The 72,089-nt window shown below is 41.0% G+C and overlaps 1 protein-coding gene and 1 pseudogene across 2 annotated transcripts; both read left to right on the top strand.

Annotated features, from left to right (window-relative positions):
* Positions 1–29,231: 29,231 nt before the first annotated feature.
* Positions 29,232–66,768, top strand: LOC122140727 (NACHT, LRR and PYD domains-containing protein 3-like). Of its 2 annotated transcripts, XM_042745459.1 has the most exons (7): positions 29,232–29,341; positions 29,518–29,631; positions 29,736–31,520; positions 61,894–62,067; positions 62,171–62,344; positions 66,311–66,484; positions 66,590–66,768. In XM_042745459.1, exons 1-7 carry the CDS (start codon positions 29,292–29,294, stop codon positions 66,765–66,767), a joined length of 2,649 nt encoding a protein of 882 aa, XP_042601393.1. In that variant the 5' UTR covers positions 29,232–29,291; the 3' UTR covers position 66,768. The 2 variants fall into 2 exon arrangements, with proteins under 2 accessions (XP_042601393.1, XP_042601399.1); XM_042745465.1 differs by lacking the exon at positions 29,518–29,631 and having other exon boundaries at positions 29,277–29,341.
* Positions 46,407–46,559, top strand: LOC122141750 (annotated as a pseudogene).
* Positions 66,769–72,089: the final 5,321 nt, after the last annotated feature.

Genomic DNA, 72,089 nt, shown 5'->3' with positions numbered 1-72,089 from the left:
AGTATACAGGAGTTTCCTAGTACGGATACACCTCTTTTCATGCAGTGAGTTGTGTGAGGAGAACAGGGCAGGTGTCTTGGTGAGAGACCAGTGTTAGCTTACAAATATACATACGTTAGCTAACAATATGTAATCAGGCAATAGTAAAGCTAGTATTGGTCGTCTACGAGTATTGATACTTACAGTTACAGAAACAAATAAGCGTTGATCAGGTGTGTCACACTCGTTAATATCCGACTCTAATGTTACGTGATATCGCGATTTCACTATATAGGGATTAGTGAATGAGTGAGCGATTTCGGACACAGCTACTGACTCACGCCCGCTCAAAGCAGAGTGCAGCACAAGACTCCCTCTCGTGATGTAATATGACGTGATGTTAGAAAAAAAGGGGTTTTGAAAACTGTCAAGGAAACCGTCACTTTTTCTTCTATATTTGTGCCGTCACGTCTTGTAAAAACATTTTCAAATCCTGCATCAACGGTTCATCTGGTATTTTCATACAAGGTTATATATTAATTTGAATTTTTTTTTTTACCTCCAGTATGCTCTTTAAAGTAGCCCAATTCCGCAGACTTGGCAACACTGTAAGAGGCGTAACATTTCCGTCACATGCTTGAGGAATTCGGCCAATCACAACACACTGGATAGCTGGCCAATCAGAGCACACCTTGCTTTTCAGAACAATATGCTTTGTAAAAATCGACATGTTTCAAAAAAGGCAGGGCATAGAGGAGAAACAATAATGTACAGTACATGGAAAATAATGTTTTTTGAAACTTAAACCACATAAACACATTGCATTAGACCAAATACTAATACACAACATAATGTTCTTTTTAGTAACATCATATGAAAAGTGACTGAAATGTATTTAACGTTACCAGTGGAGGGTTTGCAGAATTTGTTCAGCCTCCCGGTAGCTGCTTCAAGTTCAGCATTGGCAGCTCTGAGTTCAAGTTCCCTCCAGTTTTGACAAGATGCCATATTGAAGAAGAGAAAGAAAGAGTGCAAAGAGAAATAGTTAAAGAAATGTCAAAAGACAGAGAGAGAGAGCTGACTCTTAAAATAGCCATTTGATGAATTGTTGAAGAGCGTGTAGATGGTGGAGGAGAATGTGATCTGAAGTCACTGCAAGACAGAAAAAAAAAACTGAATTACAATTTTTGCATTTTATATAAAATGGGTTAAAAGCATGGTGATTGTGACAGACTAGATGTGACAGTGAAATATGAAAGTAATAATGGGCACGGAAATATTTTTCCCTGTTTCTTCAGTTTTATTCTTTAAGAGACTATAAAAATGTGTTCTAATGTTACATGAATTTAAGTGTTCCATTATGCATTACACTAGAGTCATGAGACAAAGCCATTAAAGAAAGCGTAAAAGTGATTGTCGAGCTTTAAAAAGGTTAGTTTATTTGTGGATTCAGTCAAGAAGTAATTGCACTTCAGCAAATGAATTAGATTTCTGTTGCAAGAGCTGAACTCAAACAAATTTGAGTTTAAAAACACCATAACTCCAACAATTAAAAGTTAAAATTAGAAAAATAAAAACATTATTTTCATTAGAAAAATAAAAAAATCATACCTCCATCAATTAAGAAGAATTTACACTTGTAAGGGTTAAAAACATCATACCTGAATCAATTAAGACTGTTGATTTTCATTAATTATTTCATCAATTATATAATGCTGTTGGATTGTAGTGATTATGATTTATCTTTGTATAGAACTTCACTATATCTAAATAGAAAGTGAAACATTAAAGACAAATTGAAGTGTTGAGTTTACACATATGGTGATGGTAAGACACACAACAAGTGTTTAGTTGTATCCAGATGTTTATTGTTGCTTAAAAATGTACAACAAAAGATACATGTACAAATATACTACTTTTGCAGACTAAATGGGCATAAATGAAAATTCTGGGGGGCTATTAAAGAAAGTGCCAGAATGCTGCAGATTCGAATCTGTGTGTTTCTCATCATTTCCTACAGTTTCTAGTTCTCATCCTTCCCTGTTTGAGACCGGTAACATAATTGTTGTGGTAACTGAATTTTACTGTATATAACACGGTTGAACTACAGTTACTGTGGTAAAAGCATAAGGGGTGCAGTTTCTGTGCTATAACTGCAAGATATCACAGTAGAACTAAAGTTACTGTGGAGAAGCGTGGCAAAGGGTTGTGAATATTTGTCAACCAAATCAGTCTCTTGTCTCTCAAGACCAAACTTAAACTACGGTCATGATGAGGTGTTTTTTTTTTTCTTTCCAAACAGGTTTGGCAACCTTTCTGACAAAATGAAAGTGAATGCAGATTGTTTTACAGGCAACGTTTACACTGCTTGTAAGATTTATTTATTTTCATTATGAAAAACTGTCTTTTTTTATTTGCTCATGTGGGAATTGACTTATTCCCACATGTACATAATGAGAGATATTCTGAAAACTTGTCTAGTAGCTGAACATTTTCATCAAATCAGGTCTTCAGTTGTGGAGCACAAAGTGACTTCCTTATTAATGTAAGTAAGTATTAAATACTAACTTAATCATGAAGCACTCAATAAGTATGATTAAATATGGACAAATAAAGATTACAAGATTGTAAAGGTCTTCAAAATTAATATAATTATTAGTCAAGTCAAGTCATCTTTATTTATATAGCGCTTTAAACAAAAAAGATTGCGTCAAAGCAACTGAACAGCATTAATTAGGAAAACAGTGTCAATAATGCAAAATGACAGTTAAAGGCAGGTTCATCATTGAATTCAGTGATGTCATCATGCAGCTCAGTTCAGTTTAAATAGTATCTGTGCAATAATTTGCAATCAAGTCAACGATATCGCTGTAAATGAAGTGTCCCCAACTAAGCAAAGCCAGAGGAGACGAGCGGCAAGGAACCAAACTCCATCAGTGACAGATTGGAGAAAAAAAACCTTGGGAGAAACCAGGCTCAGTCGGGGGGACCAGTTCTCCTCTGGCCAGACGAAACCAGCAGTTCAAATTCCAGGCTGCAGCAAAGTCAGATTGTGCAGAAGAATCATCTGTTTTCATGTGGTCTTGTCCCGGTGGTCGTATGAGACAAGGTCATTACAGGGGATCTGTCTCTGGGGCTCTAGTCCTGGTCTCCGCTGTCTTTCAGGGCTGTAGAGGTCCTTTCTAGGTGCTGATCCACCATCTGGGCTGGATACATACTGAATCCGGGTGACCCAGTTTACCTAATTAATGCAGCCTACGAATCCTAACGGATCGTAGATGCCATTCTTCTAACGATGTAGAAAGTACATCGGGTGTCAGCGGAAGTGTTCCCGGATCCAGTTTACCTAATTAATGCAGCCTACGAATCCTAACGGATGTGGATATAGAAGTGTATTAGTATGTTATGTGTAAACCAGTTGTTAAAGAGATGGGTCTTTAATCTAGATTTAAACTGCAAGAGTGTGTCTGCTTCCCGAACAATGTTAGGTAGGTTATTCCAGAGTTTGGGCGCGCTAAATGGAGAAGGATCTGCCGCCCACAGTGGACTTTGATATTCTAGGTATTATCAAATTGCCAGAGTTTTGAGAACGGAGCGGACGTGGAGGACTATAATGTAACAAGAGCTCGTTCAAATACTGAGGTGCTAAACCATTCAGGGCTTTATAAAGTAATAAGCAAGATTTTAAAATCTATACGATGTTTGATAGGGAGCCAGTGCAGTGTTGACAGGACCGGGCTAATAGATGATCATACTTCCTGGTTCTAGTAAGAACTCAAGCTGCAGCATTTTGGACTAACTGGAGTTGTTTACTAAGCGTGCAGAACAACCACCCAATAGAGCATTACAATAATCTAACCTTGATGTCATAAACGCATGGATTAACATTTCTGCATTTGACATTGAGAGCATAGGCCGTAATTTAGATATATTTTTGAGATGGAAAAATGCAGTTTTACAAATGCAAGAAACGTGTGCCTTCTAAGGAAAGGTTGCTATCAAATAGCACACCTAGGTTCCTAACTGATGACGAAGAATTGAAAGAGCAGCCATCAAGGCTTAGACAGCTTTTAGGCCCTATAATTAACACCTCTATTTTTTCAGAATTTAGCAGTAAGAAATTACTTGTCATCCAGTTTTTTATATCAACTATGCATTCCGTTAGTTTTTCAAATTGGTATGTTTCGTCGGGCCACGAAGAAATATAGAGCTGAGATATCTCCTAAGGGTAACATGTAAAGCGTGAAGAGTAACGGCCCTAGTATTGAGCCTTGCGGTACTCCATACTGCACTTGTGATCGATATGAAACAAATTCATCCACTCCAACCAAAAGAATACTGTCATAAAAATACAATTTAAACCATGCTAATGCACTTCCATTAATGCCAACAAAGTGTTCTAGTCTATGCAAAATAATAGTGTGGTCAGTAGTGTCAAACACAGCACTAAGATCCAGTAGCACTAATAGAGAAATACAACCACGATCAGATGATAAGAGCAGGTCATTTGTAACTTTAAGGAGAGCAGTCTCAGTACTGTGATACGGTCTAAATCCTGACTGGAAATCCTCACAGATACCATTTTTCTCTAAGAAGGAATATAATTGTGCGGATACTACCTTTTCTAGTATCTTGGAAAGAAAAGGGAGATTCGAGATCGGTCTATAATTAACTAGTTCTTTGGGGTCAAGTTGTGGTTTTTTGATGAGAGGCTTAATAACAGCCAGTTTGAAGGTTTTGGGGACAGTGTAATTAGGGATTAGTGTAAATGAAAGTAGCCTACTGTTGTTACGACCTTCCCTACAGTTTTGTAAAGGTTGAAATAAGGTTGTTTTACGTAATATGAAATGTAATAAATGTATTTTACTCATAGACATTACTCATGCATTGTCTGTCTTAATTAATATAAGGAGAATATCTCACCTTTACGTTCTTTGTGTAATCTTTTACATTTGTTTTCCTCTTGAAACTACTCAAAATTAACATCTGCCTCCAGAAGACTTTAATAACATTGTATATTTCAATAAATACAACAGATATGATATTTATAAACTGCTCTTTAGACTCTGATGTTGTCCTGAGCTCTTTTAAACATACTTTTCGGCCTCTGCTCAAGAAACAGGGATTGTATAAGGGCAGTTTAAATGATTATCATCTTATTTCCAACCTACCACTATTGTCTATTATAGCAAAGTAGCTCAGCAGGGAAATCTATATAAATAGAGCTGTCACAATATTAGATTTTTCATAGCACGGTTATTTTGGCCATAAGAATTCACAATATCGATATAACGTGATATCTATAGAAACCTTGGGGGCGATTTTTACTTTGAGTTTTTTTTTTTTCACCCAACGAACAAAAGGATACTGATAAACGTAGGGCACAAAACGTCTTCTATGAAGCTCCTATGAAATAACGAGAGAACATACTGTCAAGTTCAACAGTCTGATGAATAAATATTAATGGTAACACTTTACAATAAGATGTCATTTGTTAACATTAATGTATTAACTAACATCAATGAACAATACATTTATTACACAATTTATTAATCTGTTAATGTCAATAAAAATAGAGTCGTTCACTGTTCATGTTAGTTCACAGTGCATTAATGTTTACAAAAACAACTTGTGATTTTAATAATGCATAAGTAAATGCTGAAATTAACATGAACAATGTTTCCACAGCATTTATTAATCTTAGTTCATTATTATTTATTTTATTTATATATGTTGACTAATGTAATTAACATTATATTAACCTGTTAACATCGGGTATCCGGGAGACAAGTCAGACTGCTTTTGTGCTCCAGGGTGTGACTATGTGTGCTATGACTAGTAAAATAATTGCAGCTAAAGCCCTATAAGCATGGGATTTGTATTATCTGGGGACCTTTTATGATAGTGAAATCTTTTATGATAGTCAAAATTCCCCCACAAATGACCTACCATATTTTGCCGAACACAGAGATCCAGTGATAATATTAGTCCCATGCGAATCGTCATCTCTGTGATTTGGCCAGCATTTGGCAGGTCATATTTCAGTTTTTGAGGTTTCTGTTTCCTGTGCACCTTTTTATCCATTTCTGCGAAGAATGGAGCTTTGTTGGAGGGTTTAATAGTATTTTGGGTGCGGTCATATCGCTATACTACACCATACAATCATACAATTTGCAGAAAGAGAAAGCTGAAAAGATTTTGAGATTAATGTGTTTCAAATAAATCAAGCATAAAGCTTGAGATATTATTTTAACCTGGTGAAAGGTAAATGACACAGGGCACGAAAGGTAAATGACACAGGGCATTAGTTTTGTTTTTTAAAATCCATCTAACTGGGCCATAGAACGGGACTCGCAAACCCTTGACATCCGGGTATCCGGGAGATAAGTCAGTAAATTCGAGGAAAATCACAGGCTTCTCTTATCCCGTGCGAATGCACCACACAATATTCAGACGTGGGCGGTGGAGGGGGGGGCTAATTTCAAAATCATACAAGGTCCCTGATATTACTAATCCTATGCGAATAGGGCTTTACTCTGACAAACACGGCTCTCCTCGGAGTAGCTGCGAGTGTGGTGTCGTCTTTTTTTGTGACAGGTGTCAGCGTTAAGGCACTATACTGCCACCTGGGAGCTCAACCAGGTACTGGCACTGGAGTATTTACAAGTGGTGTTATCATAAGAGAACTGTTCATTTTAAATATTGCGGTTATTGCGAATACCGGTATATTGTTACACACTAAATTAACATGATATCAATAATTGTTGCTTTGAATATAACAGTTATCGTCACGGTATACCGCGACACCCCTAATAAATCATTACAATTAATTATGATTAATTACAATTACTTATATCAGCTGCCAGTAGTAACTGTAGCAGAATTAATATTACCATCAGGTAATCTATTCGTCCAGCAAACATTCAGTGTCATTTCACATCAACTCTAAGAAATGTTATTTTTGAGGCCACAGAAAATAACTTCCTCACAGTACTACTGCATTAGAGCATGAAGCAAGATCAGGAATTGATCAGTGACAGAATCTGAAACTCATGTAATTTGTGCACAAAAGTTTTCTTAACTGAACACTAACACGTAATTAGTCTAACAAACATACACAGACACACACTCATGCACAGTGGTCGAATTGTAAAAAAAAAAAGTTAATGATGGATGGTGTGGTCAATTTCTTTTTTTTTTTAGTGGGGGGGGTTGGGTTTGGGGTTTGTCAAATCCCTGTTTTAATAAATTTATTGAATCATTCAAATCAAACGATTCGTTCAAAATGGCTGATTCAATTAGAAACAAAGCAAGTGAATGGACTATTGAATCACTGGCTCACTTGATTCGTTCAAAAACAGATTCATTCAGGGAATGAAACACCACATTGCTCTGCACTGTTGTATAAAATTATTAGTATATTTATGTGCTAATATTCAGAAAAGTACATTGCTTGTGCAATGAATATAAAAAAAAACTTCTTAAGTGGGTATTTTTTCTTTCATTGCTTGAATTAGAAGGGCATTCTAACTGCATTCTAATGGACTTCATCATGCAGTGAATGCTTCTGGACTCTCAAGATGTGTTTTTGTTTGTCTTTTGCAAAGTTGGTAACACTCATCAGCTCTCCTATCATCTCTCAGTCCATCACAGTCACACATACAGCACGATGACATTATGTCAGGGGAATGTCTTTTAATTCTAATCAGGGAAAAATGCTGCGTTTGGTCTCGTACTCTACCGCATACGTTATCAGTGTCGTGCGCTTGCTTAGACCTTTGTTGTGATAAACAGTAAAGTGTGTTCAAGCGCTAGCAAAAGAGTGTAAAGAAATACCCTTTGAGAGAAGCAGTTAAATCAGCAGAAGTTAAAAGCAGATTGTAATTTCTTGTCTCATTAGGGTTTAGCGCAGTTGTCATTGCTAGGAAATGCTTGTTTGTTTACTGTGTTGAGACGTGCTGCGTTTGGTCTCGTACTCTATCGCATACATTGTCAGTGTCGTACGCTTGCTTAGACCTTTGTTGTGATAAACAGTAAAGTGTTTTCAGCTGAATTAAATTTCCATTTTGTTTGACGAGTATAAAAAAAAGGTTTGTATACCGCAGCAGCCCTCCTCGTGTGAAGACCGAAGAGTGTAAAGACCATCGACTCTACCGTGCGACTCCACCGGGCAGGGACACCGGCAAGGGATATAAGTATTGTTTTGATTAATCCTTTTTTCCTTCTACTTGTTTCACTTTTGTTTCTGTTTTTATAACCAATTCTTACTATGTGTTTCCAGATCCCTACTATCAGCGCAATCTTAACAACCTGCACACTTTGCCTATGTTTGCTAAAACACTACTTTCTTTTTCTATTGGTCTCTGGAATTGCCAGTCTGCTGTAAACAAAGGCGATTTCATTACTTCTATTATTAGTCATTCAAAGCTTAATCTCATGGCCCTGACAGAGACCTGGATCAAACCAGAGGACACTGCTACACCTGCAGCACTCTCCAATTATTTCCCCCATTTGACTGGAAGAGGTGGAGGTACTGGTCTACTCATCTCTAATTATTGGAAATTTAATCCTTTACCATCTTTGGGTATCAACAGCTACTTTGAATCTCATTCAGTTACTGTTACCTACCCTCTTAAAATACATTTTGTAGTTGTCTATCGACCCCCAGGACCACTAGGTAACTTTTTGGATTAATTAGATGTGCTGCTCTCAACCTTTCCTGAGGATGGTACTCCCCTAGTTATGCTTGGAGATTTCAACATCCACCTAGATAAACCTCTATCTGCAGACTTCCACACTCTGCTGGCCTCTTTTAATCAACCAAGTGTCAACTACTGCTACTCAAATCAGGCAACCAACTGGACCTTATTTACACACAACACTGCTCTCGTGTAGGTTACTCCGTTGCTCCACTGCACACCTCAGATCACTTCCTCCTCATTACTCTTAACCTCAACATGGTTCCTTGCACATCACTTACTCCTCCACATGTCATATTTCGATGTAATATCTGGTTATCTGATGTTCTATGCGAACATCGTTCTAAGCTTAGAGCTGCTGAAAGGGAGTGGTGCAAATCCAAAAATACTACTGACCTTAATGTGTCTCTCTTGCTTCTCTGCTAATGTCTCCACTGCTCAAAGGATATACTGCCATAACAAAATTAACAATTCGTCTAACTCTCTCGCATGCTTTTTAAAACATTTTCCTCACTCCTTTGTCCTCCTCCTCCCCCTCCTGTTTCATCTCTAATAGCTGACGACTTTGCAACGTTTCATTAATAAAATTAAAAAACATCAGTGCACAATTTTCCACACCACAATCCATCAAGCACATCTCACCAGCAAACATACACTTATTCACATCCTTCTCTTCACTCTGAGGCAGAAGTCTCCAAACTCATCCTTTCTAATTATCCTACTACTTGTCCACTTGATCCTATTCCATCTAATCTCCTTCAAGCCATTTCTCCTGCAGTTGTACCTGCACTCACATCATTAAATTATCCCTCCACACTGGTGTTTTCCTCTCATCATTTAGACAGGCTTGTATAACTCAACTTCTTAAGAAACCCACCCTCAACCCTTCTCTTTTAGAGAACTAGAGACCAGTTTCCCTTCTTCCTTTCATTGCAAAAACACTTGAACGAGCGGTGTTCAACCAAGTCTCTGCCTTTCTCACACAGAACAACCTCCTTGACAGCAACCAATTTGGAATCAGAAGTGAACATTCAACTGAGACTGCCTTGCTCTCAGTTGTTGAGGCCCTAAGACTGGCAAGAGCAGAATCCAAATCTTCAATACTTATCTTGCTTGATCTGTCCGCTGCTTTTGACACGGTAAACCACCAGATCCTCATGTCAACCCTATTGGCAAAAGGCATTTCAGGAACTGCATTCCAGTGGTTTGAGTCTTACCTATCAGATACGTCCTTCAAAGTATCTTGGAGAGGTGGGGTGTCCAAGTCACAATATCTAACTACTGGGGTGCCTCAGGGCTCAGTTCTTGGACCACTTCTCTTCTGTCTACATGGCATCATTAGGTTCTGTCATTCAGAAACATGTCTTGTCATACCACTGCTATGACACTCAACTCTACCTCTCATTCCATTCTGATGATCCGACGCAATCTCAACTCAACCTTACCAAGACAGAACTGCTTGTGGTTCTAGCAAACCCACATCACCTTCAACTCAACCTTGCCAAGACAGAACTGCTTGTGGTTCTAGCAAACCCATCGTTTCATCACAATTTCACTGTTACGACTCTTCTTTGGCTCTTAACAATCTAGGGAAACATTAAACCAGTTCGGGCACCTGTCAACAATATCACTGAATGGAATGAGAAAATTTTTACACAAAATTGAATAAAATGTAAAACAACTATTACATAGAAAAGAAACAATATTTACACAAAGACTTTTTTAGGAAATGAGGTGGACAAAAGGGAAACCTGGATTGTGCCAAACAAAATAAAACAATCAAAAAGGAAACTAACTAAACCATTTCCATCTACTCCTTAACTAAAAAGAAAAGATCAAAGAAAAAGTCTTCAACGTCTGCGACGTCGTAACTAAACTGGTCTAACTAATCAAACAAAAATACAGAGAGTGGCACAAATCCCTAAACTAGTGCATAGACAAAATTCCATCTAAATGTGTAAATGTCACGTGACATGCTTACCTAAACCCCTCTCCTCCTTCCAGCTTAACCCAGCTTTGAATAGCTGTTTAAAACTTTCAAAGCTCACACATAAGGAGTTCTTAGGGCAGTCACAACAGGCAGTATTCACATGACAAACTAGCTTAACAAAACTAAGTCAAACAAAGCAAAACAAGACACATCACAAGGCGAAATCAAAGCAAAAAGTCTCTCTCCCACACTGGCAGTAGCATCTCCCTTAAGTAGCGCTTCCCCAGGTGTCAAGCATAGGGATGATGAGGATCACACCCTCACAGGGCACAGCCAATCAACTCGTCACAGATGATTGACAGGCAAAACAGCAAATCAGCAACGGCCTGTTAGAGTCACAGTAAGAGAAGCAAAAAGACACCGAAAAGAGAAACACACAAAACACACACAGAAACACTAAACGTCCCTAAGGATGTAACACCCCCACATTTAAGATCAAACCAATTGTTTGGTTAAAAAAAAAAAAATAAATAAACATAAGTGAAGCACTATCGTACCCACATACCTAAAGTCAACCTCTAGAAAGAGCATCAGCATGGATGTTCTCAGAACCTTTCTTGTGATGAATTTCCAAGTGATAATTCTGCACAAACAGAGCCCAATGCATCAATCGTTGGTTTGCATTATACATGCAAGACAGAATCACAAGGGGATGGTGATCAGTAAACACAATTGTAGGCAAACTAGAAGAACCCAAATAGACTTCAAAGAACTGTAAGGCTAATAGCAAAGCTAGGGTTTCCTTTTCGATGGTAGAATAATTTGCTTGATGTTTATTGAATTTACGAGAAAAAAAAAACAAAAAAAAACTGGATGGTCCACACCATCCTTACTCTCCTGAATCAGGACTGCTCCAGCCCCTACTGCACTCGCGTCGACCTCCAGCTTGAACGCACGATCAAATTGAGGAACCGCCAGAACTGGACTGGTACACAAAGCCTTAGCATTTTCAAATGCCACCTGATACTCTTCAGACCACGCAAAAGTCTGCTTAGGACTGAGGAGGATAGTAAGAGGAGTTACTACCATAGCAAAATTCTTACAAAAACCTTGGTAGTAACCAATCATACCCAAAAATCCCGCCGTGTAACAGGTACAGGAAACGTAGTAAATCGCCACCACTTTTTCCTTCTACCGGCTTTACTTGCCCATTTCCTACCTGCTTTCCTAAATAGGTCACAGTGGCTTGACCGAATACACACTTAGCGAGGTTAAGTGTTAAAGACGCATGTTCTAAACGTTCAAACACAGTACGCAACAACGACAAATGCTCTTCCCAGTCATTAGAAAAGATCATCCAAGAGGTCATCCAAATATGCCTTACAGTTTGGTACCCCAGCGAGTACGATTTGAATCAAACCGCTGGAATGTAGCAGGTGCATTTCGTAACCCAAACACCATAACCTGATATTGTAAAAAGCAATCCGGAGTTACGAATGCAGATATGTCGGATACACGCAGGGTTAATGGTACCTGCCAATAGCCTTTAAGTCAGTCAAGTTTGCTAACAAACCTAGTGGAACCAATACTGTCGACACAATCCTCCATTCTAGGGAGCGGATAACAATCAGGCACGGTGACCGCATTGTCTTTTCAGTAATCCGTACGAAAATGAAAAGAACCATCAGGTTTCTTAACGAGAAGACATGGGGAGCTCCACGGACTATAACTATAGCGAGCTAAATCATTTTCTAACAAATAGTCAGTTTCTGTCTTCATAGCAGATCTCTTAATTTCGTTAACTCGATAAGGATGTTGTTTTATCGGTTTCGCACCTCTAACATCAATATCATGCTGTAACACCCTAGTCTGGGAGGGGACATCAGAAAATAGAACAGGAAATGTGATGAGAGCTACCACCCACATCATGTCTTTGCTCATCAGGTAGAGAAGATAACTGAGAAGTCAGATTGGACAGAATAACGGAGTTATCCAATTTACTACACTGTTGAGGAGTATTTCTCACCACCAGTCCATCCTCATCAGCATTCGTGTCACCTTCTACAACAGACAAAACTTTTGACGTTATCAAAACCGCTGCATTGTCAGTGACCTGCTTAACAGGTTCACATTCATCATGATCATGGTATGCTTTAAGCATATTAATGTGGCAAACACGCGTCTTGCGCCGCCTTTCGGGAGTGCATATAACAATCCATATCACTAAGTTTCCTAACTATGCTATACGGACCAGTAAATCTAGCAAACAATGCACACCCTGGTATCTGTAATACCACCACCTTGTCATCAGGCTGAAAAGACCGTGCAACAGCGTGTCTGTCAAATCGATCCTTCATCTCCAACTGTGCATTTTTCAGGAAGTTACGTGCAAGATCACATGTACTATGCAGTTTCTCTCGAAATCGACTAACGTAATTGAGGACGTTCGTTCCTCTGTTTTACTCCGTCATCTGATCTTTCAAAACCTTTAACGGTCCCCGAAGAGTATGTCCAAAAACCATCTCGGCCGGACTAAAACCGAGCGCTTCCTGCACACTCTCCCATACAGCAAATAATAAAGGAATTCCTTCATCCCAATCACTACTTGTGTCCATACAGAATTTTCGAAGCCTTTCGATTGCACCCTGGCTCTCTGGGTGATACGCACTAGAAACTCGATGTTCAATAGACAAAAACTTTAGTGTTTGGGTAAAAACTTGTGACAAATTTTGTACCTTGGTCTGTTTGGAGAACTTTGGGAAGTCCAAAAAGGTAGAAAAGAACTTGGTCGAAACTTTCAGAATAACAGGAGCCGTAATCTTCCGCAATGGAATAGCTTGAGGAAATCTGGTCACTCTACACATTATCGTACATAGATATTGATTACCTGCTTTTGTTTTCGGTAATGGTCCGACACAGTCAACCAGTACCTCTTCAAATACTTCTCCTATAACCGGGATAGTAGACAGTGGAGCGGGTAAGATAACCTGATTCGGCTTTCCTGCAATTTGACAAGTATGACACGTACGACAAAATTTTGCAATGTCTCGCTTCAACCCAGGCCAAAAAAAATACTGAAGAATACACTGGTAAGTTTTCGTTACCCCCAAATGTCCAGAGAGCAAATGTTCATGCGCCAAACACAATAGATGAGAATGATATTTGTTTGGAACTACCACTTAATATACCAACGTTCCAGTCTAAATCCTCCTCAACCTTAGAGCACCACTTCCGTATAAGTAAACCATTTGAGATGAAGTATGCAATATTTCTTTTCTTAGCAGCCTCAGAGCTAATCACAGCTGATAAACATTTACTCAAAGAGGAATCATCGTTCTGTGCAATAACGATCTGAGAACGAGCAACAGGCAGATCTAACAAATTAAAACTTTCAAGCAAATTCTCAGAATTTTTCACCTTAGAACATTTAACACTTATCTTAGTTCCAGAGGGTTTCCCATCATCTGCTAACGCAGATCCCATCGGTGAGTCAGCCAAATCAACTTCATCCACTGTTTTACTTGACTGAGCACGAGTAACTGCACAAGCAGAAAACATTTCAGGATGCAAATTAACAACATCAACAATTGGACAAACCTGCGGAACATCAGTCACCTCTGGAGCTGGCAAAACTTTGCCTCCAGCCAAATCGTTTCCTAAGATGAGTGTAATTCCTTTTACAGGGAGTGAAGTATGAATTCCAACTCACACAACACCCAAAATTAGTGTACATTGTAAATGCACACTACGCAAAAGGTAGAAATGCCTTCTCTCAGGAAAATTCAACAAATGTTTAAGAATTCTAAACCCTCTAAACTTCTGCCGATATGCTTCTGGAACTAACTCGTAGGCACGTAGAATTGCTAATTTTACAGCGTCATAGTTCAAACTGTCCTCTAAGGAAAGAGTAGAGAAAACCTCCAATGCTTTACCATAAACAACGTCGCAATAACAAAGCCCAACATTCTTTTGGACAACGAAAAGACATAGCAATGCGCTCAAAGGCAATAAAGTATGAATCTACCTCAGTCTCACGAAAATGTGGCACAAATTCATCTCCACCTGCCGAGCCTGCACCTTCTCCTTCGAGTCAAGTTGCAAACGGGCCAAACGGACCTTAAGTCTCGTTTCCCCTTTTGAGCAAACAGACATAGGGGAGAATGGTTCAAATGGAGGCAACCCCTCCCTAGCCTCAGCCTCAACCTCCGCCATAGGCGTTAGCTCCTCCTCACTCACATTCTCACTCCTACCAAAAGTATCCACCTCCACAACTGTAGCATTCTCCGGCAACACAAGCACATTCAACTCCACTAATCGATTATATACCACAGACTTAATCTTTTTTTAAGAGCATTTTTATTTACTGAAATCTTAAAATTAAATTAAAAATTAAATTAAATTTATGCATTTAGCAGACGCTTTTATCCAAAGCGACTTACAGTGCATTCAGGCTATCAATTTTTACCTATCATGTGTTCCCGGGGAATCGAACCCCCAACCTTGCGCTTCGTAACGCAATGCTCTACCACTTGAGCTACAGGAGCACTAAATGATGTAAAATGTAAAATGACTTGCTATCATCACCAAATCATCCTTCCTACAACTATCTAATTCTTCTAACGAGGGACTTTCAAGAAACCTTGCCAAACTTAACAACCATTCTTGTGACGCTGTACAACCGCACGTACAAATTCTCAACACACCCAGTGATACAAGAGACGGTGTCATGAACTGGTTCCTTATTAATTCAGTTGGAACCCGGACGAGCCCCCATTATGTTACAACCCTTCTTTGGTTCTTAATCTAGGGATTGAGAAGGGGAACATTAAACCAGTTCAGGCACCTGTCAACAATATCACTGAATGAAATGAGAAAAACAAGAAACACTAGATCAAGTCACAAAGTTAATTTAATAAATGTAAAATAACTATTTTACATAGAAAAAGAAAAACAATAATTTACACAAAGATAATTTTTAGGAACTGAGGAGGACAAAGGGGAAACCTGGACTGTGCAAAACAAAATAACAATTAAAAAAGGAAACTAACTGAACCATTTCCATCTACTAAACTAAAAAGAAAATATCAAAGAAAAAGTCTTCAACATCCGCAACGTCGTAACTAAACTGCTCTAACTAATCAAACAAAAATACAGAGAGTGGCACAAATCCCTAAGCTAGTGTGCATAGACAAAATTCCATCTAAATGTGTAAATGTATGTCAGGTGACATGCTTACCTAAACTTTGAAGCTTTGAAGAGCTGTTTAAAACTTTCAAAGCTCACACATAAGGAGTTCTTAGGGCAGTCACAACAGGCAATATTCACATGACAAACTCGCTTAACAAAACTAAGTCAAACAAAGCAAAACAAGACACATCACAAGGTGAAATCAAAGCAAAAAGTCTCTCTCCCACACTGGCAGTAGCATCTCCCTTAAGTAGCGCTTCCCCAGGTGTCAAGCCTTGGGATGATGAGGATCATGCCCTCACAGGGCACAGCCAAGCAACTCGTCACAGATGATTGACAGGCAAAACAGCAAATCAGCAACGGCCTGTTAGAGTGACAGTTAGAGAGAGGCAAAAAGCAAATCAGCAACGGCGTGTTAGAGTGACAGTAAGAGAGAGGCAAAAAGACACCGAAAAGAGAAACACACAAAACACACACAGAAACACTAAACGTCCCTAAGGACATAACATTTACCATCAAGTTAGGCACATCAACCATAACTTCAAAAACAGCCAGAAACCTTGGAGTTTTGATTGATGATCAGCTAACTTTTTTTCAGACTACATTGATAAAACTGTCCGGTCCTGCAGATTTGCTTTATTCAACATTAAGAAGATCAGGCCCTTTCTTTCTGAACATGCTGCACAACTCCTTGTTCAAACTCTTGTTCTGTCCAGGCCGGACTATTGCAGTGCTCTCTTGGCAGATTTTCCAGCCAGTTCTATCAAACCTTTACAATTAATCCAGAACACGGCAGCAAGATTAATTTTTAATGAGTCTAAAAGAATACACGTCACACCTCTGTTTATCAATTTGCACTGGATACCAATAGCTGCTCGCATAAAATTCAAGGCATTGATGTTTGCATACAAAACCACCACTGGCTCTGCACCTCTTTACCAAAATTTATTACTTCAGACTTATGTGCCCTCTAGAAGCTTGCGTTCTGCATGTGAATGTCGCTTGAATGTGCCATCCCAAAGAAGCACAAAGTCACTTTTACAGACTTTTAAATTAAATGTTCCCTCCTGGTGGAATGACCTGCCCAACTCAATCCGAGCAGCTGAGTCCCATCTTCAAGAATCAGCTTAAAACACATCTCTTCCATCTTTATTTGACCCTCTAACCTTAGCACTCACTATTCTAATTCTATTCTTTAAAAAAATTAACTAGCTTTCTAATCTTTTTGTATTCTATCTATTTCCTTTTCATTTATTATACAATTATAAAAAAATCTATCACTAGCTTGCTCTATTCTTTTTCTATTCTATCGGTTTTCTTTTTATTTATTATATTATTTAAAAGCCCTTGCTACGTGTACTGTTTAAACTAACTGAGACTTGTTATAGCACTTATATATCATTGCTCTTTTGTTGTTTTTGATTGCTTCCATTGTCCTCATTTGTAAGTCGCTTTGGATAAAAGCGTCTGCTAAATGACTAAATGTAATGTAAATGGAAAAATCATACCCCCTGTTGTCTGTTTTTTAAAGAACTTCAAAACTTGCTTCAGCTTATGGCTGCTTGTTACAGTACCGAGTTCTGATTGGCCAATTGCTGTTATTTAGTTTGTGAATAATCATAAATAGAGAATTTTAACATTTAATTTGCACTATACATTTTACATAATACACAACATTATTCATCTAAAGGGGATGGTTAGGGAGGGATGCTTTTTTTTTTGACAAAAAGCATCCTAAATTTGAGCCCTGCTACATACACAGGCAGAAACTAGAAAGTGAAACCAAGAGTGAATGAATGAAACCAAAATGAAACAGAGGGATGCTTCTATGAAAGAGATTCAGTTAATCAACCTGAACAGAGAACCATCAGTGTCTTTGTAATAACGGGGTCTATTCTAATTCACATTTGGTCATGAAGTTGATCTGGTTACTCTGATTACTGTTCTGTTCTTTTGGGTTATTTGAATTCGTGGGAGGGTCTCATATACCCTCATGGTTTGATTGTTTGGTATAGACTGATTGTGGATTATGTCTATTGTCTGATTTGTCTATATGTTACAGTATATTATTAGAGAAAGTCATGCTTTCCATACTGCTCTCATATTTAAATTCAGCAAAGCTCTTTTCACTCTGGGTGTACAGCTTACTATAGAGTCAGCTTTGCTAAAAGTGAACACTGTTTTATTAGTGGTTGACGCGGGGATAAGCACTGTATTATTGCTAATCAAATTGTTGCAAGCAAAGACTCCAGTGCATAAGATGCTGATTCGAATTGCACATTGTAACAGTAAGGACCAAGTGTATTCTGGCCAATTTAATAATGTAGGCAACCCGTTCAAAATGACAAATATTTTTCAATATCCTTTTCATAAAAAGGAGGAACCATTATAACTCAGCTATATTTGCCTTTGACAGCTGGTTACTCCATCCAGTTATTGCTGGACTGCCTTTGAAGGCAAAAAAAGTGGTTGTCAATGAACTTACTCCAGCTCAATGACGACAAAACTGAAATAATTATTTTTGGTCCCACAAAATCTAGATGTTGCCTGGTAAATAAGCTTGGTTATAGTTTTCCTACAATTTCACCCCAGGAAAGAAATCTGTGTCATCCTGACTCTGAGCTTTATTCAGCCAAACTAATTAAGAAGTAAAGGAAAGTTTTTATCCATTACAAATAATTTCTAAATGAACATTTTTATCTTTTCAGGATCTGAGAAAGTTGCCCACATTTTTATTACCTCCCAAAGATGTATTATTGTTTATATATTATGGCAATTCTCTCTATCTTGGTCTTCCTCAGTCTTCGATCTTATAATCTAAGATCATATCACTTCACTGGCTTCCAGTTAATTCTAAAATCTTGATCCAGTTTAAAACTTTTGTTTGTTTTTAAAGCCATCAGTGATCCGGCCCCATCATATATTAAAGATCTTACCCTTCCTCACTTATCTAGCAGATCTGATAAAGTTCTTCTGCATATGGCCCATGATCTTGTCTCAAATTAAAGGCTGATAGAGGTTTTATAGTCACTGGTCCTCCTCACCTTGAATCAGCTCTCTTAACATCCGTCTTGTAATTTCTCTCATGCTTATAAATCTAGGCTTAAACATCTCTCTCTGGTGTTTTACACTGTTTCTTTTAGATTGTTTTATATTATGTATACTTGTGTTTTTTGTCATAATTTACCTTGTTCAGTACTTACCTTTATTTCTGCTGTGTATAAATATGCTACAAATACACTTTACTTACTAAAATAAAATGATTTAGCAGTAAGAATATCATTCTCACTAAACAAACTGAGCCATTTTTAAATGACATAATGATTTAGAATAAGTCACAACCTCCTAAACAATGGCAAAAATATTCTTTATAAATACCTGGATGAATCCTAACTGTTACATATTAAAGTTTTTAAAATTCATATTGTGTGTGTGTGTGTGTGTGTGTATATATATATATATATATTTATATATATATATGTATATATATATACACACATACACACACACACCCACACACACACGTTTGTTTTTGTGAATTGGTGGGACATTCCATAGGCATAATGGTTTTTAAACTTTACAAACTGTATGTGCTATTGCCCTACACCAACCCTACACCTAACCCAACCCCTTACAGGAAACTTTGTGCATTTTTACTTTCTCAAAAAAACTCATTCTGTATGGCTTATGTCCTCATAAATCACCCTCTCCTTGTAGTACCTGCGTCATACCCATGTCATTATACAAAGCTGTGTCCTGATATGTCACAAAAACACACACGCACAGACACACACACACACACACACACACAGCTTTTAATGTGGAAACCCATCACTGTCCAATTGAAAATGACACAGCACTGTAGATATCTTGGACTGACACTTGGCACACTTTCACCATTCAAAGCATGTTCAAACTTATAGGAACTTCTGAGTTCAGCAATGTTTCCTGAGAATCAATCTTTCATCTGAACTGACTAAATAACAGCAGATGAGAGTTTAGATGACTGACTGTCATTCTTCTCATTCTCATGTCTCTTCCTGGTAGAAGTGAAAGAAATTTCAGAGCTGCTGTTCAACACAAAACTTCAGAGGAAGACAAAGACGTACAAACACTGAGGTGAGTGTTTCGTCTTTCTCTAGTTGTTTTCATATATGAATGTCGTCTTACGATGTGTCATTGGTCACTTTTGTGCTTCTTTATTGCTGTGCGGAAGTTGTTTTGATGGTTTTATTTAAAGTTCTTCATGTTGTGATCAAACAGATGATCGAGTGTGTCTTTGTCAGTGAATCACAGAAAGCTGCAGATTCTGATACTGTTGTCACATGCTGTGAAATCACTGTTTCTCATTTAACCATTAGTGTGTATGTGATTCTTAAACAGTATTTGTCATACGCTCTTAACTCTTTGAGAGAGAAACTATCACTATCACAGACAGCTTTGATGAAATATTATGGTAAACTCTATAACAGACTCATTCAATGAAATCAGCAGCATTTCTACTTCATTAACTCTTTTACTTTAGTTCACTGTACAGTAAGTGTTAAACAGAGTTACAGTAATACAAGTAACTCCCAAATAAAGAAAACTCCCACCATGAAAGGTGTTCATAAATGCATATAGTTTGTTCACTTTTGAATTTAGATCTTGGAAAAGTAGGGCTGAATAGCTTTATACCATAATAATGATTTATAATGAATTCACACATAACCTGTGCTTTCATGCTTGTGCTGAAATCATCTGAAGTTTAGAGATGTTTAACTGAAGGAAAGTAACCCTGAAACATGATGAACCATGATTCAGAGACATAAAGCTGCTTTCTGGAAACCCCTACAGCTGTAAACAGTTTCAGCACAGAGTCAAACCGGTTTCATTTGTTTTCCTGAAATGGTTGTGGTTTAACTGGTTCTGAAGATAAACATCTTTCTGCAGTGGTTTCAAAGTCACCTGTTATTGACTATTACTGCAAATAATTTTTCTTCCCCCACTCATTCTTTCCATGTTTCACTATGTTGAGCTGCTGTACTTCACAATGAAAACCAGTTAAATGCTCTTAAACTGCAGCAGAGCTACATGTGAGTGAAGTACACTAGTGTTCAGTTGCAGGTCATAATTATCTCACACAAGAAAGAAAATGTCTTCTTTCAGATCAGACTCCAGCTCTACAAACTGAACAGACTCCTAGAAACAATCTCAAACACAGAAACACACATCTTGACACTGGATAGTTCATGACACTATAAAAGTGTACATTTTCTAAAGGAAATTTTTAATTGCCAAACTACTGCTAACAACCATCAAACCCCATTTAAGATTTTCTATATATATATATAAATAATGTTTGTGTGCGTATATGTGGTATATATATGTGTGTGTGTGTATGTGTGTATATATAGTATACTATATATATATATATAATAGATATATATATAAAAAATATGTTTGTGTGCGTATATGTGTATATATATGTGTGTGTGTGTATGTGTATATATATATTTTTGTTATAGTTTTGGTTTCGTGAACAACAAAGGCCCCGGAGGGTGGATTTTTGTTATAAATAAAGTGCAGGGTGGCAAGCTGGTGTGGGTAGGCTGGTGCTCATCGGTGCTCTTCAGTGCTCAATCCGAGGGAAAGTGGGTGTCCAAACGTGCTCCAAACGTGGTGGGCTGTCGGTCACTCGCTGCTTTCTGGAGAGGGAAATAAGAGAGAGCGTTAGTCCAGCGTTTCATCGGCTCGAGACCAGTGTCTGTCTTGTCTGCTCAACCGGTGCTGTTTAAGAGCAGTGTTCTAACGAGATGCAGCGGTGACTCTCCGATCAGCCGGCGGTGAGGATGTGCAGGTGTGCTCGTTGAGTGCCAGGGCGACGCTGATTCACTCCTAGGACGCTCGTCACATCCCCCCCCCCTAAGCGTCGTTCCTGGTCCTCCGGGTGATGAGATAAACGGGAAATTAGGGGTGACGTTAGTTCGATGTGTTGTGTGGGTTGTTAAGAAAGTCCGGGGGTGAAGTTAGGGAGAGGGCTTGGAAATGACACCCGACAGACCTGAATAAGCTGTCCAGATCGTTGAGAGGCCATCCGCATTCGGCGTTGGCGAGGCCCCGGCTCGATGGAGCAAACCTCAAAGTGGAAGGCCCCCTGGGGTAGCGCCTAAGAACCAGCGATGTCCACCTCGGCATGGTGTCCTTGGACGGGCCATCCATTGTAGGGGCGCATGGTCCGGGTACCAGGGTGACTTGCGTCCCAGGAGCGAACGGTAGAGTACCGCAGCTCCAGGATGCCCACTGATGGCCAGGGCCTCCTCATCTCACGACGGCGTAGTTCCTCGTCGGGGTGACAGGGGACAGCTTCCTGCTGGATGTAGATGACCGGATGATCTTCGCCTTCCTGGACTTGGGAGGCGGGACTGCTCCCAGTCCGGCGTCGGAGGCATCCGTCTGCAACAGGAAGGGGCAAGCTGAAGGTCCGGAGAGCGAAGGACAGGTGCGGAGGAGCGCTGTGACCTGGAGCGCCTCTTCTGTACGATGGGGTCGCCACTGAGCCGAGATTTCACTTATCTGACTCCCCTCACACGAGGCGACGACCTCCAGCCAGCACTAACCTTTCTCACCTAGACTGCGACGCCTTCCCTGGTCAGGTCTGTCAGGGGGGGGCTAAAAAGAGGAGAAGTTGGGGATAAAACATCGGTTAATAACCCGCCAACCCCAAGGAAGGCGTCGTACCTGCTCCCAAGGGTCTTTGTCCGGGGCCTCGGGGTGGATAGGATGGCCTCCACCTTCTTTCCTGTGGCCAGATGAGACCTCGGCGACTTGGAAGCCCAGGTACTTGGACCTCAGAGAGGCGCTAGGGTGGCATTTTCAGGGTGGCCGGCGGGTACGTGACCGCCCACGGACAGCACGCCGGACGCTCCGAGAGCACCCTCCGCAGACGATCTAAGAGTTCCCTCCCATGCCTCGGAGTGGATCACGACATCATCACAGGTAGGCGGCCGCATACGCCCTGGTGGGGCCGCAGGACGATGTCCATCAGTCCGCTGGATACGGCTTGCGCGGTGGCCCCGTGTAGGCCGAGGGGAGGGTTCCGGTATGCCAAGGCCCCTGGGGGTGGAGGGAAGGCAGTCTAGGCTTTGGCGGGCCTCGCGAGAGCGGTAATGCCAATAGCCCTTGGTGAGGTCCAGGGTATGATGATGTACCGGAAGGGACCTTCCCAGGCGGTCCAGCAGCATCGTCGAAGACCGAGGACACATCGGGGTTACCCGTCGAATATTCGGAGACTTCGTTCAGGCGGTGTCGGAAGTCGTTGCAAAAAGCGCGAGGGTGCCATCCGGCTTTGGGACCATTACAATGGGGCTGGACGCCACGGACTCCGGGATGGTTCTAGTTACCCCCAACTTCCAGCATCATGTTGGAACCTCTTCCTCAATAGCATGCCGACGAGCTTCGGGACACGGTTTTAGGGGCCGTGCCTGACGACGACTCTGGGGGTGTCCGAATGTCGTGCTGTAGCGTGTGTTGGTCTGCCCGGGTTGGGAGGAGAAACGATATCTGAACTGAGCTGACAAGATGCTGCAGCTCTGGTCTTCTGGGCCGCCATGAGATGGGGGGTCGACATCCACAAACCACGGGTATCGTTGAGAGGCTCAGGGCAGCTACTTAGGAGTTCCAGGTCCCCACCTAATTATTTGCAGGAGGTTGATGTGATAGAGTTGCTCCGCCCTCGGCCGCCGTACCGGCTGCTTCAGCCGGTATGTAGACCGGTCCACTCTTTCCCCACCGAGTAGGGCACTTTCCAGAGGAGGCAGGACTTGCAGGCGGAGCTGAGGGACCAGGGACCATGACTACACGGTTCGTCCGGGTTGGAACTTCCCATGGTTGGGCTGCCGGTTTGTAGTGACGTTGCTGCAAGCTTGTTGGCACCTGGTGAGGTGTTCCCAGATCTAACGGCAGCACCCCGGGTCGATCCGTTACCTCAATGTGTCGAGACGTCGTTCGACGATGGTGCGATGAGGGGAGGCTGCTGCTCCCACGTCTTCCCGGGTGGCCACGTCCAGAGGCCCCCCGTGGTGACCCCGCTTGGCCGAACAGGAGCTCGAAGGGGGTGAAGCACAGTTGAGGCCTGAGGAACCTCGCGGATCCAACGGCAAGGCACGTAGGGGATCATGATGGTCCTAAATCAGTCAGCTTTGTCCTGTGCTATCCGCTGCCACGCGTCTAAGCACATTTGCTTGAGGCTTTGGTTAAATCTCTCCACGAGCCCATCCGTCTGAGGAGTGCTAACGGTGGTCCTCAACTGCTTCACCCGCAAGCAGCCATGCAGAGGGTCCGCCATTAGCGGGACATGGAATGGGGTTCCCCTGGTCAGTCAGGATCTCCGAGGGGAGGCAGACTCGGCTGGCCAGCAGAAACAGCTACTGGGCGAGATGGAGCCCTGCGCACACAGTGGCCTTCCGCAGGGGGACTGTTCTGGGTGCCGGGTGGCGTAGTCGACGACGATGACCAGGATGTGCTCATGCCCACGGGCAGACTTCCGGACAACGGCCCCCACGTATATCCATTCAATCCGCTCGAAGGGCACCTCGATGATAGGCAGCGGGGATGAGCGGGCCCTCCCTGGGGGGAGGTGCGGTCCTGGGCGGACGTGGCCTGACAGGTAGGGCAGGCTTGGCAGAAACGCTTCAATACGGCCTCCAGGCCGGCCAGTGGAATGGAAGCGGGGTTCGCGGCCGGCGTTGGTGGTGTTGGCTGCTGCGAGGGTGGACCTGCTCATGGCCGTTGGGAATCGTGCCAGCTCACAGGATGGTCTCGGTATGGCTCGAGGCACGACTAGCAACCTTTTCTCCTCCCCCCTTCGATCGGGCGACACAGTACCAGCAGGCCGTGACGGGGACGGACAAAATGAGGGAGAGTGTGGGGCCGGGGGAGGACGTCTTCTCCATCCACTATTCGCACCTTGGCAAAAAACCAGTGCTTGAGTCGCGTTGTCCTCCCGCTTTCCCGGGCGCAATCAGGGCTTGAGTTCGGCCCGTCCTCCCGCTGGTTCCCTGGCGGAACGACCCCCTCCCGCGCCTGTTGGTACACCTCACAAGTGGTAGGATGTACAGCGAACGGACGGCGGCGGGGGTGCATCGAGGGCCGTCGTCCGTCTCGAGACGGTTACCCTCGGGGATGGCATGGCAGGTTAGCTGAGTAGCGGCTGGCCCCGAGCAGTCTGTCGAAGCCGGGCCAAATCCCTTCCCAAGCAGTACGGCTACCGGTAGGTCCTTCACCAGGCCCAACCTCCCACCGGCCAGGCGCCTTGGGGGGTGAAATGGTGATTTCTCGGGCTGGTACTTGGCGAGTGTCTCCATGTACACAGGTAATCGGGAGGAAGCTTTTCTGGCCGCTTCGAGGGGGGCACACAACCAAGCGACTGGATGAGGGTGACCGCACTGCCTGAGTCCAGCAGGGCCCGGAAAACGTTTCCCTTCCACCGTCACATCTGCTTCGGGGGCTCCCGATGGTATGCGCTGGTGGACGATGCAGCCTGCCAGCCATGCTCGTGGACCACCCTCCGGGGAAAAGGCGGCGCTCGGTCCCCGGCCTCGCGGTGATGGATGGCATCCGCCAGCTCGATCGCCTCCATGAGGTCCTGGGTGTTGGTCGTGTTCCTCATTCCTACCGCTTGCCGATGGGTGCGGGGTAATGCACAGAGGAGGCGATCGACCACCACTCGCTCCGCTACCTGGGCTGCAGTGGGGCTTCCTTCCAGCAGCCAGTGTTGAGCGATGCGGCTGAGTTCGGCGGCTTGGGCACGGGCTGGCACCTGGGGTTTGAATTCCCATTCATGGAACTGTTGGGCCGCGCAGACGGGTGAGAGGCCGAGCCTCGCTAGGATCTCTTGCTTGACCTCCTGATAGTCTTCTGCGGCCGCAAAGGGAAGGGAGAAGTAAGCACGTTGGGCTTCTCCGGTGAGGAGGGGTGCCAGCGCACGTGCCCACTCGTCCTCGGGCCACACTTCGCGCTGAGCGGTGTTCTCGAAATACCTGGAGGAAGGCTTCCACATCGTCATCTGCGGTCATTTTTGGTAACAGCCGGGTGGCTTGGGCGCGAGGATCAGGTAGCGGAACGCGCTGGGCGGCGGCGGTACGGACGGCGGCGAGTTCTTCCTCCGTCCGGCCCTGGCGAGTGGCTCCACAATCTGTTGCTGGAGGATGCTCACCTCCGCGAGACGCTGCAGAACCTCTTCCATCATGGGGCCGAGCGTGCCTCTTTCCACGGTGCTGGGGGCGTGCAAACATGGAAGAGAAAAAAAAAAAGGAAGAATTAAGGGCTGGGGCGGTGAACTTGCTGGTGATTCTTCACCGATCTGCCCGCATTCTCCACCAATGTAACGTGGGGAAGAATCACTCGACAAGTTTTTTGGTTTCGTGAACAACAAAGGCCCCGGAGGGTGGATTTTTATTACAAATAAAGTGCAGGGTGGCAAGCCGGTGTGGGTAGGCTGGTGCTCAACGGTGCTCTTCAGTGCTCAATCCGAGGGAAAGTGGGTGTCCAAACGTGGTGGGCTGTCGGTCACTCGCTGCTTTCTGGAGAGGGAAATAAGAGAGAGCGTTAGTCCAGCGTTTCATCGGCTCGAGACCAGTGTCTGTCTTGTCTGCTCAACCGGTGCTGTTTAAGAGCCGTGTTCTAACGAGATGCAGCGGTGACCAATCAGCCCACACACATAAACACAATTTTTGCAACGATAACTCAAATGTCGACACCAAGCACTTTTAATGATGTGACAAACACAGGTATATATATATATATATATATATATATATATATATATATATATATATATACAGTCATAAACACACACACACATACACACACACATATATATATATATGTGTGTGTGTGTGTGTGTGTGTGTGTGTTTATGACTCAGTGAACAGGCTGACAAGATGAGGACTATATCTCTTCTACTGAAGAATTTTAACATAGCAGTGTTATGATTTATGCTGATCTTGTGTAATGTGTTATTGTCAGTTGTTATCATGCACAACATATAGTTTTTATGTTCCAGCTCATGAAAAAATGTATAGCATTCAAGCCCATTCCACATATCACCATAAATATGCTAATAGACATGCACAAAGGATTCATCTGTAAATATATGTATAAAACTTTGCATAGATTTCATCCTTAAAGTGTGTCTGTGCAGAGAAAGCAGATTTTGCATAAGCACAAATAAATCCTGCAGAAGATTGTGTTTACATTCATCCACACCCCATCTCCTCGCTGAAACAACTAGATATGGAGCTTATAACACCTAGTTTTTTATGCATAACCTCCTTTGAATACAATTTACATATGCATATTCCCATCTCACACTTCAGCTATACAAGAAAATATGAGACATGGACTGTAATGTCAAATCACATTTGCTAAAGATAATTTGTCCTTGTGACAAGAATGGTATAAAAGTGACTGTAAATGAACAGAGATGATGTTTAGCCATTTTAAACATACAGAATTGATTATTTACAATACAGAATATGTTTAAATGTTTAATAAAATAATTTACAATAATATAAGGCTGTTTAATTACTGTAGTTTTTGTGATTGTTTGTCTCTTTACTTGTTTGTCAGCGGTGGAGATCAAACTGTTCAGATCCATCATGGATGAATCACAAACATCTGGAGATGTACGTTCTTTTCCAGGACACAGGTACTTTGAGTAACAAATTAAATAACCTTTTATGTTACAAAAAATGTTTGTGTATGTTTTTTTATAAGTTTAATATTCCTTAGAAACAATAAGACCTTAAAGGCTCCAAACGTTTTTTTTTCATAAAAATATCCTTTTAAGTATATTAAAAAGATTTATTTTATTATATTAAGATGATTCTCATAATAAAGGGTTAAATCTGTTGTGTTTTAGCTCAGTTCATCAGAAGAGATCAGAAGCAGAGCCCAGCTGTGTGTCTGTGAAGAGTGATAGGTCTATGCCTGAACCATTGAAGTTTAAGAGTGGGGATTCACAGCCTGTTCTCAGGTATAATCTTCGTATAAAAATATAACCAATCACATGGCAGTTGCTTCAATATATACACTCACCTAAAGAATTATTAGGAACACCTGTTCAATTTCTCATTAATGCAATTATCCTAATCAACCAATCACATGGCAGTTGCTTCAATGCATTTAGGGGTGTGGTCCTGGTCAAGACAATCTCCTGAACTCCAAACTGAATGTCAGAATGGGAAAGAAAAGTGATAAAAGCAATTTTGAGCGTGGCATGGTTGTTTGGTGCCAGACGGGCCGGTCTGAGTATTTCACAATCTGCTCAGTTCCTGGGATTTTCACGCACAACCATTTCTAGGGTTTACAAAGAATGGTGTGAAAAGGGAAAAAAACATCCAGTACGCGGGCAGTCCCTGTGGGCGAAAATGCTTTGTTGATGCTAGAGGTCAAAGGAGAATGGGGCGACTGATTCAAGCTGATAGAAGAGCAACTTTGACTGAAATAACCACTCGTTACAACCGAGGTATGCAGCAAAGCATTTGTGGAGTCACAACAGGCACAACCTTGAGGCGGATGGGCTACAACAGCAGAAGACCCCACCAGGTACCACTCATCTCCACTACAAATAGGAAAAATGAGGCTACAATTTGCACAAGCTCACCAAAATTGGACAGTTGAAGACTGTAAAAAATGTTGCCTGGTCTGATGAGTCTGGATTTCTGTTGAGACATTCAGATGGTAGAGTCAGAATTTGGCGCGTAAACAGAATGAGAACATGGATCCATCATGCCTTGTTACCACTGTGCAGGCTGGTGGTGGTGGTGGTGTAATGGTGTGGGGGATGTTTTTCTTGGCACACTTTAGGCACCTTAGTGCCAATTCGGCATCGTTTTTTAAACACCACGGCCTACCTGAGCATTGTTTCTGACCATGTCCATCCCTTTATGACCACCATGTACCCATCCTCTGATGGCTACTTCCAGCAGGATGATGCACCATGTCACAAAGCTCGAATCATTTCAATTGGTTTCTTGAACATGACAATGAGTTCACTGTACTCAAATGGCCTCCACAGTCACCAGATCTCAACCCAATAGAGCATCTTTGGGATGTGGTGGAACGGGAGCTTCGTGCCCTGGCTGTGCATCCCACAAATCTCCATCAACTGCAAGATGCTATCCAATCAATATGGGCCAACATTTGTAAAGAATGCTTTCAGCACCTTGTTGAATCAATGCAACGTAGAATTAAGGCAGTTCTGAAGGCGAAAGTGGGTCAAACACAGTATTAGTAAGGTGTTCCTAATAATCCTTTAGGTAAGTGTATTATCACAGTTCAGTTCACTATTTTTGTATAAACTGTATGAACTGATTACAAAGTGCACTTTACATACAATCATTTGCATACAATAATTAAAAGGATGAAATTTAATCTCTCTCTGTTTTAGCTCAGTTCATCAGAAGAGATCAGAAGCAGAGTTCAGCTGTGTGTCTGTGAAGAGTGACAGGTCTATGCCTGAACCATTGAAGTTTAAGAGTGGTGATACACGGCCTGATCTCAGGTATAATGTTTGATAAAAATATGATTATAACATGATTTAATATTGCCATATATTATAACAGTTCAGTTCACTATTTTTGTATAAACAGTGAATTAAATGATTACCAAGTGCCCTTTACAAACAATCATTTGCATACAGTAATTTAAAGGATGAAATTTAATCTCTCTATGTTTTAGTTCAGATCATCAGAAGAGATCAGAAGCAGAGTCCAGCCGTGTGTCTATGAAGAGTGACACATCTATGGTTTGTCAAGAACAAATCAAGAGCGGAGATACACGGCCTGATCTCAGGTATAACATTTCTGTAAAATATATTATTTGAAGATATGACACAGAATATATGAAACACTGGGGTTATTAGCTCATGTAATAATGTGGATTTTTTTATTTTACAGAAATGAAGCCCTAAACACATTTAGATCAAATCTGCTGAAGAAGTTTGCGTGTCTGTGTGAGGGAACAGCTACGCAGAGAAACCCAACACTGCTGAATGAGATCTACACAGAGCTCTACATCACAGAGAGTGAGAGTGGAGAGATCAGTAATGAGCATGAGGTGAGACAGATTGAAACACAATCCAGGAGAGCAGCAACAGAGGACACAGCCATCAAATGCAATCACATCTTTAGAGTTTTACCTGGACAAGACAAAGCCATCAGAACTGTGCTGACAAAAGGAGTCGCTGGCATTGGAAAAACAGTCTCTGTGCAGAAGTTCATCCTGGACTGGGCTGAAGGGAAAGAGAATCAGGACGTCCAGCTCATATTTCCACTTCCTTTCAGAGAAATCAACTTGATGAAGGACAAAACACTCAGTCTTTCAGATCTTCTTAATTTCTTTTTCCCTGAAACTAAAGAAATGGAGATATCCAGTGATGAATATAAAGTGTTGTTCATCTTTGATGGTCTGGACGAGTGTCGTCTGTCTCTGGACTTTAAGAGCAAAGTGAAACTGTGTAATATATCTGAATCAGCCTCAGTGGACGTGCTGCTGATGAACCTCATTGTGGGGAATCTGCTTCCCTCTGCTCTCATCTGGATCACCTCCAGACCAGCAGCAGCTGATCTCGTCCCCTCTGAGTGTGTCCATCGAGTGACAGAGGTACGAGGCTTCAATGAGCCACAGAAGGAGGAATACTTCAGGAAGAGAATCAGTGATCAGAATCTGGCCAACAGGATCATCTCACACCTGAAGTCATCAAGGAGCCTCTTCATCATGTGCCACATCCCAGTGTTCTGCTGGATCTCAGCCGCTGTTCTGGAGAAGATGATGAGTCGAGCAGAGACTGGAGAGATTCCCAAGACTCTCACTCAAATGTACACACACTTCCTGATCCTTCAGACCAACATCAAACATCAGAAGGACTATGAGAAGAACGTGACAGATAAAGACATGATCCTCAAAATGGGGAAACTGGCTTTCCAGCAGCTTGTGAAAGGAAACCTGATCTTCTATGATGAGGACCTGAGAGAGTGTGGCATTGATGTGACAGAAGCATCAGTGTACTCAGGATTGTGCACTCAGATCTTCAGAGTGGAGTTAGGCTTGTATCAGGGGAAAGTCTTCTGCTTTGTTCATCTGAGCCTTCAGGAACATCTAGCAGCTCTATATGTGCATCTCTCCTTTACAATCAAGAACAGAAATGTGTTTGACCAAACCAAACAGAGTCTTGTGTCTAAGATTTTTAACCAGAAGAAATATAATTCACTATCTGAGCTGCATCAGAGAGCTCTAAAAAAGGCCTTAAAGAGTGAGAATGGACATCTGGATCTTCTCCTCCGTTTTCTTCTCGGTCTCTCAGTGGAGTCCAATCAGACTCTCTTACATGAACTAATGACACACACAGGAAGCTGCTCCTACAACAAAGAGGAAACAGTTCAGTTCATCAAACAGAAGATCAGGGAGAATCACTCTCAAGAGAAATCCATCAATCTGTTTCACTGTCTGAATGAACTGGGTGATGATTCACTGATGCAGGAGATCCAAGATTATCTGAAATCTGGAGAAATAAAACAAGCCAAACTCTCCTCTTCACAGTGGTCAGCTCTGGTTTATGTGTTGCTGACATCAGAGCAGAAGATGGATGTGTTTGATCTCAAACAGTTTATTGGAGCACAACATACAGCAGATGAAGTTCTTCAGAATCTGTTACCTGTGGTTAAAGAATCCAGATCAGTTCGGTGAGTAACACTGAAAACAACCACTGCACTTTCAAAACATGATCACATTTATGATTTTAGCATGTGCTTTTTTTACCAAAGCAACAAAATGGGGAAAATCTCAGAGGATCACATTTCTGTCAGTGAGCAGAAGAGGTGTGTGAGACACAGAACTAAAGCAGCTGAGGATGTGTGTGTTTCTGTGTGAGAGCAGATGATGTAGAGCTCATTGTAGAGGATGAAGATGAAGGAATGAATGTGAGGGGGTCAAAACTGACAGCAAACAGGTTGCTAATGATGTTTATATGCTTGTTTTATTGTCTGTATGAATGACATTTGCTTTTGCAATATCTTCACATTTGGTTTCTTTAATCACAGCTGGAGTCAGATCATCATTCATGTTCTTTAATCTGTTCAGGTTTGCTTATTGTGGTGTCACAAATGAAGACTGTGTAGTTTTACATTGATTTAATTATTATCTTATTAAGTAAGAAAATATAGGAAATAAAACACTCAGCTTGTAAGAAGGTGTAGAAAGTCTATAGCCAGGGACAACATTTGGGGAAAAAAACAAAAATATACAACTTGTATAATATATTATGACCAGTAAACAGAATTCAGTAGCTCTGCCCACAAGCCCTATGCCGAACCTGTCAGAAGTCCATAACTATTAGTGAAATGTGCCAGTCAAGAGTAACAATATTATAATACGCAGCACACGTAGCAAGTATTGTTTTGTAGTATGGTATGGTGCTCTAGTAATGACATCATCAGGGCAGGACTTAGGGGGGCGGGGGCCCCTGGGCTTGAGGTTATGTTTTTGGCCCTATACCTACGGTTCATTACAAATGCCCTCAAATAGAACATCATTATGGAGTAACACAAAATACACAAACATATGTTTTGAGGTTCATAAATAGTACAATTATTATCCAACATGTCTAGGCTATAGTCAGAGTTTAAATGTAATATTAAATATTCATTATATTATAATAAACAGGATGTGTTCTCTCAGTTGAGAGATCAAAACCCTAAAATAACTCAAAAAAAAAAAAACAGATGTTCTCTTTTTAGTATTATAAAATTTATTGTCACATCTGTGTCCTCTTATGTCTGGTTCTTATTTAATCAATAAATTCAATCAAATGAAAAGACATACTGACTATTACAGGGTTGCCAACTCTCACGCATCTGGCGTGACACTCACGCTTTCAGCATCAATCTCACGCTCTCACGCACACGCAAGAAATGTCACGCCAAAATCCAGTTTTCTTCCCTCTCAATCCGTTTAATTTTCTGTTGATGACTAGACCACAGCGTATATAATGACAGGAGAGGAGTTTAAGGCCCACAGCTGTTGTACATCTCTCTACATCCATCTCACTGCAGTATTCTCTGATCGTTGATTGGCTGAAAACCTTGCACCTGATACGTCAGTTGCGTGTGAGAAGTTCAGAGAGAGTTCGGAGCTTAGGTTCGGAGTCGGCACGTGTGAACGTTTGGAAGACAATTAAGGTAAGCAAATAATAAAATGGTGAAAAATAAATAAAATGGTGATCCTTGTCACTACAGACAATCCTTGCCTAATCAGTCTGTGTGCCGAGACTAAGTTACAGACTTCAACTATAGTTGCAAATGTTGTCTAACGTGCGTTATGATGTGGGCTAGCTAAATTGCTCAATAAAAATAGTCTCATGTAGGGTTTGAAATTAACACCCGCCAAGCGCCAAATGCAGGAAGATTTTCCGTTTGGCGTGTAAATCTCAAAAGGCTATCCCACACTGGCGGGTTAATGTTCATACCAAAATATGAAATTTTCAGCGCGCACGAGCAGAGAGAGAGAGAGAGAGCCCCGGCCGCGTGCGCGCACTCAATATTCAGAGCGGCCAAAGTGTCAAGCTTCCCCGTACTTTTTGAAAAGCGTCTTTAACAAAGCGACCAGAGCTTCTTTGCAGCTCAAGTCGGCGGCGGTGTGTACGTACAGTTAACGCTCTAGTTGTTGACGGCACTGAGGAAAAAGGATATGTGAAGCTCCTGCCACTGGAAGAAGCGGTCGCCGCCCATTTGTGGCCGCGCACCCATCAAAGCCGCGCAGAACGTCTTCAGCACTCGCCGATCATGCACACTCCGCCGCTGGCCAGGCTGCTTCTGCTTTACACACCATGGCCATTATTTTCTCGAGAAAAGGAGTTTTCTTATAGTGTTTGCAACGCAATACTCGTTCCCTTATCTCTCAGGGAACCGAGGTTACGTAAGTAACCGAGTACGTTCTGCCTTCCCTTCCGCATGAGTAAGGTAACAGAACTGACAAAAAAAAAAAAAATTCACCCCAATGATAGTAATATTTCATACATTTTGATCAATATAATTCATTTTTTTATTATTATACATTTTAAATTTTAAGTTTGTATTCAACAAAATAGGCCTACCTTATTATCTAGGAATAGACTGTCACTTGATGGCACCCTGTCATCAATCATGACAATGAAAATGAGCAGCCTTGAACCCTGCTTCAGATACGAACCTCCTGCAGAGGTAGTGAAGCAGGCCAAAACTGCCACTGTGGCATACAACAGACCTAATTTGTGAATCTTGTGTGTTGTGGTTTTCTGGGCAAATGGAGTAACTATTATGTGTCCCTTTTGTTTTGATATTTCTTATTGTTCTGATGTTGTTGTTTTACATGTTATTTAATCACCTTTATTTTGTTCACCTTTATCTTAATTTTTTTTTATAGTGCAATCAATAAATTAATTGTACATTTTGAAAAAGCGTTTACATTATATTCAGGTTTTTTGTGCATAAATCAGGGTTTATACTTAGTAAACAAGGACTGACATTGATTTTTAAAGTTAGGGTTACCAAACATTTTCTCCGCGCACACGCGCAAACTGAAATTTTAACAGAGTCTCACTCCAGCCAAAGTCCCAAAGTTGGCAACCCTGCTATTAACAAGCAAATTAATTCACTATCCACAAAATTCATAGATGGATTGTGCATTAATGTTGTTTAAATTTGGGCTGGTAAGCGATACAATTTTTTTTTTTTTTTTTTAAACTAATTAATTACATGATGTGGCGATTAATTAGCCAAATTAATCACACATCAAATTTGGAGAATTTACTCCAAAAAGTAGGTTCAGTAAGATTTTTTTTTTTTTTTTTTTTTTTGATAAAATGTATTACATATAGTCTTTTGGACCATGTAAGTAAAAGATGACAGAATTGTAATTTTTGGTTGGGTGAACTATAACTTTAATAATTAATTTTCTTAATTTTATTATTATTACTATGAAAATATGAAATTATTTCTTTAATGAAATGACACTCTTAATAATAAACTAAAACTACCAGTAGGTGGTGGTAATGTCTTAATGATTAAGTCATTGAATCATTTATTCATTCATTTGATTCATTCAAATGGTTGGTTCGTTAAAGAGTGAAGTAAATGCTTCTTTAAGAATGGTTCATTGAATCATTAGGCTTGTTCGACTTCAAGCGGGTCATCACCATCAGATCGATCGGTGTGTGACATCAAAGTACTGCAAGAGCTTTAGAGAGCACAGCTATTTGTGCTTTTGAATCACTCTCGCTGTACTTTGATGTCATACACCGATCAGTCTGTGCAGCTCCACTTCAAATCCAACGAGCATGATATTGCTTAACTATGTGATGTAAATATGAGACAAAATCTCAAACGGGCATTTTTGCCCCATATCTTGAATTTTAGGGACATTCTAGGCTCTTTTCATGCAGTGAGTTGTTGCCCTGCCTCATATTAGTCATCAGTCGACTGTATGAAATGTCAGATGATCCACATAGGTCTGGCATTAATAACTTTAACGCGTTATTTTTCTCCATATAATTAATTGAATTCACGCGTTAAATTATCAGCCCTAGTTTAAACATAACATTTTAATGTAGAAATATCAAATGATTGCAAAAAATAGCTTCTTTCATTTAAGTATGAAATTCGATTAGTTTAAAAAGCTGATAAATTTAGCTTTGCAAACGACTGTAGCCTACTGATTTAATCATTTGCTGGTCTGTGTAGCACTGAGGAACAAAACACACTGTTGTTCGGAGACGCAGCGGTTCTGTTTGTTCTATCTTCTTTCTGATGGAGCAAAATGTAATTTTGTGTCTGAAAGTTACTCTGTAAATGGAAGCTTTAGCATAAGTTCTGCCGGGAAGACTCAATTGTTAGCGTCACTTATTACCTCTCAATTGTCCAATCATGTTCTAATAATAGAAGTATAAAGGACCTGTGCTTACACTTGTCTGAGTTTGCAGATGCTGAACGCTTCACTGTTGCTCGCGTTCTGTTGCCGACCAAACATGTATCAAGACTCGCAATCTCTTTGCGATTATTCTGATTCTGACGACGAATTCGTCCTGCCATCTCCTATTAAAGCTCGCCGAAGTTCGCGCATACAGTGCCGGACTTCTCCATGGGCACAGTGGTCTTCTGAAAGTATGACTAAAGTTCTAGAAGACGCCGGCATACCAATTAGCCAAGGTCTCTCACAAGAAGATCTACTTTCTCTCGCGCTCATAACACGCTGGGCAATCCCCCCTGTTTTCTACCCATACGATTCCAAAAGCATCGACATCGACAATACAGACAAAAACAGACCGGAAGGAAAAGAACAGCTAAATCTTCTACACCCGTTCCCGCAAAAAGAACATCACAACCTGCCAGAGCACCATCTTCACCTCACATCACTGAATCCACCGATACGAATTTCCAGCTCATCTCTGCTGTTCAAAGTCTCTCTAATACAGTCAAAGACCTACAATCAAAAATGACTAACCTCGAACATTCTTTTGCCAGTTCCCACTCCAGCGCAGATCCGGCAATACACTCCTCAGCTATTCCACAGTCTCGGCCTCCTCCTTCTGGATTTAGTAACGACCAGAGCATGCCAGCGACTTCAGCTTCCTCGCCACCTTCTCAGATCACTATCCAGACGCCTTTTCAAAATGTCTCCGCTCCACCGGCTTCTTCAAACTTCAACCTCTCCACAGCAACTCCAGCACAAGCATTCGGTACGACAAGATAGACGGCCGGCAAGTATATTCATTTTCCATTTCTGGGGGTGGGCTCCATTCCAATGGAATTATTCTTCCACTAATTTTTGGGGGGTCGGACGAACCACATCCTCCACCCTCAGACAACAAACCATGAATCCGTACCCTCGGACTGCTAGTTACGGATGGGGCCTACGCCAAATATTATCATATGTATAGCTTGCTGGGTCATTAATAAAGGGATGATTTGCTACAATATCTTCTCCGAGTCTTTCTGGTAGAAATGGAAGCTTTAGCATAAGTTCTGCCGGGAAGACTCAATTGTTAGCGTCACTTATTACCTCTCAATTGTCCAATCAAGTTCTAATAATAGAAGTATAAAGGACCTGTGCTTACACTTGTCTGAGTTTGCAGATGCTGAACGCTTCACTCACCACCATCCACCCCTCCACCACCAAGATGGTTTCCTCCCTCACCAATAACAAAGCTTCTTCTCTCCATCTTCCTTACCACCGCAGGATGTTCTTCCCCTCCAACCACTCCACCACCACCAGGATGGTCCCTCCTAAAACCTCATGGGGTCGGCTGCACCCCCTGCCTTCGTCTTCAGGCAGGAAATGCTGAATCCGTACCCTCGGACTGCTAGTTACGGATGGGGCCTACGCCAAATATTATCATATGTATAGCTTGCTGGGTCATTAATAAAGGGATGATTTGCTACGATATCTTCTCCGAGTCTTTCTGGTAGAACTTGTTGTTTATTGTACATTTTCGAAAACAGTACTCTTGTTTGTGTGATATGCTAAGTCCTATATCATAGGCAAAGCTATGTTATAAAAACAGAAACTCATTAAATTGCTATTGGGGTTTTTTATGACATTTCTTCCCTACTATGTGTAATGGCAGTAAGAGAAGAGAAAATGCTCCAAACTTATCAGATGATTGCATAATTTAGTTGAACATTAATATATAGAATCATCCTCTGTAAAGAAATGAGGTGTGAATGTTTGAGAATTTATCATTATCTTTCTAAATGAAGGTTGTAGTAGTAAGCTGTAGCCCCGGCTGGCACGTTTAGATTTTGCGTGCGCAGTGGAAATGCGGCTAATCTTTTCTGAATTCTGACTGGCATTTAACGAACAAATCAAACAAACGTAAACAGCCAAAGGCGGGGCCCATGGGCTCCAGCCCACTCAAGCCAAATGGTAAGTCTGCCAATGTACATCATAGACTGTCGTCAGCCAATAGAATTGTTGTGTTTGCACACACGCTTCAGACAATGGTAACACTGATGAACTTCCCCATAGCATCAGTGCAAGATGCAGTGTCCTGTTCCTCCTCTCAGGGAACGTCTCGGTTATGTATGTTAAGTGATCGGTGACCGACGAAAATGGGATATCGCTTCGATAGACCAATCTACTTCGAGTGTAAACTAAACGAGCCAATGCACATTGGCATGCAATTAATTGCATCCAGCTGCCGCTGATCACAGCGTGAGTATAATAAGGCAGCAGGTGCAATGCATACCAGGTTTTTTCGCTGAGGAGCCGAGCCAGAGACCCGGCGGCTCAGCGGTGGTACAGCAACCATGGCGACGGGACGTGGCGTCTCCGTTCCCTCCTTCAGGGAACGAGGGTTACCATACGTAACCGAGACGTTCCCTTTCAGTCGGGTCACTCTCGACGCCACGTCGGTGACCGACGAAAATGGGATCCCTACCAAAGCGCCATGGGTGCTGCCCCTTCCAGTGCCCTGTGCGAGCTGCCTGCGCCTCTATTAGGTGTAGGCCGGGGCTCGGAACAAGTAGCTCCACTCACCATTGTCAAAGCACTACCTCACTGGGTGAGACTGGATAACACTGGGAAAACGTACTCGTTCCACTTGGAACAGGGACGCTGCGGAGGCTCCATCCTTCCCGAATGAGGTCTCGGGAGCAAATACACATATAGCATCCGTTTAGGTGTATATGGAGAAATTTGAGGTGATTCAAACCCTCCTGGAAAGGCAGAAATCTGCCGGGGAAACACGGGCTCTAAGGCTATACCATGGACTATACGCATACGAGTACCGCTTAGGTCTCAATATGGAACCCAGCCTTCCATGGTTCTCATGGATTCATCATGAAGGCCTTGGCGCCTGACGTTCCGCCGCATCCATCTGCCTAGGGTGATGGAGGAACTCAACAGGGTCTACAGTACGGACACTCTGGAGCAGTTTTAGCAAGCCGACACTAACCGGGGCCTCTCGGTGCCACTACCCGTTTGAGGTGAGAACACAGGAGGATACCGGCTCTACACGAAGGCTATAGAACCTAGCGAACGTGTTAGGGGTCACCCAGCCCGCAGCTCTACAAATATCTGTCAGCGAGGCGCCACGAGCCAGCGCCCAGGAGGATGCAACACTTCTTGTTGAGTGAGCTCGCAACCTGAATGGGCAGGATACACCCTGTGCCTGATAAGCCAGGGCTATGGCATCCACAATCCAGCGGGCCATCCTCTGCTTAGAGACGGCATTCCCTTTCTGCCGGCCTCCGTAACAAACAAAGAGCTGGTCTGAGGTCCTGAAGCTTTGTGTCCGGTCTACGTAGCATCTCAATGCTCGGACGGGACAGAGCAAAGCTTGGGCTGGGTCTGCCTCCTCCAGGGGCAGCGCTTGCAGGTTCACCACTTGGTCTTTGGAAGGGTGTAGTAGTGGGAACCTTGGGCACGTAGCCGGGCCGGGGCCTAAGGATTACCTGGGAGTCAGCCGGCCCAAACTCTAGGCACGAATCGTCGACCGAAAATGCATGCAGGTCCCCTACCCTCTTGATGGAGGCCAGTGCAAGCAGGAGCAGAGTTTTCAATGAAAGAAAACTTTGGCTCGACTGAATGCAAAGGCTCGAATGGGCCCTGCTGTAGTGATTTCAGCACCAGAGTCAGGTCCCAAGAGGGTATGGAGGAGGGGGCCGGGAAGGATTTAACCTCCTGGCCCCTCTAAGGAACCTGATGACGAGCCACAGCTTGCCCAGAGATCTGCTCTAGGGGCACCCCTGCCCGGAGAAATTAGCGGCAACCTGGACTTTGAGGGTGGAGGGAGACAGCCTTCGCTCCAGCCCTTGCTGCAGAAAGGAAAGCACAACCGCAATCGGGCATCTTCGGGGGTCTTTCTCGGCGAGAAGAACACCACTCGACAAACAGGTTCCACTTCAAGGCGTAAGCGTGTCTCGTAGACGGTGCTCTTTTGCCGAAGTCATGGTGTTCACTACCTCCTGGGGCAGGTCACCTAGAACCTCCGCGTCCCGTCCAGGGACCAGACATGGAGTTTCCAAAGGTCTGGACACGGGTGCCAAATGGTGCCCCGTCTCTGAGTCAGTAGATTCTTGCTCAGAGGAATCGGCCAAGGAGGGGCTGTCGCGAGGAGCACTAGTTCGGGGAACCAGGTCTGCGTGGGCCAATACGGCGCCACTAGCAAGACTTGCTCCTCGTCCTCCCGGACTTTGCACAGTGTCTGTGCAAGAAGGCTCACTGGGGGAAACGCATACTTGCGTAGGCCCCGCGGCCAGCTGTGTGCCAGTGCATCCCTGCCGAGAGAGAGAACAACTGGCAGTGAGCGGTCTCTGGAGAAGCAAACAGGTCTACCTGAGCGGCTCCGAACCGTCTCCAATTCAGCTGGACCGTCAGGGGATGGAGTCGCCATTCTCCTGGGAGCATTGCTCGAGACAGCTCGTCGGCTGTACGGTTGAGCAGGCCTGGAATGTGAACGACACGAAGAGACCTCAGAACCTTCTGACTCCAAAGGAGGAGGTGGCGGGCGAGTTGTGACATGCGACGGGAGCGCAGACCACCTTGTCGGTTGATGTACGCAACGGTCGCTGTGTTGTCCGTTCGGACCAGCACATGCTTGCCTCGTAAGTGACCTTTGAGACGGTTCAAGGCAAGGTGCACTGCTAACAACTCTAGGCAATTTGATGTGCCCACTGCAGCTGCGGGCCCGTCCAAACCCCTGAGACTGCATGCCCGTTTTGTACGTGGCCCCCCAGCCGGCGGTGGTGGAGGCATCCGTGTAAACCACAGCATGCCGGGAGATCTGCTCTAGGGGCACCCCTGCCCTGAGGAACGCAAGATCTGACCACGGGGTGAGGGTTTGGTGACAGGCCGGTGTAACTTGGACCCGGTGAGTGCCGCGCTTCCACGCCCTGCACCCTCGGGACTCTTTCTTGCCATAAAGCCAGTGCTGGAGCGGTCTCATATGTAACAGGCCCGAGCGGTGTAAGTGCCGCTGCGCCCACCGCCATATGCCCCAGGAGCCTCTGAAAGAGTTTCAGTGGGACCGCTGTCCTGCTCTTGAATGTATTCAAGCCGGCTAGTGTAGCCGCACTGGGTAGTACGTTAACGTTAGCTCAAATGATATATAGGGAATTTAATAATTAATCAGGAATATGATTAATATATATATCTCGCGTAACAGTTACATTAAAATTATTGAAGATGAAAAATAGGTCAATTGTATATATCAATAACTCATTACAAGGCACTGTAATTTACTCATTAATATGTCAATATTCCCATTCTTCATATCAATTAACGTGATATCTTTTACTGGGAATTAATGCAAATCAAACAGTGGGTTTGTCCAGCAAACGGCCGTAAGATTAACTTATCAACTTCAATAAATTGTTATCACTTCTTATAATTCCAGGAAAAATAGTTTTCTGGCCATGAAACCATTCTCCCGTCCTTATAAAATTTAGGTTACTGGAAAGTAACAAATAAGCTTTGTAGCTAAGATCAAACATTTCATTGACTTCGTAATGTGAGCATTTTAGACAGAAACAACAATCATGAATATATTGGCTTTTATAATTGAACTAATAATACATCAAACTACGATTCACACAGAGTAAATATGCGTATAACAATACAAACAGTAAAAACAAATACAATACAAAACGAATAACAAAATGAGAGAGAGAGAGAGAGAGAGAGTGAGTGAAAGGGTGAGCGAGAGAAGGTGAGAGAGAGATAGGCAGAATCATGCAGAATGATCGCCCAGTATGGCAAAATCACATACAGTAACCTTTTGAAAGACAACAAGGAATCAGATCACCTTGAAAAGGGAATAGACAACCTTAAGCAGCGTTTAAATCTCTATAGGAAATAATACTTGCATGTGGGTATCTTTGTGCCTCTAAAAGATCTGCGTGCGTCGTGCTTTTAGAGCTGGGCGTGTTCTCTCGTGTCTTCCGGGGCGAGCAGACTCCACTAAAGGCGAAATTTCAAAGGTTCAACGAACGTGGAGTTACCAAAGAAATAATTCAGAGTTCGTCTCCCTCATGTAGGGAGAGGCGAATATAAGAATAAAACTTAGTAAAGAAAAGCAAAGAAAAACGGAGATGAAAGCTCTCTAAGGAGCCATCGCGACAGACGTACTCGTCGACGAAGTTGTGCCCCGAAACAAAAAGTGCAACGAGAAAGTTCTGAAGTCAGTCTCTTATGGAGCGACTGGGTTCACGCCTCTGTGCTTTGCGCGAACAACCATGAACTAACCACGATCTGAAGCGGGAAAAAGTTCCATTTGTCTCTGGGGAACACCCACTCGAGTGAGTTATGGTGTTGTCAGAATTCAGCAATTATATTCCAGCAAGATGGTAATTCCAGAAGCAACATACTGACTACATTTTACTGTAATTTCCTATGTAAAGTGGTTCGGTCAAAGCAAGACGGTTAAAAGCGCTACCAAAAATGAACTTGAATTGATTGAATTAACAACTCTATTCATATGCAGAATTACACACAGCTGCGTTTGATTAACACAATAAAACTGTAGATACTCCAATGTGATATGGAAGACATCGAAGCACAAAAAGGAAATACCGTCAATACATTTAGAATATATTTACTTTCCTTTTCCTTAGGGGGCAATTCCTAGCGATCTGGGCTTTTTTCTGTTTCTCCCAGTTTGGGGTAATAAAGTTTTACGATCCGGTCAGGAATTTAAACCCAGCCATGCTGGCACGCTTCCCGGCCACCTCAGCTTGCCAGAGAGTTTGATTTACCTGCATGAGTTCAGGGGCTAAAAGCTTTGGGTTTTTCGCCAAGGAATGTGCATTGTTTTAGATTCAACGAGCCATGATTCATTAATTCTAGTACATGTTAGAATCCATTTTAAATTGATTTGTGACAGCATCGACCGCGCACGTTCCTCTGTGAGGCGTGCTGTCTGTTCGACCGAATCCAACTCCATACTGAGAAAAGAGATCCTCTGCATTGTCAAGAGTTTGCTCTTTTCCCAGTTGACCCGAAGGCCCAACAGGCTGAGGTGCCGGAGCACCAGGTCCCTGTGTTCGCACAACTGATCCCGAGATTGTGCTAGTATCAGCCAATCGTCTAGGTAGTTGAGAATACGAACACCCTGCTCTCTGAGGGGAACAAGAGCCGCCTCCGTGACTTTCATGAAGACACGGGGTGACAGGGACAGCCCGAAGGGCAGGACCTTGTACTGATATGCCCGTCCTTCGAAACGCAAAGAGCAGAAATGGCCTGTGGCTCGGAAGGATTGACACATTGAAGTACGCATCCTTCAGGTCGATTGCTGCGAACCAATCTTTTGGACGGATGCACCTGAAGATGCGTTTCTGAGTCAACATCTTGAACGGTAGCCGATGAAGGGCCCGGTTCAAAACTCGCAGATCCAAGATCGGTCGTAACCCACCACCTTTCTTGGGTACAATGAAGTAGGGACTGTAAAACCCCGTCCTCATATCGGCTGGAGGGACCGGCTCTATCGCGTCTTTCACAGTAAGACTGCAATCTCTTCCCGCAGAACAGGGACATCGGACGCTTTCACTGTAGTGAAGCGGATACCGCTGAACTTGGGGGGACGCCGGGCGAACTGAATCGCATAGCCGAGGCTGATGGTCCGCAGGAGCCAGCGAGACGGGGTGGGTAGCGCTGACCAGGCGCTTAAAAACCGTACAAGCGGGACCAGCAGAACCACAGCCGTACCCGCAGTGGGGCAGCGAGGTGGAACACAGGGACCCATCTCGGGCGGCTTGTGAGCAGGCCTGAGTGTGGTGCGAGTGTGGGGTGCAGGGCTCACCTGGTTCCACGGGTTGGCAGAGTGGTGCGTGAGTAGGGCCTTTGTTTGACGCTCTCGAACCGCCCCTCTGCTGCCATCTGGCGAAGGAGGAGGATGAGTGAGGTCCGGTGTTTGGCCGTCCGCAACTCTCTCCTCCGTGCCTTCCTGGGACCCAGAGACAGAGAAAACCGCTCTCTCGTCGAGATTTCCAGATTCTCCCCTGGCCCTCCTCCTAAAGCGGCTACCTCTCTCTGGGCCACCCGTCCCGGGGCCTCTTGCTCTTCCGCTCACCGCCAGGTTTGACGGGGGCCAGGACGGGTGGGGCGGGTCCGAAGAGGCCGGTCTGGGACACAGGCATTAAGGAACTGATCTTTGTCGGCGTCCCTCATTTCAACCAGACTCAGCCAGAGATGGCGCTCCTGGACCACAAGCGAGGACATCGCACGACCCAGAGAATGCACGGTGACCTTCGTCGCTCGGAGCGCGAGGCCAGTGGCGGTTCTGAGTTTTCAGCAGAACTTCTGGATCGTAACCACCCTCGTGCAGGTCCTCCTCTTCAGTGCCTTGGCCTGGTGCACCTGCAGTAACGCCACAGCGTGTAAGGCAGAAGCAGCTTCCCCGCAAGCCATATAGGCACCGCCGGTTAGACCAGACGAATGCCTGTAGGCCCGGGAAGGAAGCACCGGGTCTCCCCCGCCAGCAGGAGGCAGACTTAGGACACACTTGCATCGCTACCGAACAATGCCGCCCGCTCCACTGGGGGAATCACCGAATACCCCTTCGCTGCACTGCCCATCGAGGGTGGTGGTGGTGAGGAGGAGGAGCCCACCAGCCAGTTTTCTGGCAGTAAAAGGTGCCATCCACGACCCTGGTGAGCTCGTCATGCACTTCCGGGAAGAAAGGCACCAGGGTGGGGGCGCTGAAAACAGCGCGCGCCACCCTTGAGAAACCAATCATCCTGCCTCGAGGGCTCAGGACGCGCGGTGGAGATTTCCACTCGAGCCCTACCCTCTCGGCGGCCCGGGAAAGCATAGCTGTCATCTCCGGATCCAATTCAGGCTCTGCCACTGTCCCAGAGGGCAGCAGCACAGCTGAAATCTTCATCTGACAGCTCTCCCTCCGATGCTGAGATCGACATCTGGTCAGGGGGAGGCCCACTGGATACCACTGGTACGCTCTTTGAAGAGGGCCCAGCGCGTTCCGTGGGGTTACTCCTCTGGATCGGAGATGCAAGAGGAGTGATGGTCCCCAGAGGGGTTGGTTTCCCTCCCTGCGGGGTTTGCCACCACTATAATCCTCAAACCGCCTGTTGCTACTGCTGGAAATGGTTTTCGTCTGTCGGCCGCCAGAACGAGCCCCAAATCGCGGCAGCGGCAACGGGACTCCGCCCCCTTTTTTGAAGGAAGCAGAGCCTGGTTCGCAGGCCCGAGATGATCATCTTCCCACAGAGAAAAGATGACTCATCCACGAAAGCTACCTCAGCATGTTTGCCCAGACACGTGAGGCAGCAATCGTGACCATCACCCGTTGCCAGGTAACGACCTCACCCAGAACGCGCACGGGTGAAACGGCATCCTTAAAAGGACAATCCGTCGTCTTTACAAAGACACACCCATGAAGCTCTTTTAGAGAAATTTGCTCTTTAGGAAATGCTCTTTTAGTGCTGAGGCGCACAGGGGAATTGGCCGCTTGCAACACGACAGGGGGTAGTGCAGCCTGAAGTGTGCAATCCACTCGACGCTGGAACGACCACCGCTGAAGCGCCGTCTCGCCACCACAAGAAGCTTCCGAGAGCATGCTGAACTCGTAGTTTACAGCAGACACAGTTGAGCAGAACGATACTAACGCTCGGCTACGAAGCGAAAAGCTGGTATGCATTGCACCTGCTGCCTTATTATACTCATGCTGTGATCAGCGGCAGCTGGATGCAATAATTGCATGCCAATGTGCATTGGCTCGTTTAGTTTACACTCGAAGTAGATTGGTCTATCGAAGCGATATCCCATTTTCGTCGGTCACCGACGTGGCGTCGAGAGTGACCGACTGAAAGGGAACCATGGTTACGGTCATAATTTGAGAAGTTCTCTGTCTCTTCAAATAAAAACACTTAAATCATGGGAAAACACCCCATGATAACTGTTTTACCATTTGATCTATATGTATCTGTTGCCTATATTTTGAAATGTGGTTTCAGTCAGAGTACTTGTAATGCGGATTTGGTAATCTGAATCATTTATTGAATCTGCATCATGAATCACTGTGAATCACTGAATCATTCTAATCCACATTAAATTTTGTAACAACCTGGATCTGTAGATTGGGACAATATGTCATGTGAGAAGTGGTAATTTAATACTAGGGATTTTACTTTGTTGTACTCACATTTTAAACAGTATATTATTCTAAATTGTATAATAAATTAAGGAAAATGATCAGTACATGTGTAGCAGACTTAAAATAGTAACCTCCGGAGGACCACAGAAACACAACCACACCACAATTGGGATGATGGATTTATTCCTTAAACAGAGTAGCGTGAGGCAATATTATTATACACAGACATCAGAAGGCCTACTCTCTCATTCCTCTGCTTCTCCGTTCACATACATTGTGCATCTGAGTGCAAACGCTTAAAGGACAAGCGATATGTTAAGAAGTGATGTACAATATTCATATTATATAATATTCAATATTCATATAACATGAACAAATGCAGTGCTCAATTATCTCACATAACATGACAAATAAAAAACATAATGGTAAATACATAACATTTGAAAAAGTTAACATTCAAATATATTGTAAACTCATTTGAATGCATATACTTACCTGGCAGGGTAGACACCATAATCAAAAAGCCGCGTCACCCAGGGTGAGGCTCGTCCATTGCACTCCGGCCGTGCTGAGCCCTGCAAATTTTTTTTTAAGGGGAAGTTGTGGCCTAACAGTTAGAGTGTTGGACTTGCAATCCAAGGGTTGTGAGTTCGAGTCTCGGGCCGGCAGGAATTAAAGGTGGGGGGAGTGAATGTACAGCGCTCTCTCCACCTTCAATACCACGACTGAGGTGCCCTTGAGCAAGGCACCGAACCCCCAACTGCTCCCCAGGCGCCCGCAGCATTAATGGCTGCCCACTGCTCCGGGTGTGTGTTCACTGCTGTGTGTGTGCACTTTGGATGGGTTAAAAGCAGAGCACGAATTCCGAGTATGGGTCACCATACTTGACTGTATGTCACGTCACTTTCACTTTCGAATGCATATGTAACATATAAACTCTAAATTGCAACAAAATTTGATTGTTAAACCACTGTGTACAATAAAGGTAAATTTCATCAGCTGCGTGATTCCACATAGAGCAGCTGTTACTACACGGAGGCAACCGACAAGCTGTGCAAATCCACGTTCATTATCAGCGTTTATTTGCGCAGCTTGTCAGTTAACAACGGCTCTGTGTAGTAACAGCTGCTCTATGTGAAATCACGCACCTGATGGAATTTACCACTGATTAGAGAACCAGATTTACTGACGAGATGAGCATTAATCATCGGCTGATATATATCGTGCACCCCTAAAATTTAACACAGTTAAAAGTACCACTTTCAAGGAAAATATGCTAATCACAGGGATACAAATTATGACAGAGATGATAGAATGTTCCGAGTGGATTTTGGTGTCAGTAAATACAGTAGGTAGACATCCAAAACGTCGTTAAATACAGTAGGTAGACATCCAAAACGTCGTTTCTACCGCCGCTCGTACCGCCGCCGTGGCGTCTGCAAAGTGCATTTGCAGCTTTTGACCGCTGAGTGGCGCTTTAATCACAGGTTTTCAAACAAGCGCATCAAAGCACATTTTCGCAAATAGACGACAGCTTTGCCTCACCGAAGTGTTTATATTTGATTGCAGTCGGGGAAAAATGAAAGAAAAAAATATTTAATATTCACAGATGAAAGTTTAGTCCTTATGAAGATGTGCGTTTCTTAGAATGAATTCAAGCAGGATAAATGTCAAGCCTATGAGCCTGTGCTTATATTTTCTCTACACCATAGTTTTAGATTAGACACATTTAAATAGTGTGCAGTATTATTAATATAATATGAATTATGTGTTATATTATTAAAAAGAAATGTGGTTTACTTTGCATCGGAGCATTAAAAGTGGTAGCCTATTGTAATCTAGGCTTGCGTGTTTTATAAATTAGTTTCTTTATTTTAGTAAAACGTAAGGCACTGTATAATTTCGCTCCCATTATTTAGGCCTAATTAAAACAAGAAACGAATAAATTAAACCTGCACGATTTATCTAAATCATTGCAACTCTAAAGAATGGATGGATTAATAAAACGTCCTCACTTATCAACAAAGTGCACACGATGTAAAAAAAAAATAAAATAAAAAGAGCTTCATTAATTGACAACTTCAGTGATTTTAAATGGAGTCTTCTTTGCTTGCTTTCATATAATTTAAGTAAAGTAAAAAATAAATAAATAAAATAAATAAATAAATTGCAGCCGCATTTAAATGCAGGTTTGTATAATATTCCGTAAAATATCAGTGCAAGATTTGCTCTGCATGATGCTGAGTGCACGCAGCATTTATTCTTATTTGTCTACATATTTTATCTTCATTGCAAATCTTGTTTGGTTTTATTTTGGATAATTGCATGTAAAAAAATATTTACTTTGTAATGCATATGCAAAATGTGAATTATTATTTATATTCAAGTGTTTGTGCAAAAATTATTAATGCGCATGCATGACAGGGAGGCGCCCCTCGATCACGTAATTTTTTTCCTAATAATGAAATAACTGAAAATTGTGGCGTCTCACATACATGAGAAATATATCTACAGAAAGCTTAAAATGTATTTTAAACGAATCAATTCAAAACGAAAGCATTATGTAATCTATGAAGGTTGTATTTTCTGTTTAAAGGCGCGTCCATGTGGAGAGAGTCAGCACTGTGAATTTCATCTTGCAGCCGACAAGAAAACATTTGTTTATTAATAAATAATTAAAATGTCTCCTTTATCATAATTATTAGGCTACTTCTGCCTGTGCTTTGTGACGAACTTAATGCATGTTCTTGAGCGTGGAATATATTAAGGCTGGATTATAGTTGTAAATTTAATATAAACTTGCGATTAGTTGAATAATGACAAATGAACGACTAGTAACTAGAAAAATCTTACGTGGGAAGCAGACCTATTAAATACCATCTAGATATCTCTGTTAAAGTTTTTTAAAGAATTTTATACGCGTTTAAATAATTTCTTCCTTCAGAACGGTCTGTAATGGATAGATGCCTTACTGATTTTTCCTCTGAAACACAAAAACGAAAATTGAAATAAAATAAATATTTAATGTTTTGAGAATGATTGGGCTCAACCCTCCCCGCGCGTTTTAGACACGCTGCCGAGCAGAGTATGAGCGGAGCGGTGTTATTCTGACTGAAGAGGAGCGGATTTTTTAAAAGTCAGGAGCGTCGTGGTTTTCACTCGCTCCAGCACCGCTCCATCACGAATACAATTCATGCCAACATCCCGTAATATAACTGCATATTTAGCAAGAATTCACATGATAAAACATATTTAGCTATAGCTTGATACACATAATATCTCCGATCAGAAGACTATAATGACGGCAATAGTCGAGCGGGATGTTACAGGCTAGTTCTCAAGGAATTTGTCTTCCTTTTACTGATTATTTTCGGGTTAAAGCATGATTTAAAACAGATACAGCACATTCACATGTAATCGCTGTCGCAATAATATGCATTCAAACAAATGTAATCTTACAGTAGGCTACTTCATCTGTATCTGATTTTGAATGAGCAGAAATCTGTAACAAATGCATCGATCTGTAGATAAAATAACTGACAAAAATGTAAACTGTTATTTTCATCACAAACAAAATTTGCACAGCAGAAAGCAGCAATTATACCTTTTTAATGCTGACAATGTTATTAGTTTGGCGTTTGGTAGGACAAAAAGTTTTGCACACAATAGCCTAATCCCCTTTGAAACTCTCCTGTAATTTTTATTTATTTATTTTTTTATTTTTATAAGCTATTATGAACATAACATTTCAACTTTAGCCACGGAGTGAAGGCGGAGCAGTGTTTCTGGTATCAATGAACCGCGGAGCTTAGTGATTATTAAATGCTCGGAGCGCGGAGGGAAATTGTTGCCGCTCCACTCACACATACTCTGCTGCCGAGTGAGAGAGATGTTTCGCGCCTATATGAACAAGGCCGTCCGGTGTAGACACAGTTAGACAGTGTCTGCTATATTTACAAATAATTGATATAAGAAATAAAAAATAAATACATAACCTAAACCAGCGGCATAACGAGATGAAAATATATAGACTAGAAAACTGATTTAGGCCTACACTTGGTCTGTCCTCCGTCCATGACACTGACTCACTGCGGAGCTGCCAGTTTTAATCTGAACAGCTCTTAACGCCGAGTGGATGGCATGATGGGCTAGCATTAAAAAAATAATATAATTTTATATTAAAACTTGTTTTGAACAATTTCTTTGTCATTTGAATATTGATTTTAAATAGGGAGGCAAAAAAAAAAAAATTGATTTAAATTGTAAATCTGATTTTTTTGTGAAAAAAATCGGGGATTTTTTTTAGGCCATAGACCTATCGCCCAGCCCTAATGCAACCGTTTTTTTTTTTTTTTTTTTTTAAGTTAAGGCAACTTCCAATGAAATTAAGTTATAATAACTAATAAACTTTATTGCGCTATACAGTCAACATTTGAAGTGATCAAACCTTTCTTTAAAGTTGTCCTAAAACCTGTTCTGCAAGTTTGAAACCCTCATAAGACTGTCCATATGAAAGAGCAAGAGATTCACACCTTTATCTCGACCCCCACAAGTTATATAGAACTACCCACAGCCCCCTCCAGCTGTACTGAGCTCGGTCTGTTTTTGGTCTGTGAGGAACATGTGTTGTCATGTTACTGGGTTGAAACATGCCTGCACTCACAGCAGCCCTTCTCTTTTTATTCATTATTTTCCCACAGCCCATATTATTATTTTCACTAGACCAAAATAATAACAAATTATCAATTGATAATTAATCATTATTTTTGCCAAAATCATTGTTATTTGTGAACGTAGGCGTTTGCGGAATACAATAATAACAAGATGAACACTCCGTCAGCTGCTCCCGCTTCACAGCGCGCGGGACTCGCGCAAACTGACCCAACATTTAGCAAGACAGAAAACATTCAGTCTGCCTGAAGGAAGACGTATTTAACAGTTAATGCTGTTAAATAGAGAGTAAAAAAAGAAAAGAAAAAAAATACAACTAGTGTAGGCTATCCTTAAACTTGGAGCTCATTATATTGAAGTACAAATCCAAACCACCAGAAGCCTACACTCTCAACTTTTTAACTGCAGGCAGATATAGGCCTATATTATTGTACATTACAAATATTTGGATTCCTTATTTAATTAAAAGAATAAATACTTATTTTCTTCAAGAATAAACATTATAAATAAATAATTAAAGAAAGAACCTCGATTAATAGCCCTTATTTGTAGGTTGTAGGAGATATGCGAGCGATTCATAGATTTAAAAAAAGAAAAAAGTGGGTGCTCGGTTTCAGAAAACGAATACATCTCGTAAAAAAATGCTATGATGCAAAACTCATGCTAACTTATTAATTCATAGAAATAATTTAATTAAAAAAAAATTTTTTCGAGATAAATTGAATTTCAATACTATTAAACTGACTTTAAAATCTCAAGGAGTTTATGTTGAAACGGTTAAAATGTCACAGTGCATGCTAGCCTAAATGAACTTGTATCCATAGTATCTTGTATAGTATCCGAAGACTTGAGTGCATGTTAGCATAAAACTAACAATATAATTTGATTTGATTTGATTTTTTTTTTAAATGAACAATTCCTGTATAAAATGTGACAGCAACCTTTATATCAAACATTTTGAAATCGTCCACAGCTGAGCATCGCAGGAGGCAGATCTGAAGTTATATTTGTTTGTTCACGAAGTAAATGTGATGCACAAAGTCATTTTTAGATGCAATGGAAAAATAAAGATGGATAAAAAAAATCCTTAAAACACACTAAAAAATAAATGACATTTGTGAGAGTTGCATTTTATTACATTCAGAAATAATAACGGCAGGCCTAATAATGCTATAGGCTAATGTACCAACAGGACATTTTTAGTTCCCTTCACTTTACAACAAATCCTTTAAATTTAAAAAAAATATCAGAACAGAACAAGAATTACAAATATATAATTCTAATGGATAAATATAATTGCAGCAGGCTATTATATATAATAATATAGGCTTATAAACAACAACAAAAATAATAATAATTAAAAATAATTTAAAGCGATAGGCTACATTATGTTGGGCTTATCTCTCTCATTCGGGACAAATCCAAACATGTTGCCCATTTGAAGCTAAACTCTTATTCATTAGCTAAAAAGGGCTTTGGATTTCACACGTGTTTCAGTATCGACGAAAAATAAAAATAAAAATCATAATTAGCAAAATTATGCCAAAGTGGCCCGCTGCCCCCGCTGCATGGCTCGGTGAACGACTGCTGTTTCCAATGAATATGTGTGCATGAGGCACCAGCGCGATCAAAGTCACAATTCACAATTTTGGGTCACACAGTAAAGGCATAATTCAAAAATGCAAAGTGTTAGCAGTTTGAAAAATCAAGAATAATAACAGAGTTAATAAGAATTATTTGTAAATGCTGGACCGTTCTCATTTCGCTCTGCAAATGGGACCTGAATATTATTATTATTATTATTATTATTATTTTTAAAACCAAGAATGAACAGAAATGAAAACATTCTAATCCGTATATATATATATATATATATATATAATGACTGTTTAAAAACAATAGCATGCATAAGAGGCTTTGTGTAAAGGTTTATTTTTTATTTTTTGATGAGTAGACTGTAGCCTAAGACTATCCTATTTTAGTGGCTTTTAAGGATGTTATAATGTATATTATAATGTTTATTGTTGTTTTACGTCTTCCTTTCATTCTACAATTACATTCAGTTCGCAATCCGTCCCTTTGCGCCACCTGGCGGTAGTTTCGCGAATGATTTTAACACGCGACTGATTTGCAGTTAACGCCGCGGCCCTGCGGCGGCAAGTTATGTGCATTTCTTAGAACGAATTCAAGCAGGATAAATGTCAAGGAGAGAAAAACTACATCTGCTTGTCCGTTCGCATACACCGTGCATCTAAGTGTGAACGCTTAAAGGAGGAGCGACATATTTCCCACTAATTAAGGCCCCATCTACAACAATTGATAGGAACTCTCGATCGGAACCACTGAAAATAGAACTTAATAAAAATGCATTTAATACAAGTTTTGCTGAGGTTAACTAAATTTACATAATTCTCCTTGGACATAAAAAACATCAAATTAAACAGATGTCTCAGTCAACTGGCTACACATGAACCATCAAGTTAACTGTCGAGGGGTTTCATTTATAAAACTCTCCGTAGATTTCATCCTAAAAGTGTACGTGTCACAGGGACGAAATCCGTGATTCCCTCCTCTGACCAGCAGAGGGTGCCATCCCCTGAATATTAATTTGTGCACTGTGTTCTCACTATATTTCCCATCAGCCCCGCACCTTGCTCTGATTGCACCGGGGCACCTAAGATCCATTACCTGGGCTTTATAAACTGCTCTGGCACACTGTCTCTATGTGGGGGAGAAAGCGACAGTTTGGCTGGCGTGATTCACAGAGCAAAGAGTTATATGGTTAAAACTTCTAAGGTGAAAATTTTTGGAAATTCAACCAATGATCTTGGAAGGAAAGTATGTATATCAACTGGTGGTCGGAAAAGAGGAAAAATAATAAGAATGGGAAAGTCAAATGAAAAGAAGAAAGCGGTGAATGCAGTGTAAGCACAGCTGTGTTGTGAATGGGGAGATTCTGATAAAGTGGATAGTGAAGATAGTATGGAAACAAGTCAAGGAAGCGGAAGAATGAGGGAGAAAAGAGAAAATAATTTTGAATGGATAAGAGCAAAGAAAACCAGGCATTGTCGAAGTTTTGAAAGAGGAGTGGAAGAGAGTGACCATGAAGGTTTGAAATTTAAAATGATATTGAGATTCGGTGAGGACAAGGGAATATCATCAATGAGTCCAGTAAAATTTACAACGATTTCGTGAAACCAGATTGGTGACATACATATGGTGAAGGTTTTAAGAGATGGAAATATACAGATTGCTTGCAAAAATAAAAAAATAGAACAATATAAATTAAAAAATAAAAGAAATATGAAAATTTAAAATAATAAAAATAAAGGAGTGATTTGGGGAGTTCTGCAAGGAGGGAGAAAGACCAGACTGGATGTCGATGCATCTCAATGAAGGAAATTAAATCAAACCTAAAAGGCGGAAATCTGAAAGGTGCTCGGTGGATACAGATAACTCGAGAGGGAGTGAGGAAAGACAGTGAATATGTTGTACTTGATTTTGAAGAGGAATTATTACCCAAAAAAGTGACGTTAGGATTTTTTAGTTATAACGTTAGAGAACATATTGCAAAGCCAATGAGGTGTTACAACTGCCAAAGATTTTGACATACAGCCAAGGTATGTAAAGGCAGAAGAAGATGTGCCAGGTGTGGAGAAGATCATGATTATGGGCAATGTAATCATGAACAGCCAAAATGTTGTAACTGTGGGGGGAATCACAGTGTGGCTTATGGGGGGTGCGAAGTGATGGAAAAAGGAAAAGGAAATTGTGACCAGTGGGGCGGGGCCGAGAGCCGTGGGAACGGAGCGAGGCCGGTGGAGTGATTGGGAAATAAGCGACACCTGCTCCACTCACCGGTCTCGAGTCCCACGGAGGAGATTGGGAGGATACAAAAGAGGAGCGACGACAGTGCAGGACGAGAAAGGACCAGGCCTGGGTTTTATTTTGTGTTGGTTTTTGTTTGTGCGTGGCAGTCCACCGTGAGGGGCTGTCGCGCTGTTTTATCTTTATTTGGTTATTAAAGTTTTATTTGAATGTCCGCCGGTTCCCGCCTCCTTCTTCCCGTGATTATGGAGTTTTATAGTATTACAGAAATACAACAGGAAAGAACACAGAATAAGATCACCTATGCAGAAGCTGTGATGATGGTGAATCCAAGAGAAGGAAAAAAAATGAAAGAAACAGAGTGGAGAATCAAACCTCAAAAGAAGTAGAACAAGTAAATAAAGGAAAAGTATTGGTTGACTTAAAGAAATTAGTTATCTTCATTGCAGGGGTAGTTAATGCCACAATGTCGATTAAATCGAAAACAGAAAGAATACAAATAATTGTGAAGGCAGCAGTACATCATCTAAGTATCAAGGGGCTGACATGGGAGGAAGTAAGAAAAGACCTCAGTGCTCAGGCAAGTCAGGATCAAGCATGGGTTGGAAATTACTAATAATGATCCTCTTAATGCAATGGAATGTTAGAAGTTTGTTGGCCAATGGACAAGAATTTAAAAAATATATAGAAGAGCTATCTAGAAAACCCAGTGTTATTTGTGTTCAATTTAGATTTTAGGCTGCATTTACACTGCAGGTCTTGATGCCCAAATCCGATTTTCTGACTATATCCGATTTTTTTGACGACCTGCTTACATCATCTTTTAAAAGTGACCGTATCCGATTTTTGCATTTACACTATACACTGCTGAAACTACCAAACGTAGACCATTCTGACCTGGAAAAGGAAGTAAAACAGCACAAAATACAATGGATGCAGATGCAAATAAAATTATACAGTGTTTTGCTTTCCACAATATTTTGAAAAGTCAACAAAAAAAAAATCAGCAAAACATTGGTCTCGTATGGCGGAGAAAAAAGCGCTTAAACTGTGCCTCCCATATCTCATGAAATGTCTTCAAACACGGATTTATTTCTGTAACAACCCTGCATTTTTGCCTGCACTGTCTCTTCACCCCAAAGACTTAAAAGACATGAAACCTCCGCATTGCTCCACTGTGTGTATCCTTCTTCCTCCATCGCGCCTATAATAATTCATGTGATCTCAGTTGGTGGTGTCCACCTGAGTTGACGTCACTTTTGTAAAGACGTACGACTCGCATTTACTGGGGAATATCCGATTTGTCTGCTTACATGGCACACGCAAATGCACGTATCCGATTAATATCCGATTTATTACCACATATGAATGAGGTCTGAATCCGATCTGAGAAAATCGGAATCCATGCGGTTTTTTCCTGCTTACATGTTCACCGGTCATATCCGATCTGTGCCACATGAGAAGAAAAAATCGGAATTGGGTCACTTGAGCCATGCAGTGTAAATGGGGCCTTAGATTAGGTGGATATGATTTTGTGTTAGGTGTGATAGGAGGGAAGGAGTAGGGGGTGGGTGTGTTACATTTATTAGAGAAGATATTGTATTTAGAGAGATAGAAATAGGAAATGAGCATGAATATATATATATATATATATATATATATATATATATATATATATATATATATATATATATATATATATATATATATACTGTGTGTATATATATATATATATATATAGTAGTGTATAGTTTGTGTGTATATATAGTCATAGGGATCTTGATGAAGGAAGGAGAGCTCATAATTATTATAATCCTTGTAAGAAATTAGATCTGAATGGGTTAATGCAAATTGAAGGAATGGATGGGAATAAGAGAGTGATATGTGGGATTTTAATGCACATAGTACATTATGGGGAGGAACAAAAACAGATGTAAGTGGAGGAGTGATTAAGTGTAGTAGTTAAAGAAAGAAATAAAGCCTTAAGAATATTAAGAACGCATAATTTTCAAAACTTAAATATAATCAAATGCAAGCAAAGGTTAGGAAAATTATACGAAGTGCAAAAAGACAAAGCTGGCAGAAGTTTTGTAATAAAATAAGGTAGATCAACACCTGTGGGAGAGGTATGGGGCATCTCTTCAATCAGAAAGGAATAGAAATATCCTGTTATGAAGGTGGGAGAAAAGGTAGCAGTATCTGATGAAGAAAAGACAGAAATGATAGCAAAGGCACTTATTGAAATTCATAGCTCAAATAATCTAACTGAGGAGGGAAAGAGAGGAAGGGAATTAACAAAATCAGTTTATTCTGGAAGTTTTGAGAGGCGGAAGGAAACTAACAACACAATAGATACTCCGTTCACTATGGAAGAAATGAAGAGGGCAATAGCAAGAGCAGGAATAACATCTCCTGGGAAGGATGAAATCTGCTTTATAATGTTAAAACATCTGGGTTTTCTGGCGTCTATAAAACTGTTAGGCTTTTATAATGAAGTTTGGGAAAAAGGAAAGCTACCTACTGGATGGAAAGAGTCAGTGATTATCCCTATTAGGAAACCAGGAAATGATACATCAAATCCAAAGATTTATCGGCCAATAGCATTGACCTCACATATAGTCACATATAGGAAAGATAACGGAAAGAATGATTACAGAAAGAAAAGCATTTTATTTGGAAAGTAGAGGAATTCTATCACCTCATCAGAGTGGTTTCAGGAGAGGGAGCGGAACTATGGACCCCATTATATGTTTGGAAACAGATGTTAAGAAGGCTCAGGTTAATAAGAATTCAGTGATGGCAGTTTTCTTTGATGTCGAAAAAGCATATGACATGGTTTGGAAAGAGGGGTTAATGATCAAACTTGATATGATAGGAATAACAGGTAGAAGTTATAATTGGATTAAAGATTTTTTTTTGTTTGAGAGATTTATTCAAGTTAGAATTGGGAAGATAAATTATGTATTTTCTCAAGTTCAAGGAGACATTGGGCGACCATTGTTTGCTGATAATCAATCAAATTTCAATTAAGATAAATTATGTATTTTCTCAAGTTCAAGGAGACATTGGGCGATCATTGTTTGCTGATGATGGGGCATTGTGGAAACGGGGAAGGAATATAAATTATATTACAGGGAAGATACAAGAGGCAACTGAAGTAGTAGAAAAATTGTCATATGCATGTATGGACATGTATGGACAAACTATCGAACAAGTTAAAGTTTTTAAGTTTCTAGGTGTGTGGTTTGGTGCAAAATTGACATGGAACGAACATATTCAAAAGACTGACACTAAATGTAAAAAGATTTTAAATGTGATGGGATGTCTAAGAGGATCAGAGTGGGGAGCAAGCAGAGCTGCAATGAAAAGTAATTATTTAGCACTGATTAGATCAGTATTAGATTATGGAAGTATTGTTGACGACTCGGCAGCGAAAGCTTTATTGAAGAAGCTGGATGTGATACAAGCTCAAGCTTTGAGACTTTGTTGTGGTGCTTTTTACACGACTCCTGTATCTGCTCTTCAGGTTGAAGTGAGTGAAATGCCATTACAAATCAGACTAAAGCAGATAATGATAAACTACTGGGAAAATCTTCAAGGTCATTCAGAAGACCGCTATCCAACAGTAAAGGTACTCCTTCCGTTCTGGGAAAAGGATAGGTCTAAACAGTGGAATAGTTAAAAAAAAACTATAAAAAAAACTATAAGAAAGAAAATAATCCAGAAGTACCATTATCAAAACAGGCAAAACTTAACGCCACCTTGGATGTTTCTTGCAGTATTCATAGATTTTTATATGCTGGAGTTAATGAAAGAACCTGAAAACATAGACTACAAACTGTATACCAAGCATTTGCTCCAGTATATACTGATGGATCTAAAGATCCTAACACTGGGAGAACAGGTTTTACTTTCAGTATTCCATCCTTAAACATTTCTGTAAATATTAGTACAACAGATCATGTATCAGTGTACACAGTGGAGATGATGGCAACAGCAACAGCACTACAGTGGATAGAGGAGACTCAAATGATAAAGGTTATACTTTGTACAGATTCGTGTTCGGCATTAAAGTCATTACAGTCATTCACATCCCATAGTAGACAGGATATAGTAAATGAGATATGAGAATCTGTATAGATTTAAGAATATGAATATCATGATAATATTTATGTGGATACCAGCTCATAGGGGGATAAAGGGTAATAAAAAAGTTGATGGATTAGCAAGACGGGCATTGGAAAACGAGGAGATCATGAATATCTCACTTAGTAAATATGAAGCAAAAGCAGTAATTAAAGCATATACCACTAAGGAGTGGCAACATAAATGGGACACAGGAAATACAGGATGTCAACTTTATGAAATACAACAAGAAGTAGGAGTAGTGAGAATAAGTAAAAGAAGCACCAAAGAGGAAAATATTTTAACAAGATTAAGGGTTGGGTATACTATGCTGAATAAAACCTTAAAAGTAATAAATAAACATCCTACAGGATTCTGTGGAATGGAGGAATCAGTAGAACATGTTATTTGTGTTTGTCAAAAGTATACTAATGAACAAGAAACAATGAAAAATTAACTAAGAAAGATCGGAGTGGATAACCTAAAGCTTAAAACTGTTTACTTATGGATTAGAGAGTTTATTTTTGTATCTTAAGAGAACTGAGCTGATTAAGAGAATTTAGAGGTGTTTTTTTAAAATAATTATTATTTTGCTTTCTTTCTTTCATTATTTATTTTTCTTTATTTTTTTCCCTCACATTAAGAAAGGGTAAACTCTGGTTCACATTCCAATACAGTAGGTGGCGATAATGCACCTAACAGTGGTGCTACCTGCCATAAAACCGAAGAAGAAGAATGTCTCTTTGTGAAGTATTGTTTATCCTCTGGTTATCAATTCTGAGCATTATTTCTGACTGTCTGCCCTTTGTGACCCTCGTCTGGATTATCGGCTTGATTCTCTGCTTTTTGGCCTTTGGATAATCTGCTTGGATTTTGATTTGTGAATGCTTGCTGCCTGCCTCGGCCCTTGCTTTTATCTCCACCCCGACTTCTCCCTGAAATCATCATAAATGAGGCTTACATCGCCTACTCTTACTATGCATAACTTCATCTGCATCTCATTTCAATGCATATTCCCATCCACGTGACCAACACTGTTGAAGATATAAGACATTAAGGAAATATGAGATATGGACTATAAATGCCATTTGTGCCAAACACAATTTTTATTGCTAAAAATCCTCTAGTATCCGTGTTATGTTTTAGCATAAATATCAAAATCCATAAAAACAAACGGTTTATTCTAAAATATTTATCTAAGAAAGTCTGCCATAATATCGAAGTAAGTGCGGATCATTGATCATTGTTCTCACTAAAATATATTCTCATAACATGAGATCTGCAGTTTAGTTTAAAGATGAATTATTGTGCACCTATAGCACTCCCCGCTGTCATTAAAACGGCATGCCACCATAAATAAAAACCTCAAAACCTCCGAATCAACAAAAACAAATAGGGCTGGTCCAAATACCATTTTTTAAAACCTCAAAGCTTCGGTAGTAATCAACACCGAATATTTGAAGCTTCAGAGGTAGGGGGCTGAACATATTCTTCTCTCTAACACCATGTCTACACCGGACGTGAGCGGTGCAGCATACAATAGAACCTACTATGTTGTCTACACTGGATGCGGCATGCAGGGCTGGAAGTTCCCGGCAATAAACTGCTGCTGTGTTCTATTCATGATGTACTGACACAAATTTCAAATGATTTTCAATGGTCGCTTTGTTGTGTCCAGTGAAGACAGACTTTAGCTGTTGTGGTGCGGCATAATAAAGGCAGGAACCTCTGTGTGTTTGTCTGTCTGTTTGTATTTGTATTATGTTGAGAACTGTTCATCTAATCTACTTCTCGCGTGGTGTGTGTGGCTCCTGACCCAAGAGAGTGCAGTGTCGCATTTTGGCGCAATAAGGACATGCGACACGTTCAGAATTAATGAACTTTTTAATAAACTACAAAACAGCGCGAGCCAGAAGCAGAGCGCCTCACACAGGCAGGGCTTATATGCTCCGAGAACGGAGACTGCACTAGAGATACAAAACACACAGGTCTGTTAAGAGCAATACTTTTAAAATAGACAAATTATCCATTATTACGGTTTCATTTTTTCACTGTGGTGCTTATAACCAAAGACAAGAGACTTTGTTATAATGGAGTTCTTTAGAATGCAATACAAATGCAAAGTGCAATATAAACAGCAATATGGATGATGATCAGATATTTCTGTTTTTGGGACTGTTTTTATCTGATATTTATTTCAATAACAGAAAAAAAGATACAACTCTTCACGTGAAAAATAAAATAAACTGAAGGCGATGATGGGTGTGGCCAGGCAACAGAGTGGCGATGTCACGCACACACACTCTTAACAGCATGGCTAAGCATGGTTGTCTAACCATACCGAGAGAACGGTTTGTAATCTTGCTGCATCATACCAGGCTCATTTGGAAATATAACTGTAACCGTACCTTACAGTCCTTAGAACCATTCGTTCCGATAGTAAAAAAGCGACTATATTCAAGCTTGAATGAAGAACGTTTTGCCGGGAAGCCAGGTGTTCAAAAAAAAAAAAAAAAAAGATTATTGGAATCTCAAAATTGAAAATCGAAAGCCATCCCACCGAATGAATATTCGAATAATTGAATATTCTGGTCCAGCCCTACTAAATTAATATAATTTTGTTTTAACTTCTGCATAATGACTTTATGTAATTTCAGTGCTTATCTCCATTAATGAGAGTGGAATATTTAATGTAAATGTGTATATCAAAATGAAAACATTTTAAAATCGTTGTTTACGTCATTTATTTTCTCACTCCAGGAAAAAGAGTGCATATGCATGGTCTAGAATGTCCGTACGGTGTGTAAATATTTATGCTAATTAATAAAAAAAATTGCAATATGTGCATGGAATATTGCGTACACAAGTTCTATGACCATTTTGTGAGTACGCAACGTTTATAAATGAGACCGGTATTGTCAGGTTGATTTTATGTTTCTGTTCTGAGACTCATAGTTTCCATAGTTGCTGATTATTTTTTTTTTTTTTTTTGTCTTTGTACCCTTTGGACAATCCATTTTTTTAAAATTAATTTAAACATACAAACTTGCTGCTACTGGATCCACTTTACCTTATCTGTTTTGCTGTGACAGGTGTTTTATGAAGAATTTAATTACTGAAACATACATTTAAAATCTAATGGAAACCCTTTCTGGAAGCAAACCTTTCTCCAAATTACCAAAACTACAAAAAAACCATCAGATATATTCACTGATCATTGAGTTTACTTCAGTATCACCACAGTCAAAGCTTTCTGGAAGTCATCTGTGCTCCAGATTACAAACACTACCAAATAAATAAACACAATAAGTAAACAAATTATATAGCTGTTTGTTTTGTTCTTTACACAGGCTATGTGGATGTAATCTCACTGCTCAATCTTGTGGAAGTTTGTCATTAGCTCTACAATCCTCAAACTCTGTTCTGAGAGAGCTGGACCTGAGTAACAATGACCTGCAGGATTCTGGAGTGAAGCTTCTTTCTGATGCATTGAAGAGTAGAAACTGTCAGCTGGAGATTCTGAGGTAAATGGTTCTTAAATAAATGAACACAATATTCAGTGCGTTTATCAATTTGTAAAGCTTGTGATGTAACTGCATATTACTGTTTGTTTTGTTCTTTACACAGGCTATGTGGATGTAATCTCACTGCTCAATCTTGTGGAAGTTTGTCATTAGCTCTACAATCCTCAAACTCTGTGCTGAGAGACATGGACCTGAGTAAAAATGACCTGCAGGATTCTGGAGTGAAGCTTCTTTCTGATGCACTGAAGAACCCAAACTGTCAGCTGGAGATTTTGAGGTAAATGGTTCTTAATAAAATAAATGAACACAATATTCAGTGCATTTATCAATTTGTAAAGCTTGTGATGTAACTGTATATATATTTGTAACGATCAGTCCACTGAAGGCGAGTGTAGATGAACCCAAGTGCAGTTTATTTATATAGGTGTAATCCAAACAATAATCCAAACAAAATACAGACTTGACTAGAACAGACTTTATGTGGCATGAACAGACTTGACGAAACAGACTTGATATGGCATGAACAGACTAGACTCACCGACAGCAAGTTGCATTATTACGTTAATACACGACAAAGCTCAATAGCAAAAACATGACAAGAACAAACCAATGGGAAACAAGACACAAGACTAAGACAACCAATTGGAACATGACCCAAGGAACAAGAGGAACCAATAGCAAGACAACAAGAGGGCAAGGTAAGCATGACACAAACAGCATAAATCAAACTACAAAATAAAAGACATGAAAACAATGAACAAGAAACAAAACAGACCTTACATATCCCCCACTCTAAGGGCGGCTCCAGACGCCCAAACAAACAAAACCCAAAAAGTCCAGGAGGGTGGTGGAGGAGGAATAGACCATGGAGCAGAGGGGGACCTGGGCCGTGGAGCAGTGACAGACCATGGAACAGAGGGGGACCTGGGCCGTGGAGCAGTGACAGACCATGGAACAGAGGGGGACCTCGGCCGTGGAGCAGATCCAGAGCAATATGGAGCCATGGCGGAGCAGGCCTAGCAGGGTGGCCAGGCGGAGCAGACAGAGCTGGAAGCCATGGTGGAGCAGAGACATGGACAGACCACTTGTCTATGGCAGAACAGGCAGAGAGTTTTTGAATGGCCATCATGGCCGTGACAGGACAGACAGTGAGTTCTTAAGCGGCCTCCGTGTCCGAGACAGGACAGGCAGAGAGTTCGTGGATGGCCTCCTTGGCCGTGACAGGACAGGCAGAGAGTTCGTGGACGGCCTCCTTGGCCGTGACAGGGCAGGCAGAGTATTCGTGGACGGCCTCCTTGGCCGTGACAGGGCAGGCAGAGAGCTTGTGGACAGCCTCCTCTGGAGGCCACTGGAGTGAATTCAGGGCCAGGAGAAGCCTCAGGAGCAGACTCATGGACAGGAAAAGTCTCTGGAGCGCAGTGAGTGGCCCACAAGCTCAAAATGGCGACTGCCATTACTAGAAGTGATGAGGCCACGGGAACAGTCTCAGTGACTGCCAAGACTTGACGAGACTCAGGCGTGGCGGCCATCTTGGCCGGGGACTCTGGCGTAGCGGCCATCTTGTGTGAAGGCCCTGGCTCGACAGGCATGTCATGACGGGACTCTGGAATGGCGGCCATGTCATGAAGGGACCCTGGATGATCAGCAGAGACGTGACGAGACCCTGGATGAAGTGGCAGCCATTTTGCGACCTCTGGAAGAGCAGCCATTTTCCAAAGAGAATCTTGAGTGGCAGCCATTTTGCGACGGAGCTCTTGAATAGTGGCCATGTTGTGGAGAATCTCTTGAGAAACGGGCATGATGTGAGTAGGCTCTGGTGTAGCAGGCATGACGTGAACAGGCGCTGGCTTGGCAGGCATGACGTGAGCAAACCCTGGGGTAGCAGACATGATGTTAGTGGACTCTGGCTTGGCAGACATGATGTGATCCAACTTTGAGGAAGTGTTGTGTTCCTCCTCAACAACACCCACAGTAAAAGTAGATCCACTCATGCACAAGGCAAAGTCTATACACTGTTCCAGTGACCAATGAATCTTTCCCCCAGGCAACTGAGAACGAACGGGTTCATTTAACCCCACTGGAAAAATGTCCTTAAGGGCCACATCATTAAAGTCCACCTTGTAGCACAGGTCACAAAATTCCTCAACATAGTCCTCAATGGCCTGATTACCTTGACGAAGGCAGAGGAGGCGTGAAACTGCTGGGTTCATGGTTGCAGTCGTGTATTCTGTAACGATCAGTCCACTGAAGGCGAGTGTAGATGAACCCAAGTGCAGTTTATTTACATAGGTGTAATCCAAAATCCAAACAAGATACACAGACTTGACTAGAACAGACTTGACGGACTCACCGACAGCTTGACGAAACAGACTAGACTAACCGACAGCAGGTTGCAATATTACGTTAATACACGACAAAGCACATTGGCAAAAACATGACTACAGTCGTGGCCAAAAGTTTTGAGAATTACATAAATATTAGTTTTCAAAAAGTTTGCTGCTAAACTGCTTTTAGATCTTTGTTTCAGTTGTTTCTGTGATGTACTGAAATATAATTACAAGCACTTCATATGTTTCAAAGGCTTTTATCGACAATTACATGACATTTATGCAAAGAGTCAGTATTTGCAGTGTTGGCCCTTCTTTCTCAGGACGTCTGCAATTCGACTGGGCATGCTCTCAATCAACTTCTGGGCCAAATCCTGACTGATAGCATTCTTTCATAATAACTTCTTGGAGTTTGTCAGAATTAGTGGGTTTTTGTTTGTCCACCCGCCTCTTGAGGATTGACCACAAGTTCTCAATGGGATTAAGATCTGGGGAGTTTTTCCAGGCCATGGACCCAAAATTTCAACATTCTGGTCCCCGAGCCACTTAGTTATAACTTTTGCCTTATGGCACGGTGCTCCATCGTGCTGGAAAATGCATTGTTCTTCACCAAACTGTTGTTGGATTGTTGGAAGAAGTTGCTGTTGGAGGGTGTTTTGGTACCATTCTTTATTCATGGCTATGTTTTTGGGCAGAATTGTGAGTGAGCCCACTCCCTTGGATGAGAAGCAACCCCACACATGAATGGTGTCAGGATGCTTTACTGTTGGCATGACACAGGACAGAGCTCACCTTTTCTTCTCCGGACAAGCCTTTTTCCAGATGCCCCAAATAATCGGAAAGGGGCTTCATCGGAGAATATGACTTTGCCCCAGTCCTCAGCAGTCCATTCACTATACTTTCTGCAGAAGATCAATCTGTCCCTGATGTTTTTTTTTGAGAGAAGTGGCTTCTTTGCTGCCCTTCTTGACACCAGGCCATCTTCCAAAAGTCTTTCTCCTCACTGTGCGTGCAGATGCGCTCACACCTGCCTGCTGCCATTCCTGAGCAAGCTCTGCACTGGTGGCACTCCAATCCCGCAGCTGAATCCTCTTTAGGAGACGATCCTGGCGCTTGCTGGAGCTTTCTTGGACGCCCTGAAGCCTTCTTTACAAGAATTGAACCTCTTTCCTTGAAGTTCTTGACGAACCTATAAATTGTTGTTTGATTTAGGTGCAATCTTAGTAGCCACAATATCCTTGCCTGTGAAGCCATTTTTATGCACCGCAATGATGGCTGCACGCATTTCTTTGCAGGTCACCATTGTTTAACAATGGAAGAACAATGATTTCAAGCATCACCCTCCTTTTAACATTTCAAGTCTGCCATTCTAACCCAATCAGCATGACATAATGATCTCCAGCCTTGTGCTCATCAACATTCTCACCTGAGTTAACAAGATGATTACTGAAATGATCTCAGCAGGTCCTTTAATGACAGCAATGAAATGCAGTGGAAAGGTTTTTTTTGGGATTAAGTTAATTTTCATGACAAAAAGAATGGACTATGCAATTCAACTGATCACTCTTCATAACATTCTGGAGTATATGCAAATTACTATTATAAAAACTTAAGCAGCAACTTTTCCAATATTTATGTAATTCTCAAAACTTTTGGCCACGACTGTACTTATACAAACAATGAGGGTCTCATGACAAGAACAAACCAATGGGAAACAAGACACAAGACTAAGACAACCAATCGGAACATGACACAAGGAACAAGAGGAACCAATAGCAAGACAACAAGAGGGCAAGGGAAGCATGACACAAACAGCATAAATCAAACTACAAAACAAAATACATCAAAAAAACTAACAAAAAAAAAAACCCAAAACAGACCTTACAATATTATTGTTTGTTTTGTTCTTTACACAGGCTATGTGGATGTAATCTCACTGCTCAATCTTGTGGAAGTTTGTCTTTAGCTCTACAATCCTCAAACTCGGTCCTGAGAGAGCTGGAATTGAGTAAAAATGACCTGCAGGATTCTGGAGTGAAGCTTCTTTCTCATGCAGTGAAGAGCCTAAACTGTCAGCTGAAGATACTGAGGTAAATGGTTCTTAATAAAATGAATACAATATTCAGTGCATTTATCAATTTGTAAAACTTGTGATGTAACTGTAGATATTACTTATTGTTTTGTTCTTTACACAGGCTATGTGGATGTAACATCACTGCTCAGTCTTGTGGAAGTTTGTCTTCAGCTCTACAATCCTCAAACTCTGTCCTGAGAGAGCTGGACCTGAGTAACAATGACCTGATGAATTCTGGAGTGAAGCTTCTTTCTGATGCACTGAAGAGCCAAAACTGTCAGCTGGAGATTCTGAGGTAAATGGTTTTTAAACGTACCAAATATCACTTTTTTTGATTATCAAATTGTGATATAATTTGAAATAAGTAAATAGCACGGCAGTATTTTAATTTACATGCAAGCAGCTCTTGATCCAGTGTTTTCAGTGTCTCTGAGTGGCTTGGTTCACAGTAAATGCTGCTCCACACAAACTCCATCTCATGCAAGTGCTGAGAGTTTGGGTGACTTATTACATTGTAGCATTTGGACCAATCAGATACACAATTTTTCATTAGATTTAACAAATCAATTATTCCTTAGATTAACAAATAGTCACAAACCACATACCCAATAAACATACTGGGTGTCAGGATGTCCGTGAATGACACCAGGCCCCTGGTTACCATGGACAATTCAGCCAGATCAGATAGACTTTTACGACCTAAAAGTATGTAGAGAGAATCTTCCTCCTACTCACTTCTCTCTGAAATAGACACATAATGCTATAAAAATGGACTCTTCTCTAATTAATTCATAGAAAACCTGGCTGCAAGATGAAATTCACAGTGCTGACTCTCTCCACATGGACTCGCCTTTAAAGAGAAATACAACCCTCACTGATTACATAATGCTTTCGTTTTGAATTGATTCGTTTAAGACATTTCAAGCTTTCTGTAGATATATTTCTCATGTATGTGAGATGCCACAATTTTAAGTTAATTCATTATCAGGAAAAAACTCAAGTGATCTAGAGGGCGCCTCCCTGTCCTGCATGCGCATTAATAATTTTCCGCACAAAACACTTGAATATGAATAATAATTCACATTTTGCATATGCATTACAACGTAAATTATTTTTTACATGCAATTATCCAAAATAAAACCAAACAAGATTTGTAATGAAGATAAAACAAATAAGAATAAATGCTGCGCATGCACTCAGCATCACTCGCGCCGCGCAAATCTTGCACGCAGACAAATTTACACACCTGCATTTAAATGCGGCTGCAATTTTATTTTTTTACTTAAATTATATGAAAGCAAGTAAAGAAGACTCCCTTTAAAATCACTGAAGTTGTCAATTAATGAAGCTCTTATTTACATTGTTTGTATTTTGTTGAATTATAATGAGAGAACTTGAGTTTAAACATGAGAACGTTTTATTAATCCGTCCATTCTTTAGACTTTCAATGATTTAGCTAAATCGTGCAGGTTTAATTTATTCGTCTCTTTGTTTTAATTAGGCCTAAATGAATGGGAACGAAATTATACAGTGCCTCACGTTTTACTAAAATAAAGAAAATAATTTATAAAACACGCAACAATTTCTTAATCAGTGTACAGACAAATATCTTTTCCCAAGAAGTTGTCTGTCAAAGCACAGGTAACGAATAACAAAAATGCATGTTGTTTTATTAAAGGAATTTTAAAATATAAATTAAAATATAGGCCTAATATATGAGAATATTCACATTTTGCATATTAATCCTTTTTTTTTAAAAAAACTTGAACTTCAATACTATTAAACTGACTTTAAAATCTCAAGGGGTTTATAAGTTAAAAATGATAAAATGTATAGTTTCAATATATAGTTCTAATTATATTGTTAACAAGTTCATTTAGACTAACAATATAATTCGATTTTTTTTTTAATGAACAATTCTTGTATAAAATGGGACATCAACCTTACTTTAAACATTTTGAAATCGTCCACAGCTGAGCAACGCGCGAGGCAGGTTGAGCGTGCGAAGTGAATGTGCTGCACAAAGTCATTTTCAGATGCAATGAAAATAAAAAAAAATAAAAAACCCTGGATAGCCTAGATTAGGCCCAGACTCTGTTCGTAAGTATATAATAATTATAATTACTGTTAACCCACAGTAACAAATTTTTAACCGATTAATCGCCTATTTTCGTTTGCTGCTTAATTTTTTTTTTTTTTTTTTTTTAATTATTTTTTTTTAAACAGGCTAAAAAAGAAAGTTTGTGAGAGGAAAAAAATATATATATATAATTAATGTATAAGTTGCATTTTATTACATTCAGAAATAATAACGGCTGGCCTAATAATGTTATAATGTGCCAACAGGATATTTTTAGTTCCCTTCACTTTACAACAAATTCTTTAAAATTTAACAAATGTATCAGAACAGAACAAGAATTCAAAATATATAATTCTAATGGATAAATAAAATTGCAGTATATAATAATATAGGCTTAGCTATAAACAAACAAAAAAATAAATGAATAATAATTTAAAGCGAACCATAAGGTAAGGATGGGTTTACCTCTCTCATTCGGGAGAAATCCAAACATTTCCATATTCGTAATGTTGTCTATTTCAAGCTTAACTATTATTCATTAGGTAAAATAGGCTTTGTAGTTCACGCATGTTTTCAGTAGCAAAAGTAAAAAAAAAAACATAATTAGCAAAAATATGCCAAAGTGGGCCGCTGCTCGCGCGAATGGCACGGTGAACGGCTACTGTTTTCAATGAATGTGCGTGAGGCTCCAGCGCGATCAAACAGCTGAAACAGAAAATACCAAAATTTTTGGTCACACAGTAAAGGCATAACTCAAAAATGCAAAGTGTTAGCAGTTTGAAAAATCAAGAATAATAACAGAATCAATAATAATTATTGCTAAATGCTGGACCCGTTCTCATTTCGATCTGCAAATGGAACCTGAAGGATTTTTTTTTTAAACAAAGAATGAACCGAAATGAAAACATTTAGCTTTTTATCCGTATATATAGGCCTTATATTTAATGACGGTTTAATAACAATAGCATGCATATATCCTTTTTGTAAAGGTCTTTCTTTTCATTTTTGATGAGTAGACTGTAGCCTAAGACTATCCTACATTTTGAAATTATATTATTATTGTTTTACTTCCTTCTTTTATCTCATTTTACAATTACATTCAATTCGCAAAACCATCCCTTTGCGCCACCTGGCGGTAGTTTCGCGAATGAATTTAACACGCGACTGACTTGGCGGCGGTATTACCCATTTGGGTGTCTACCTACTGTAGGTACACTATGTAACTTTTGGTGCTCTAGCATAGGGCTGTGCCGATAAATGATATTATATTGAATTGCGATAAAATATATGTCGATAATGATGAGAAGCCCTAGGCATTTTTACTCTATATGGATTAATATAAGAGCCAATCATACAGCAGAAATATGCGACAACAGGCAATCAGCATGCAGCTTTAAACGTTCACGTCAAAGAACAAAGTCAATTTCCTATAACACTTGCAAAGAAAACTCGACAAGGACGACGATGAGTGGAAGCAGCCACGAAAGTGAAACTAACCTCGATTTATTATTTAAAAATTATGAAATTGTTGACAAAAAGGTAGCACGAATTCAGTTATATGGAAGTGGTTTGGTTATTTGAGAAGTGACCAGGCGCAGATTTTAAAACGACCTATTTCATCACAGTGCTTCCCACAACATACCCTGCGTCTCAGTCTGCTCCCTAGCTTCCTAAGTCATGAATCAGTATTTCATGTAAATGAATGTGTCCGACTCCCTGATCAGTGCCCTGACTACTGAACTTGGGAGCTGATTGAGACGCACCCATAGACTTTACTTGGGTGGGTCGCCCAGGTATTTTAACGGCCGGCCAAGTGTATTTGGAGACACATTTATGCTTTTATATTACTTTTATCCTCTCAGACTTTTGTATCCGCCCAAGATAATGAAACCATCCGCGACTGATTAAACTAGTGGAAAATCTCCCCTCGCCCTACGTGTTTCGTACCTGCTCGCTATGTGTGTGTCAGAACTGTTTACTCCCGCTGACATTCCCACGTGCGCTGCAGAGATGCGGTGGATATTTCACAAAGAGCGTTGCATGTTGCAATGTCACAAGGCGGCGCTGTTGTGCGTTCTACATGCTCACACCGTTATACATGCTCACGCAACAGCGCTTCAGGCTGCTTCAAAGTGATTCTCAATTAATGATTAACAATTGCTAATGAACTGGAGTTGATGAATTATGACAATGTCTACTTTATGGCCTTTATATAAAATGTTTTAGACGGTTGTAAGAATCTTAAGGATCAGCCTGCAATTGTGTAGACATTTCAAAATAAGAGTCCCGGTGTATTTCGGGCTTGTTTATAATTAAAAGTCACACACTAAGTTGGTAAGTTGTCTTAATTTTTTAAGGCCAAATGTGTAATCCGTTTTTGTTAATGAACTATACTTTAAAATGTATTAATAAACCCTCAAATTTTTGTGGCTTCAGTCATAGCTGGCAGCATTAACAGTTTATATATCGAAATACAACATCGTTATCGATCGATATGGGAAAAAATGATTGAGATTACATTTTTTTCATATCGCCCAGCCCTACTCTAGTGGTTAATAAACAGAACTTTATGCATCTTGCGGAAGAACATTATTAGCCCTGAGCTACTTCTCTCTGTTTATGTCTATGGCAAAGTCATGTAGATACTGGAAATATTTATTACATTTACTTACACCGGAGGAACTTCTTGGACTCCATCTGGTTGAATGCTTTTTTTTCCCCATTAACGCCCTTCCAGTTGATCCTCCTCCCAACGTCATCATGTAACATGCATGGGGAAAGGATGTTCCATGTGACACATTTTTGTGTCATGGCCCCCAACAGTTGCAAAGGGAGAAATCTAAATGTAACAAAAATCCTGTCAATTTCTTATATATTAAAGGGTTAGTTCACACAAAAAATGAAAATTCTGTCATTAATTACTCACCCTCATGTTGTTCTACACCCATAAGTTCTTCATTTCATCTTCAGAAAACACAGTAGGAAAGTCGTTATTTTGTTTTTTTGGTGCACAAAAAGTGTTCTTGTCGCTTTATAATATTAAGATTGAACCACTGAAATCGGCCCATCACTATATTGTAGGAAAAGTCGTTATTTTGGTTTTTTGGCGCACAAAAAGTGTTCTTGTCGCTTTATAATATTAAGATTGAACCACTGACTCACATGAACTGTTTTAAATATGTTTTTTAGTACCTTTATAGATCTTGAGAGAGGAAATGTCATTTCTTTGATGCAGGCATCACTGAGCCATCGGATTTAATCAAAATATCTTAATTTGTGTGTCGAAGATGAACCAAGGAAAACACTTTAGGCTAGTTAAAATATTTATATTCACAGATGAAAGTTTAGTCCTTATGAAGATATGTGCGTTTCTTAGAACGAATTCAAGCAGGATAAAATATCAAGCCAATGAGCCTGTGCTTATATTTCCTCTACACCATATTTTAGATTTGACACACTTTAAGTAGTGTGCAGTATTATTTATATAATATGAATTGTGTGTTATTATTATTCAAAAGAAAATGTGGTTTACTTTGCATCG

This window comes from Cyprinus carpio, chromosome A4 (genome assembly GCF_018340385.1).
Source record: "Cyprinus carpio isolate SPL01 chromosome A4, ASM1834038v1, whole genome shotgun sequence".
Taxonomy (NCBI): Eukaryota; Metazoa; Chordata; class Actinopteri; order Cypriniformes; family Cyprinidae; genus Cyprinus; species Cyprinus carpio.
This window is presented reverse-complemented; position numbering and strand designations above follow the sequence as displayed.

Bases quoted from the DNA above. Each gene is read 5' to 3' on its own strand.
- LOC122140727 (XM_042745459.1), top strand. From the start codon at position 29,292: ATGCCTGAACCATTGAAGTTTAAGAGTGGTGATACACGGCCTGATCTC. The intron at 29,342-29,517 runs GTATAATGTTTG...TCTATGTTTTAG, and splicing joins GATACACGGCCTGATCTCAG to TTCAGATCATCAGAAGAGAT. The intron at 62,345-66,310 runs GTAAATGGTTCT...TTCTTTACACAG, and splicing joins TGTCAGCTGGAGATTTTGAG to GCTATGTGGATGTAATCTCA.